At 44.7% G+C, this 71,861-nt stretch overlaps 2 protein-coding genes across 3 annotated transcripts; one reads left to right on the plus strand and one right to left on the minus strand.

Moving 5' to 3' along the window:
* Positions 1-14,222: 14,222 nt before the first annotated feature.
* LOC115477671 (HAUS augmin-like complex subunit 4) lies at positions 14,223-17,468 on the minus strand. Of its 2 annotated transcripts, XM_030214701.1 has the most exons (7): positions 17,039-17,468; positions 16,795-16,891; positions 16,567-16,712; positions 16,247-16,377; positions 16,043-16,111; positions 14,644-14,863; positions 14,223-14,235 (listed from the first exon to the last, which is right to left on the minus strand). In XM_030214701.1, exons 1-6 carry the CDS (start codon positions 17,132-17,134, stop codon positions 14,668-14,670), a joined length of 735 nt encoding a protein of 244 aa, XP_030070561.1. In that variant the 5' UTR covers positions 17,135-17,468; the 3' UTR covers positions 14,223-14,235; positions 14,644-14,667. The 2 variants fall into 2 exon arrangements, with proteins under 2 accessions (XP_030070561.1, XP_030070560.1); XM_030214700.1 differs by lacking the exon at positions 14,223-14,235 and having other exon boundaries at positions 14,573-14,863.
* Positions 17,469-20,437: 2,969 nt separating this feature from the next.
* On the plus strand, positions 20,438-58,005 carry TMX1 (thioredoxin related transmembrane protein 1). The gene is given in 9 exon segments (XM_030214751.1): positions 20,438-20,639; positions 20,642-20,657; positions 28,853-28,968; positions 36,980-37,025; positions 41,473-41,601; positions 45,038-45,083; positions 45,187-45,288; positions 55,685-55,754; positions 57,204-58,005. Coding segments are annotated over 9 exon segments (828 nt in total). The 5' UTR covers positions 20,438-20,518; the 3' UTR covers positions 57,386-58,005.
* Positions 58,006-71,861: the final 13,856 nt, after the last annotated feature.

A 71,861-nucleotide genomic window follows, 5' to 3' on the forward strand; every position in this document is an offset into this window, starting at 1 on the left:
AGTCAAAATGATGAGTTACCCAGTTACTGAGTAATTAATGGGGGTATGTAGCCAGAAAAGTTTCAGTTTGTGTCATTTCCGTGAATGTTCGTTTTGTTTGGGACCAATGCCATTAAGAGTGTGCGCTCTTTCAGAAACAGCATGCACTCCTTCAAAAGCACAAGCACTGTTTCTGAGAATGCACATTCTTTGCGGGGTACTCAATAAAAGGAACCCAAAGTTAGACACTGGGATGATCGGTGTTAAGATAATATTCTGTAAAGGGTCCTCTGCATGGAATGACCATTACAGAATACTAGCTTAACATGCATTTCACGTCTAACTTTGGGTGTAAGCATGTACGCCTGCCAAAACATGGTGTAAATGCTCATGCGCAATTGATGGCAGTTAGGCGTTCAAATTCAGGTATTCTGTAATATCAAGCCTAAATTCTGGGAATGCCCCGACCCATCCATACTCCTCACATGGCTATGCCCCCTTTGGAATTTCCACGCTATGAAATTTAGGAGTGTATGTTATAGAACAAGATGCAAGGCAGATCTGCACATAATTCCTAATTTCCTCTGACCCCTCTTGCCCCCTTCTGACGCAACTTCCTGTTTAGGACAGGTCAGCAGGAAAGGCCTGGTGCAGGCCGCAGACAGCTTTTCAGTATGGCTTCCGCTGTTGCAGGGTCAAAGACTTTACTGAAAACAGTGAAAAGGAAGGGGAGAGAGAGCTGCTGGCGGTGCTGGGGAGGGAGGGAATTATGAGAGAACCTTGGGCATGTAATGGCAGCAGAGGGGGGAATTAAGAGTGAACAGCAGGTGGCCGGGGGGTTGGGGGGGTGGGAAGGGAGAGAGAACCTCGGGTGGCTGGGGGAAGGGAAAGAACTGCGGGTGCCCGGGGGGAAGGAGAGAGAACCTCAGGTAGTCAGGGGGGAGGGAGACAGCCATGGGCAGGGCTAAAAGGGGAAGGAGAGATACTGGACTATGCATGGGGGGAGGGGGGAATAGGGAGAGATGCCGAATTGAGGGAGAGAAGGATGGAGGGAGTGGAAGGAGAAGGGAGAGGGAGAGATGTTGAGCTCAGAAAAAAGGAGAGATATTTGACCTGGGGTGGAGAGGGTGGAGGGAAGGAAGAAAGAAAGAAAGAAAGAAAGAAAGAAAGAGAGAGAGGTGTTGGACTTGGGAGGAGTCAGTCACCCTATGTATTAAAGGCTTGGGAGAAGATCCAGGCTTTCACCTGCATCCTGAAGTAGAGGTAATCTCGAGTTATTCGTAGCCCATCTGGGAGTAAATTCCAGAGTGTGGGGGCAACTCCTGAGAAGGCTCACTGGTGGGCATCACATCATACAATTTCTTTTGATGAGGATACAGATAGTGATGATTCTTGAGAGGACCTTAGCATTCTTAAAGGTGTGTAAGGGCTAACTTAATCTTTAAGCTCTTTGGCCCATTTTGTCTGAGTACCTTGAAAATCAAACATAGAGTTTTAAATTTAGCTCTGTAAAGTACTGATAGCTAGTGTAACTTTTGCAGCCTTCTATCAGTCATGCTGTAGCATTCTGAATTAGTTGGAGCTGATACAAACTATTTTTGGTTTGACCAGTGTACAGGGCATTATAGTAGTCTAGTCGTGATGTTATCATGGCATGGACCACTGTGGTCATACTCGTCTTTTCAGTATATGGAGGGAGATTTTGTAGCTGCCATAGGTGATAGAGACAATTCTTGAAGGTTGTTTGAATTTTTGGGATCAGAGTGAGTGATGACAAATGGACAGTAGCTGCTGGAAACAGAATTAGCCGAAAACAGGAAAGCAGAAAAGAGAAACTGGGACCAACGTGTTGGAAAAATAAAATGTCCAGACACACAAAGGTAGAAAATTATTTTTAATTTAGGCCTCTTTTATCAAACTGCGCTAATGGTTCCTGGTGCAGCAATGCTGACAAAGCTCGTTCACTTTGAAAGGGCTCCATCGGCATTGCTGAGCGAGAACCGTGATAAACCGCTACAGCGGCGTGATAAAGAGGCCCTTATTAACTGGAATATGTTAACTTTGGGAAATGTGTGTCACAGATGTCTATGTATCGTGTTTGGTACAAAAGGAAATCCATTTGTTTTTGTTTCTCCAGTGTTACAGTATATGCTGAGCGTAACTTCTTGGGGTTCCTAGTTCAATTTTTGTCATCATGTGTCTATCTCTAATTTGTTCTGTATTTGGAGAGGGTCTGTCTTATGTTTTGTGTGTGACTGAGGTGTGATATTTGTTTGCATACAGTTTCTGTGCTGAGATCTGTAACAGTCCCACTTGTTTTGTTTTACTTGTAGTAGGCATTTTGGTATTTTACGGCCCAGTGTAATATTTGTAGTGCTGTCTATTCATAGGTTACTCCTGGGGATATTCTGCATCACAGTGCAATGCAGAACTTGCATAGAATGCTGTGCTTGCCTTGCAGAATTCTGCACAGGGAACAGAAGGTAGAAAAATTGTCAGGTTTCTGATCCCCCTCCCATTGCAGCACACGCCCACAGACTGCTTGTACAAATCTCCCCTCTCCTACCTGTCTTACCTTGTCCTCCATATCATGTGTCATAAGGAAGAAACAACTGGCTGTGCATCAGGCCACTTCTTCCTCCTCCTCTGCTGGCCTGGGAACAACTGTTGTACAGAGTCCCAAATGGTTCAAATAATCAGTGGGTCCAGGCCAACAGAGGAGGATGAAGTGGACTGACGTGCCACTACTTGTTTCTTCCTTATGCCACATTATCCAGGAGGAAAATACAGTAATGTAGAGGCAAGGAGAGAAAAAAATACAGAGAGGTAGGGTTTGGGGGCTAAGGCAAGAGAAAGAACTAGGGAGCAGAGAAAGCTGGGAGAAGGGGATCAAGCTAAATCAGGGTGGGGAGGGTGGAACCTGAAGCTAAGTTGGAGTGAGAGAGAGCTGGGCAAGATGGCATCTGGAGAGTGATATTACTGGTGAAGGAAGAAGGCTGGGGGAGTAGATCGGCCTTATGACTGGGGAAATTCTCCACAAAAAAAATTACGAATAAAGATGCAGAATTTTAAAACACTATGCACAGAATTTCCAAAATGTTTCTGCAGAATTTTTCATTTTGCTCTAAGTACATAAGTACATAAGTAATGCCATACTGGGAAAAGACCAAGGGTCCATCGAGCCCAGCATCTTGTCCACGACAGCGGCCAATCCAGGCCAAGGGCACCTGGCAAGCTTCCCAAACGTACAAACATTCTATACATGTTATTCCTGGGATTTGGGATTTTTCCAAGTCCGTTTAGTAGCGGTTTATGGACTTGTCCTTTAGGAAACCGTCCAACCCCTTTTTAAACTCTGCTAAGCTAACCGCCTTCACCACATTTTCCGGCAATGAATTCCAGAGTTTAATTACACGTTGGGTGAAGAAACATTTTCTCCGATTTGTTTTAAATTTACTACACTGTAGTTTAAAACAAATCAGAGAAAATTTTTCTTCACCCACTAAATTCCCCCAGGAGTAACAGATAGGGTTCTTGCTGTTTGAATCATAGCATTAGTGCTACTGTTGTATGATATGTTTGCTAAATATATGTTGAGTTTGGATTTTCTTTAAGTTTTACATTTCACAATGCGCCTGGTAGAGAGATTTTTGTTGCTATTACTCCAATGACATGAAAATCTGAATAATTGTATTGTGACTTCCATGGAGAAAAGTCCTAGTTATGATCTGCACTTGTTGGGGGGGGGGGGGGGGGGGGAGGGGGAAGTTGTGGATGCAGAGCATGGTTATAGTTAACATAAGAAATGCTATATTGTGTCGGACCAAACATTCCTTAAGGCCATATATGCAGTGTGTCACATATACAAGCATTGTCCATCTGGTGTATCCTAAGTGAAAAAAGGTTGAGAATCATTGCCACAGAGTCTCTGCAGGATTAGAAACAAAACATGTAGATCTGTCCAAATTTAGACCCTGGATGCACCTGTAGAAAATCTCACTCATTGCCTTTAATAGTCACTGTGGCGGTGACTATCAGGCTCATTTTCGAAAGAGAAGGACACCCATCTTTCGACACAAATCGAAAGATGGGCATCCTTCTCTCAGGGTCGTCCAAATCGGTATAATCAAAAGCCAATTTTGGATGTCCCCCAAAACCCACCAGAAACCCACTGTACCAACATCTAGGTGCCCCCCCTTCACCCATAAGGGCTATGGTAGTGGTGTACAGTTGTGGGTAGTGGGTTTTAGGGGGGGGGTTGGGGGGGCTCAGCAGACAAGGTAAGGGAGCTATGTTCCTGGGAGCATTTTATGAAGTCCACTGCAATGCCCCCTAGGGTGCCTGGTTGGTGTCCTGGTATATCAGGGGGACCAGTGCAGTAGAAATTCTGGCTCCTCCAATGACCAAAGGGCTTGCATTTGGTCATTTCTGAGATGGACGTCCTTGGTTTCCATTATCACCGAAAATCAGAAACGACCAAGTCTAGGGATGACCATCACTAAGGACGACCAAAATATCAAGATTTGGGTGTCCCCAACCGTATTATCAAAACAAAAGATGGACATCCATCTTGTTTTGATAATACGGGTTTCCCCACCCCTCCATTGGGATGTTTTGCGAGGACGTCCTCAACAAAACTTGGGTGCTCCTTTCGATTATGCCCCTCTATGTCACTCTTTGGGATGTGGCACCCTTTTCATATTGTTGTGGTACACCAGCCTCTTTTAGTTCCACCAAAACTTGTACCAGCTGCTCCTTTCTACTACCTGCTTAGTCTAGCACCACTAAATCAGCTAGAGAGTGGGGAGCTCGAGCTCCTTTCGTCACGCTAGCTGCTGGCGCCACACAGCTGCTAAAATCAGAGAGAATTGACTTTGTTTCATGTACGGTACAGGAAGTATTTATTCTCTACTTTCAATTCCTGCGCAGTGCCAGCGGCTAGAGTGGCTTGAGCTAAGAAAGGAGCTCCCTTCTCTGCAGTGGATTTAGTGGTGTTGGGCGATTAGGAGAAGGGGGCTGATGAGCCCAGTCTGATGCTGGGGCAGGATAATGGGGGCTGGAGGCTAACAAGGGGGCAGATGGGAGATTGGAGATGGGGCTTGGAGATGGGTCTGATACAAGGGAGAGGAGGAGGGTATTGCTGGTGGGAGAAAGGGGAGGAGAAGATGACTCAAAAGTGAAAGGATGACGTATCAGATGAAAAAATTTATTCTCAACACAGTTGTGTTTTGGTCAAGTCTTGTTCAACATTTAATAAAGATTTTTTCCTTTGAAACGTCATCCATTGACTTTTGAGTCATCTTTGCTGTTCTGCTAGATACTGTATATTATTGCGGAGATTTGTTTCTTCTGTGTTTACATATAAGGAGGAGAAGGACAGATAATGCTGTGGGGGGGGGGGGGGGGGGGGGACAAATATGGGCATATGCGGGGAAGGTGAAGGTGGAGAGGCACAGAGATGGATGCTGAGGTTAAGGTGGAAGAAAGATAGGGTAGAAAAATATTGGAGAAAGAGGTGAGTGGATGCTGGGGAAGTAGAGAAGGAAATATGGGAGAAGAGGTAGGGATAGTGGTTGCTAAGAAAAGGAGAAAAAGAGGGCTACAAAGACTGTTTGAGGGATAAAAGAATGTGAGAGAAGTGAGAGAGGGTAGAAATAGGGGCATTAAAAGGGGTAAGGGGAACCTGAATAAGGAGGTAAGATGTAAGAAAGGGACTGGAGGTGGGGGAAGATGAATAACAGGAAGGAGATAAGGCAGAGATTGAGGCCTGAGAGACGATGAATACAGGGACTGAAAACGGGGGACTGGAAAGTGAGAGAGGGGTGGAGATGGGAAGAAAGTGTAGGAAGTGGAAAGCTGATAAGTAGGTGAAAGAGGAGACTGAGGACTGTGGGGAGAAGGAGGTATGAAATATATTTACAGGTTCAAAAAAAGGCAGATGAGAGAAATGGAGACAAAAATCTACCTCTTCAAAAACTATATGAATAAATATCACCAAAACTCTACAATTGAACACAAAAGCTACCACTACCTTTTCCTCTTCAAATCTATCTCTTCAAAAACTCTATGAATAACCACACGAACTATAGATGCCTTCTCTGTATTGCATAACACTATTGTAACTCCACCAAAATGTAAATTATAAGCCACTTTGAACCAAAACTTGTTTTTGGATAATAGTGGGATACAAGAACGCATAAATAAATAAATAAAATAAACAGAAGGATCAGTGTCAGAGTTAACCATAAGGAAGAAGACAGGACACTGAAGAAACAGAAAATGGAAATATGATCCTGGAAAGGGACTCAGAGAAAAGCAACAAAAGGAAGTAGTAAAGAGAGATCAGGACCAACCCAATTTGAAAAATAAAATGGTCAGAAGATATGTGCATAACGTATAGTATTCTATAAGGTATGTGCATATGTGTGAACACTGATCTGCAAAGTACGTACTATGCAAGATATGCATATGCTTACAAAACAGTGCTTGGGCAGTATATTGGCATAACGTGCACACATATGCACATATATGCTAGTATTCTAAATATTTCCATATGTTTGGCATGTGTAATGTTCATGTTTATGTTATAGAATTGTCTACAGGAGCTCTTCATTCATAAAACAGCCCGATCCACTGTGAGCATCTGCTGGAAAGTTTTGGAAATGCAATTAGCTGAATTTGGCTACATCATGTACTAAGTGTTTACTTTGCTATATTTATAGACTTGTAGCTTTGAAATATTTGCCACCTCAACCTTGCAATCAAGAACAAATGAAGGACTGAGACTATGGGGCTAATTTTCAAAATAAAAAAAAGTCCAAAAAGGTCATAAGGTGGTAGATGGATGTTTTGTTCTAAAAAACATCAAAGTTGCGATTTTCGACACTCTGATTTTCGACATTTTTCTCCACAGTTCATATTTCAAGGGGGTGTGTTGGGGGCATGTTTTGGGCGGGACCTGGGTGAGACATGGGCAGCACCAAAAGATAGATGTTTTTCTGCAATAATGAAACAAAACGAAAACATCTAGGGCCAAAATTAAGACTTTTTGGCTAGACCTGTTTCAATCACAAATAAGTCTGTTTGTCAGTGAGCTATATGCTTCCTCATTTCTTTACGCTAACACGCGAATGACACAACAGATATCAGATTTTCTTCATTCACCAACAATCAAGTCATGAGCACCACTGCTTGGCTATTTGAAATACTGAACAAATTACTTGGTACTACTTTTTCTCTGTCTCTTTCTGCTGGTAGATGTACATTATCCATTTGTTCTGGACTAGTCTGGTAGGACTAAAGGAAAGAAATTATCAGGTACGACATAATTTCTCCATTTGCAGTATTTCTTTCAGGCTAACAGTCTATGTGGCTATTTCATCCTCACCAGAGAAAAAATAGAGTAATTCAAGCTAGACACAGTGGAAATTATTATAAAGAATAAAATTATGGAACACATAGACAAACATAGTTTAATGGAACAAAGTGAGAATGGGTTCAGCCAAGGGAGGTCTTGCCTCACCAATTTGCTTCATTTCTTTGAAGATGTAAATAAGCATATCGATAAAGGTGAGCCAGTTGATGTAGTGTATCTAGATTTTCAGAAAGCTTTTGCTAAGTTCCTCATGAGATACTCCTGAGAAAATTAAAAAGTCATGGGATAGGAGGCAAAATCCTTCTGTGGATAAGGAATTGGTTATTGGAAAGAAAACAGAGGGTAGGGTTAAATGGCCATTTTTCTCAATGGAGGAGGGTGAATAGTGGAGTGCCGCAGGGGTCTGTACTGGGACCGGTGCTATTTAACATATTTATAAATGATCTGGAAAATGGAACAAGTGAGGTGATTACATTTGCAGATGACACAAAACTAGTCAAAACTGTCAAAACACATGTGGGTTATGAAAATTGCAGGAAGACCTTAGGAAACTAGAAGACTGGGCATCCAAATGGCAGATGAAATTTAATGTGGACAAATGCAAAGTGATACTCATTGGGAAGAATAATCTGACTCATAGTTACCTGATCCACCTTAGGAGTCAACACTCAAAAAAAGGATCTAGGTGTCTTTATAAACAATACACTGATATCTTCTGCCCAGTGTGTGAAAGTGGCCAAAAAAGCAAACAGGATGCTAGGCATTATTAGGAAAGGGTTGTAAAATAAGACCAAGAATATTATAATGCCTCTATATCACTCCATGGTGCGACCTCACTTCAAGTACTGTGTTCAATTCTGGTTGCTGTATCTCAAAAAAGATATAGTGGAATTAGAAAAGGTTCAAAGAAGAGCAACCAAAATGATAAAGGGGATGGAACTGCTCCTATATGAGGAAAGGCTAAAGGGGATGGAACTGCTCCTATATGAGGAAAAGCGGTTAGGGCTCTTCAGCTTGGAAAAGAGACGGCTGAGGGGGGATATGACTGAGATCTATAAATTCCTGAGTGGTGTAGAACGGGTAGAAGTGAATCAATTTTTCATTCTTTCAAAAAGTACCAAGACCAGGAGACACTCAATGAAATTACATGGAAGTACTGTTAAAAGAAATAGGGGGAAATATTTTTTCACTCAAAGAATAGTTAAGCTCTGGAACTCACTGCTGGAGAATGTGGTAACAGCGGTTAGCGTATCTGGATTTAAAAAAGGTTTGGACAAGTTCCTGGAGGAAATGTCTATAGTCTGTTATTGAGATGGACATGGGGGAAGCCACTGCTTGTTCCGGGATTGGTAGCATGGAATGTTGCTACTAATTGGGTTTCTGCCAGGTACTTGTGACCTGGATTGGTCACTGTTGGAAGCAGGATACTGGGCTAGATGGACCATTGGTCTGACCTAGTATGGCTATTCTTAAGTTCTTATGACATTAGTACAGCTGTTCCCAAACTGTGCGTTGCTGGCACCCTGGTACGCCGCAGCAAATTCTCAGGGGTGCGGTGGCGCATAACTCCTTACTTTTCCCTCCCGCAGGTCCGGCATCTGCTGCTTCCTGCTTCTTCCCCCAACGCTGCTGCAGTGCTTGCAGCTTATTATTATTATTATTATTTGTTACATTTGTATCCCACATTTTCCCACCTATTTGCAGGCTTACATTTTTGGGCCATCCGCGATTCACACAGGCACTGCGGAGACTTCCCTCTGCTGTGTCCGGCCCTCACAACAGGAAGTTGCATCAGAGAGGGCCGGATGCAGCAGACTGTGAAGGCCCCAGAGTGCCTATGTGAATCGTGAATGGCCCGAATATGTAAGCTGCAAGCACTGCAGCAGTGGTGGGGAAAGGAGAAGGAAGTGGCAACGATCCTGGACCTGCAGGAAGGAAGGTAGCAAGCAATGCCAGATTTAGGGAAGGCAGAGGTGTGCTGGTGTGAGAGGAGGGGGCTGCAGGGAGGCAGAGGTGTGCTGTGTGAGAGGAGGGGGCTGCAGGGAGGCAGAGGTGTTCTGGTGTGAGAGGAGGGGGCTGCAGGGAAAGGGAGACCCATGTGGCTGGTGGGGGGGGTGCCATGGAGACCCATCTGGCTGGGGAGGGGTGCCGTGAACCGAAATATTTTGGGAACCCCTGCATTAGTATATAAATTCTGAATGATGCAGTGTCAGCCATTGTGGCAATTAATATGGACCTTGCATGTGTGTAAGAATAATATTCACCCTGGAGATTATGGAGTCTGATCTAAGATTGGTTGTAAGAATGAGTCATGGTAAACATGAGTCTACAAGAGATTAAATCCCCTGATAGATCATTCTCAGCTATTAAAGCTTTTCAAGGCATGTATTAATGTGTCCTTATTGCTACAGTCTTTAATAATTATATGTCTTACTGGTTGTTTATCAAATTACCTTCAGAAATATACTGCAATTACTTCTTTGTTATAAACAAAAATAAGAAGGGCATGTAGATAAGGGCACTCAGCATTTCAAAACCATGAAAATATATATCTAAGCCTGGAAAAAAAGATCTGCTTTATCTTCTCAAACGTACGCCACTCTGCATAGTGGAATACGGGAATCGCTGCGGCCCTGACTTTTGGAAAGCAAGAAAAAAGAAGGTAAATTCGGGGAACGAATGGTGGGGGGGGGGCGATGCCAGGTAGCCTAATGGTAGGGCCGCCTCTGGGGGACTGCTATAGTGGGGCTTCTATGCCTCTGTCATTGTTCTTAGGGCATACTATTTTGCCATAATTTATGTGAGAGTCTGATTATCTCCTCTAGACTGGGAAAACGAACATCTTTAATATCTGTCTTTTGTACTGCACAAGGATGAAATGCATCTCTTTTTCTGTTTCTCTAGTCTTGAGTTCGCCTTGCTCCTTTTTTATATGGATAGCACTGGGTTACAATTTAAATAGTCCAATATGATCCATCAAATATACAAATGGCAAGTGACCGACTCACCTGCAAATGCGCAGTATAGACTTCCCTCTCTGTCCCGCCCTCGCGTCAAGACGTGATGACGTCAGAGGGCGGAACAGAGAGGGAAACGGAGATGGACTGTCATACGCTGCCGCTGGAGCCTGGAAACGAACATCGGGCGCACCAACCTCCACCCTCCCCCCACCATCCCCGCTGCCGCTCCCGCCCCCATCCGTATCAGGCCCCCTGCACTGACCTGACAGCGCCTTTCACTTCTGTGTGGAAGCGCTGCAGGCAGCAGCAGAGCGATCTGTTGCTGCCTGCAGCGCTTTCACACGGAGGTGAGAGGCGCTGTCAGGTCAGTGCAGGGGGCCTGGCACGGAGGGGGGAGGGAGCAGCGGCGAGGAGGGTAGCTGGAAATCTCGCCCGTTTTAACGGGCTTAACGGCTAGTATATTATAGTGACTCCTTAGTGTACATGATCCAATACACAAAGGGACGGATTCAGTAAATGGCACCCAAAGTTAGGTACTGGGAAGAATCCACGCTAAGCGCTATTCTGCTTGTGAGCGTGAGGACTTACTCCTGCTGAAACCTGGTGTAAATCCTGCTGCGCAAGCTGGACTCATAACCCTGGTATTTTATAACACTGTGCCTAAATTGTGGGAATGTCCCTGACCTGCCTATGCCCCTCCCTTGGCCACACCCCCATTTGAGTTGTACACAATTTAGATGTGCAGTCTTTTAGAATAGGGTGCAGGCAGAGCTGCATGCAAACCCTAATTAGTGCCAATTAACTTCAATAATTGATTGTTAATGGCTCCTTAAGCTGAGTAGTTTGTGCTCACATCTGAGGTCCACACCCAAATTTGGGCAATCTTTATAGCATCTGGGGGAAAATGAGCTGCAGATGGCACATCGATGAACCAAACCAAAAATTAAGGACATACATCAATCTTAAATTACCTATTACGGAGAAAAACAGAATGACAGCTCAGTAGGTGAACATTTCTCAGAAAAAGATCACTCCCTTAATGACCTTTCAATTGAGGTACTTAACAGAAACTTCAGGAGTACACAGGAATGAAACATTTGACATTAAGAAACTATGCTATGCAATATCCTGCAAAATCCCTTTCCAGGTTCACAGCAAATTACAAAATACAATAACGGCTTAATATATCGCTTATCTCCAGTGGTGTGCTGGAGCAGGCTCTCAAAGGCTCGCAAGAGCCAGTTGTTAAGTTTTTAAGAATTTTGGGAGCCGGTTGTTAAAGTAGGGCCCTCCATAGCTACTTTAACAACTGGCTCCCAAAATGTGGGCTTGGGCCCCCTGCTGAATTATCTTTTACTTTGCTGGTGGGGATGCTGAGCCCTGCCAGCCAAGTCAATAGACTACTGCTGCTCCCCGCTCCTTGTTTCCAGCTCTGGGCAGCAGGCTGGGACTTCTCGAGCATGTGAGAGAAGTTCCAGCATGCTGCTCAGAGCAAGACGTTGGGAGTGGTGGCAGTCCATTTATTGGCTGCCAGCAAAGGTATGCCTAGTGTGCCTGCCCGAAGGGAGGGAGGAGAAAGAGAGGCAAGTGTTGCTCCCCCCCCTCCCCCGGCCACCCCTGGCCCTTCCAACTGCAGAGCTGTCTACGTCCCGAGAAAGAGCCTGTTGTTAAAAAATTACCAGCACACCCCTGCTTATCTCTGAAATATGCATACAAGACTAACAGCAAAAAAGTTCTCAATTTACCATAAGGGCTCTTAGGGGCTCTTACTGCCGGCCCAATGCGGGTGCTGGCAGTAGTTCCACCCCAGCGCACGCCATTTCTGGCGCTAGCAGGAATATTTTAAAATATTTCCACAGGGGGTTATCCAGCGGTAATCAGGCAATGTCATGTGCTGCCCGGTTACTACCAGGTTAGTGCGGGAGCCCTTACCATCACCTCAATAGATGACGGTATGTGCTCCTCCCCGAAATGGCCTCATGGCTTTTGAATATGCTCTGTAATTTTGCTCTTTATAATAGTCTCTACCTTTTTGCCCGGCACCGTCAGGCTCACCGGTCCATAATTTCCCGGATCTCCTCTGGAACCTTTTTTTAAAAATCAGCGTTACACTGGCCACCCTCTGATATTCCAGTACCATGCTCAATTTTAAAGATAAATTACATATTGCTAACAATAGTTCCGCAAGTTCATTATTCAGTTCCGGTCCGGTCCAGGAGATTTGCTACTCAATTTGTCAAATTGCCCTATTACATCCTCCAGGTTTATAGAGATTTCATTTAGTTTCTCCGACTCATCAGCTTTGAATATCATTTCTGACATCGGTATCTCTCCCAAATCTTCCTTGGTGAAGACCGAAGCAAAGAATTCATTAATCTCTTCGCTATGGCTTTGTCTTTCCTGATTGCCCCTTTTATCCCTCGGTCATCTAGTGGTCCAACTGAATCTTTTGCCGGCTTCTTGCTTTTAATATACCGAAAAAAATTTACAATGTGTTTTTGCCTCCAACACAATCTTTTTTTCAAAGTCCCCCTTTGCTTCCTTTTCAGTGTTTTGCATTTGAGTTGACATTCCTTATGCTGTTTCTTATTATTTTCAGTCGGTTCCTTCTTCTGAAGGATTTTCTTTTAGTTCTAATAGCTTCCTTCATCTAACTTTTTAACCATGCCGGCTGTCATTTTGTCTTCCTTCCTCCTTTTTTAATACACGGAATATATTTGGCCTGGGCTTCCAGGATGGTATTTTTGAACAGCATCCACGCATGATATAAATTTTTGAACTTCACATTTGCTCCTCTAAGGTTTTTTTCACCATTCTTTTCATTTTATCATAGTCTCCTTTTTGAAAGTTAAACGCTAATGTATTGGATTTCCTGTGGGTACTTACTCCAAAGCCAATATCAAATCCGATGATATTATGATCATTATTATCAAGTGGTCCCAGCATCATTACCTCCTGCACCAGATCATGTGCTCCACTAAGGTCTAGGATTTTTTTATTATTGTAGCTGGTAGAAACAGCAGTAATAACGGCTGTATTTTGTGCTCATTTTTCTACACTGTTCTATACAATACAGTTAATACATGAACAAATTTCAGTGAGGATACCCTGTTTACTGATGGGTTCATCTTAACTTGTTGGTGTTATAAAGATTGGAAGTAAAATTAAACTCTCCTTTCATTGGGGCACGTGGAATTACATCTTCATCTCATCTCTTTTGTACAAATGGATTATTCTGTTTTTGAGCAAGTTTCAGGGACAAGTGGGTTTCATAAGTCAAAATAATACAAATAAATATTTTCTTTCATGAAGATCTCTCATTTGTTTAAACATAACTAAATGGGCTATAAGCCCCTAATGCAGTCCATTGGCTTTCTTATATTTTGTCCTTGTGAGACAGAATAACAGAATTCAGTAACATTCAAAACTTATAATAATTGTGTTCGTATTTGGGTAATAACTGAGAAAATGCTGTTGAAAACTGAAGAAATAAATATATATCACAGAACTGGAAAACGTTGGCACATTTAGGGCCCTGTTTAATAAGCAGCGTTATAGGCGCGTTAATATTTTTAACATGCGTTAACCATGTATGCGTGTTAACCATGTATGTGCCTACAATATCCCTATTGGTGCCTACATAGTTAGCGCAAGCGCTAAGTGTAGGCGTGCTAAAAACACTAACGCACCTTAGTAAACCGGGCCCTTAGACTAACTCTGCACTTCTGCATGAAGGTATCTCTGCCCTCATTATTTAATATCTTTCTTTTAAAGAGTAGTAATAAACAATACTTAGTGCATTTTTATAATATACCACAGCAGTCCACAAAACGAAAGGTGCAAGTTCCCACAAACCATCTTTCTCTTTTGATCTAGGCACAGGAAGGATAAAAAAGATTTTAAATGCTCCCAGGTTTCAACCTAATTCATGTTTAATGTGGGATATAACTGTCATAAATAAGTAAATAAATAAATAAATAAATAAACACCTGATTCTCATAACATGATGTCTGTTTTAGTGGCCCTTTAACAGGAGAAAAATTAAATATCTGTACGAATATAACATGCTAGGGTGTCCCCTCCAATTGTGACACACTGATTACGAATTATAACAAATTACTACTCTACCTATGAAAACTTATCCCGTTATTATACTTCCTCTGTGTACATCCGGATGATGCACAAGCTGGCATGTTGAAAATATAAGTGAGATTAAATAAAAATACTACCAACAATAAAGGACGTTGCAGCACCTCATACATATTTTTGCTTTGTTTTGGTTGTACGTAGAACGACGGCTGCGCGGGAAAGGGGGAAACATAGACTAACCTAAGTGGCTTCAATGTTTTGATGTCATGCCTGCTCAATCAAACCTCTTTGGCCCCAGCAGAGAGGGCAGGATGATGTACGACGAAGCTCCTGCTTTAAACAGGTGTACTCTTTCACCAGCTCCTCGAACTCTGGCCCGAGGATCTCGTAAGTGTTCAGGATCTGCCGACAGCTCTGCACATCTTGCTCCAGTACCTGGATGTCTCGCTGCAGGCCATCCCTGTGAGACCAAAGATGTCAAAAACGGTACATCAGACAGAAAGACAGCATGCCAGGTACAGAAAAAGAAAACCAGAAATAGTGAAACACACAAAGATGAAAAAGAAAGACATCAATAGAAGGTGAGCAACAGAAGCACAGGTGCAGTAAATTTGAGGAAGGAAGGCCATGCACAACATGCCTGGACTGATTTCTATTGGTGGCAGGAACCCAAGAAAAGCAGAGGAAGTCAGACCTCTTTGTCTATCTGTATTAGTGCTAATTCATAGCTGGCTTTTTGTTAATACTGCCCTAATGCGGGATTTCTTTCTTAAATGCAAATGAGCACATCTGTATGCAAGGTATGGTAATGAGCTCACTGGCATTCCAAAACCCACATTTACATTCTTGACTACAGCTCAAGAGTAGCTAAATTTTCCTTGGTTGAACATGAACATATTGATACATGCGGAGCCCAATTTTACACAGAACACAGAGTTGAGACCACTAGGTCGGGACATGCTCAGTTCTGATGGTATTTTGGGGAAATGTGCATGTCTGTGCCAGCACAAAAATGAACGCCATAGATCGGGCAGCTTCCATATGGAGGTATCGACACACATGAAGTCAGGATTGTACGACTTCTGCGTGCACCTGTTCCAGGTCAAAGTCTACATGTGGAAGTGCTGCAATTTGAATGTGGTTTTGTTTCAGAGAAGGACATAAAACTACATGTTGATTAGGGAGAACGGCTTCCTTAATCCCTCGTGTAAAACCCGGGCTGAAATTAAACCATGATAAAATTGTGGAAAACGACCCTATTTGCAGAATCTGGGTTTGGAACAGCAGGTAATTCAAATCCAAATTATGTTTTATGTTCCAAGAATGTTTTCATTGTCTTTAGTACTAAGGCTCCACTGTTTGGTGCTTTCTGTAGTCAGACTTTTTGAACATGACCAGCAGAAAAACGTTATGATTACAACATAGAGAAGAGACACCGGTGGGTATAAAAGGCTTATCCTGAATTTACTGCCCCATCACCATCTCTGGGATGGGACTTTTCTTCACTAAACACTGTCTTTTTCACTCTCCCACAGATTACCATTCACAAGAAGGTGGTAGGACTCCTTGGGTATCTTTCTACCTAACCCAACTTTATAACTGTAGCAGTTCTGAGACATCTGCCAGGCCGGGTTCTCACCTGATCATACCATGAACCTCCACCTTCTCACTGGTGTATGTGTCGGTGAGGACCTGCAGCTCTTCCATCCTAAGATGGTGAAAAATAACACAGAAAGATGGAAAATGAGGAGATGAACTCCTTTTAAAAATCAACTGTCTTGTATGAACAGAGAAAGACGTCTTCCCCTGCCTTGGTGCTCCTGACCCAACACTGCCCTCATACCTAGTCTTCAGGAAGAGTGCAGTGCATTTAGTTTCCAGGTACTGAGCACTGCTCCTGTCTGTCTCCGATGGAGACTGCAGCCGGAATTGCACTGCAAGGGTCCGCAGGAGATCGAGACAGCGCAGGAGGACCTGAAAAGGAGACAAGCAAAAATGACTCACAGCACAGGAAGAGCTGAGAGACAAAGAACATAAGAATGATAGCACAGTGACTTCTGATAGAACCGATAGTGCAGCAGATCCGAGACATAGGTTTTTGCACACCTCAGGGCCTGTACAATGGGTCCTGTGTAAAGAGGGGGCCCTGTGCCCTAGAAGTACCTGAGGATATGTGCTCCTCTGCTTCTCCAGAAGTCCCATCATCTCTGTATGCTTTTCTTTCTCACTGCACAGCCGTCGCTTCTCATCCTCCAGTGTCGCTGCCAGCCGTGAGGCCTTGGCCGCCTTCAGTACCTTGCTGTCGCCATCTGCAGTGAGAAAGGGGTGTTACAAAGGTGGCGGAAAGTCACATGAGTGTATTTCACCGGGTTTGCCAGCCTCATAACACACTGGCCTCAGGCTGGTGGAAGCAGAGGAGAGAGAAACACTTGCGTTTCAGCCGCTCTTCAATCTCTCGGTGCAGGCGGTCCCTCATCTGCAGTAAATCCTGTACAACAGAGAGAGATGGGGAGCTGGAGAAAATTTTATGATTTTTAACTTTTTCTGGAGCTGCTGCTTTCCTTGAAACATAAAAAAGGGCCATAAAAGCACCTTAGATGTGCCATGGCTCTGCCTCACCCTCCTCCCTGGGTACCTGCTTTCCAGGCAAGTATCCCTGCAGATCCTGCTTCTTCAGTCCCAGCAGTGGGGGTCGGTCCTCGCCTGTGAAGGGACTAGTGGGATCCAGCATCCGAGAACACTCTGACACCAGCGAACACTGCTCTAGTGACTCATAGAACTAGCCAAGAGAGAGAAAAACACACACGCAGAGGGGGTAAGGTAAGGGAAGCTTCAGAGCAAAGAATGACTCTTTTAACAGGTAATACCCCCATTCCAATCTGGACAAACTCTTCATAGTCACCAAACCAGAAGAAATAATAAGACTCCTGTTTAATAGCAGCTTTTGCTAAGAGCTAACTGGCCTGATTTTGTGAACGAACTATGGAACCAGATTCCGGATCAATTTCTGAGTATTGGTGCGAACACCTGAACAACGTAGCAGGTGAAACACTTTTACAAATATATTACACATCTACCATAAGTACATAAGTACATAAGTAATGCCATACTGGGAAAAGACCAAGGGTCCATCGAGCCCAGCATCCTGTCCACAACAGCGGCCAATCCAGGCCAAGGGCACCTGGCAAGCTTCCCAAACGTACAAACATTCTATACATGTTATTCCTGGAATTTTGGATTTTTCCAAGTCCGTTTAGTAGCGGTTTATGGACTTGTCCTTTAGGAAACCGTCCAACCCCTTTTTAAACTCTGCTAAGCTAACCACCTTCACCACTTTCTCCGGCAACGAATTCCAGAGGTTAATTACACGTTGGGTGAAGAAAAATTTTCTCCGATTTGTTTTAAATTTACTACACTGTAGTTTCATCGCATGCCCCCTAGTCCTAGTATTTTTGGAAAGCGTGAACAGACGCTTCACATCCACCTGTTCCACTCCACTCATTATTTTATATACCTCTATCATGTCTCCCCTCAGCCGTCTCTTCTCCAAGCTGTATAGCCCTAGCCTCCTTAGTCTTTCTTCATAGGGAAGTCGTCCCATCCCCCGCTATCATTTTAGTCGCCCTTCGCTGCACCTTTTCCAGTTCTACTATATCTTTCTTGAGATGCGGCGACCAGAATTGAACACAATACTCAAGGTGCGGTCGCACCATGGAGCGATACAACGGCATTATAACATCCTCACACCTGTTTTCCATACCTTTCCTAATAATACCCAACATTCTATTCGCTTTCTTAGCCGCAGCAGCACACTGAGCAGAAGGTTTCAGTGTGTTATCGACGACGACACCCAGATCCCTTTCTTGGTCCGTAACTCCTAACGTGGAACCTTGCATGACGTAGCTATAATTCGGGTTCTTTTTTCCCACATGCATCACCTTGCACTTGCTCACATTAAACATCATCTGCCATTTAGCCGCCCAGTCTCCCAGTCTCGTAAGGTCCTCTTGTAATTTTTCACAATCCTGTCGCGATTTAACGACTTTGAATAACTTTGTGTCATCAGCAAATTTAATTACCTCGCTAGTTACTCCCATCTCTAAATCATTTATAAATATATTAAAAAGCAGCGGTCCTAGCACGGACCCCTGAGGAACCCCACTAACTACCCTTCTCCATTGTGAATACTGCCCATTTAACCCCACTCTCTGTTTCCTATCCTTCAACCAGTTTTTAATCCACAATAGGACATTTCCTCCTATCCCATGACCCTCCAATTTCCTCTGTAGCCTTTCATGAGGTACCTTGTCAAACGCCTTCTGAAAATCCAGATACACAATATCAACCGACTCCCCTTTGTCCACATGTTTGTTCACTCCTTCAAAGAATTGAAGTAAATTGGTCAGGCAAGATTTCCCCACACAAAAGCCATGCTGACTTGGTCTCAGTAATCCATGTCCTCGGATGTGCTCTGTAATTTTGTTTTTAATAATAGCCTCTACCATTTTCCCAGGCACCGACGTCAGACTCACCGGTCTATAATTTCCCGGATCTCCCCTGGAGCCTTTTTAAAAAATGGGCGTTACATTGGCCACCTTCCAATCTTCCGGTACCACGCTCGATTTTAAGGATAAGTTGCATATCACTAGCAGTAGCTCCGCAAGCTCGTTTTTCAGTTCTATCAGTACTCTAGGATGAATACCATCCGGTCCAGGAGATTTGCTACTCTTCAGTTTGCCGAACTGCCCCATTACGTCCTCCAGGTTTACCGTGAAGTCAGTAAGTTTCTCCGACTCGTCCGCTTGAAATACCATTTCCGACACCGGTATCCCACCCAAATCTTCCTCGGTGAAGACCGAAGCAAAGAATTCATTCAGTCTCTCCGCTACGTCTTTGTCTTCCTTGATCGCCCCTTTTACCCCTCGGTCATCCAGCGGCCCAACCGATTCTTTTGCCGGCTTCCTGCTTTTAATATACCGAAAAAAATTTTTACTATGTTTTTTTTGCCTCTAATGCTATCTTTTTTTCATACTCCCTCTTGCCCTTCTTAATCTGCGCCTTGCATTTGCTTTGACACTCCTTATGCTGTTTCTTGTTATTTTCAGACGGTACAGACCAAACAACTTGATGTGAATTACAAAAGAGGATACTAGCCATTTCTAGGAATTACCAGAAACACACTTTAAAATCAGTAATAGAAAGCAAATAAGTAAAATTTTCAACATTTTACAGACGGACTTATAAATCTAAAGGCAGTAAATTCCACAGTACAGCTGCCTAATATGCAAAGGAGTTTTCCAAAATGTTTTTTTTTTAACCGTTTAGTTTTTTACATCACGAAAATGCAACTTCAGTTGATTTTTTGACCTGGCAGATCTTAAGTAATTTGGAATTATAAACTTAATACACAAAACACTAATTAATACATATATAAGGGTTTTTATAACGCTATTCAAGGTGTTAAGCGTAGTGACAATGTGGTGTATACTTTTACATGACCCACACGTAGGTGTGATCTGGGACAGAGTCTGGGCACAGTGTATTGAACAATGCCACTGGAGTTTTATCTCAGTCTGGATTGAAGTTCAGAGCGCAGCTACTGAAGACAGTGCGCCTATAGCAGGATGGCGGCCAACGCTACTTGATAACAGAACCCAACAACTCTAGTGGCATTGATCATGTCCTGCCCAAGTTCAGAATTAGGCACCCAGTAATCTGCGCATAAACCCTGCGGTAACTGCCTGATTCTAAGCTGGCCCTAGCTTTCTGCATTGGCTGCAAAAGCAGGCACAGAGGGGCATAGGAGCCAACTTTTCAAAATTATTGGGGATGCTAAGCCCAATGGAAATAACCCCTCCCTGGACACATACAAAGAATTTTCTCAATATTGGGGACAGAGAGACATGAAGCTACGTGCATTTGACAGCCCCTCCTCACGCGCCACCGCCCACCGAGCAAGCCGCAACCCTCTTCACACGCATGCGCAGACCCCTCCTCCGTGATGACGTGCATTTGAAGACCTGTCCTGCGCAGTGTGGGCTCTGAGCACGAGAGCGGAGCGGAAGTGGGGAAGCGTGGGTTTGTTGAGGCCGGGTTGGGGCTTGCGGGAGCTGTCATGGCGCTCTCCAGCAGGTTGCTTGTTGCCTGCTTATGCTGTTGGCTACTTGTCACGGTGCTGGGAAAGAAGGGCGAGGTGCGAGTCATCACCGACAGCAACTGGCAGGAGATCCTGGAGGGGAGTGGATGATTGAATTGTAAGAGCTGGCACCTCGACCACACTGCGATAGCTGAAGCTTGAACACGCTTTGGTGTTCTGAACTTGGATGGAGACTTTTTTTTTTTTGAGAAGGCAGACAGAAATAAGCTGCACAGAAAGCAGGATAGAGGGAAGCATTAGAGAGCTCCTTTGTACAGGAAACCCTTTACTCAGGCTGTGACCGTGTCATTTTTCAAACACATTCTTATGCTGTTGTGATTATACTATTTACTATACATACTCGTCCTTTAAATGTTAAAGGAATGTTTGTATTTTTGGAAGTGACCCCCCCGATGAGAATGTACATATTTTACAGTCTACACAGAGCTGAGCAAGTTTGGTGCTAAACTTGGTCTTTTAGTGCTTCTGGAATAGAAAGTTGACCAATTTGCTAATAAGTTCCTCTTTTGGTCAAGCCTTGTTTACCTGTTTTACCTTATGGCGCTCCCGCCTGTGTCTTTGATGCGTACGTACTTTTGTATGCCAATAGTTGATCCGCATTCATCAACAAACCTTACCTTAGCTGAAAAGGCCAATGGGAATTTTCTGTTACACTCCATAATCCTTTTAGTGACCATGATGGATTTTGTATACATGCTTATTGAAGTGGTTATTGTAAGTTTCAGTATATTTAGTGCGTGATAATTTTTCATTTTGGCTTTCATATACTCCTACTCATACTCCTTGTATTTTATCGAATCTTGAAGCAAAATTGAATTAGACCCCCAAGGAAAGGAAGAGAGAGAAAAGGCCAGTGAGTTATTTTCTTACATCTGAATTAATTAGAAGCAAGTACTTGCTTTTAATGCAAATAAACTGGTTATTTTCAATCCACTGCATCCTTTCCTCTCTTCCCCTCACAATTTTTCACTGAATAGTTATTTATTTAGACATCTGTTTGGGTACAGTGTTACAAGTATACTCCCGTAAATTAGAATTATTGTGTAAAATTTCAGTATTATAGAAATGATTTATAAAGCGTTTGCGTTCCCATGAAATGTACATCTGGCATTTGATTAATTATTTTCAGTGGATGTAGTATCTCCTGTGTTTTATGTTTGCGTATAAGATGATGCCAGTTATTTTAAAGTTAGGAGTTATGAAGTAAATTAAGAGTGTACTTTGTGTTGATCTATTCCCTTTCGTTTATTTTTTACTTTTTTTGTTTAGTAAATGTTTTCAGGCTACAGAATACAGTTAAAATACATCAGATGGAAGAGTTAAGGCCTCAGTTCTCATTAGGGGACTTAATTGCTATAACTGGTTATCAATAGATCTTTACTGTGTTTTTGAACTTGCTAGTTTGCCCTTTTTCAAATTGAGAAAGTTGAAGAACTGGCCTGGTCTTACTAAAGGAAGTTTTTCATTTTGTATCTTTGGGGAAAAAATTAATAAATCCTATAAGTAGTAGTATCATATTTAAAAATATATGGCCTTCTACCATATATTTTTATAGTGAAGGCCATATATTTTTATAGTGCATGCTATCTTCAGAAAAGTGGCTTATTTTTCAAAATGAAAAATGTTTCCAAATTAACATGTAAATATAGGTAACAAATCCTCATCGCAATAAAAGTTTTCAAATCCGTTTTACTGAATTTCTTACAACAGATGAAGTAGAATTTTCTCTTACACTCCATAGTCAGTGACCATGATAGACATTGGGGCTCATTTTCAAAGCACTTAGACTTAGAAAGTTCCATAGTGCTTTGAAAATACACCTCTTTGAATACATGCTTATTGAAGTGAAATTGCAATTTTTAGTATATTTAGTGTGTGATAACTGTTTCATTTTGGCTTTCGCACACTCATACTCTACTCCACCCTTGCATTTTATCGGATCTTGAAGCAAAATTGAATTAGACCCCCAAGGAAAGGAAGAGAGAGAAAAGGCCAGTGGGTCATTTTCTTACATCTGAATTAATGAAAAATCAACTGTTATATGTGGAACAACTTTTGAAACTATACCATTTCTTTTTCTTTCTTACCGAGGTAAGATTTGTCTTTCTACAAGCAGTAACATTAAGGAGCTTATTTACTAAGGCGCATTAGGTGTTTAGTGTGGCTTTTAATATATGCTAGTAGTATAGCACTGTATTAACTGTTATGAGTGCTAAATTGTTGCATTAAACATCTAATACAGAAATTCCTATCAGCAGACATGGAATGGGCAGTGACTGCACCTTGTTAACGTGGCTCAGTTGAAACTGCACCAGGAAGTGCAGAATTCCAAAGGAGATGTACCAGATAGGAGAGAGATTGATAAGTATGGCTAAGGAGAGGGACCTTGGGGTGATGGTGTCTGAGGATCTCAAGGTGACGAAACAGTGCGACAAGGCGGTGGCCACGGTCAGAAAGATAATAGGCTGCATAGAGAGGGGTATAACCAGCAGGAGGTGGTGAGGCCCCACTTGGAGTATTGTGTTAGGTTTTGGAGGCCATATTTTGCTAAGGTCATAAAAAGACAAGTGATTCAGAGAATTGCGACACAATTGGTATGGGGTTTGTATTGCGTGATACGATACAGATATTCAAATATTTGAAAGGTGTTAATTTACAAATAAATCTTTTCCACAGACGGGAAGGTGGTAGAACTAGAGGACATGATTTGAGGTTGCAGGGGCGCTGACTCGGGAATAATATCAGGAAATACTTTTTCATATGGAGAGTGATAGATACCTGGAATGCCCTCCTGCAGGAGGTGATAGAGATGAAAATGGTAATGGAATTAAAAAATGCATGGAATAAACATAAAGGAATCCTCTATAGAAGGCATGGAATCAAACACGCTTAGCAGTAATTAGGGAAGCAAAGCTAGTGTTGGGCAGACTTCTACGGTCTGGACAGATTCAGCTTCTGTAACTGGAGAACAAGTCCAGTGCCAGGCAAACTTCTATGGTCTGTGCCCCGCAAATGGCAAGGACAAATGAAGATCAAGTATGTGTATGTAGTATCGCATCATTCCTTTTTATCTTGTTGGGCAGACTATGGACTTTACAGGTCTTCATCTACTGTGTTACTATGGGGCTAATTTTCAAAGCACTTAGACTTACAAAGTTCCATAGGTTACTATCCAGCTTATTTTTGAAAGAGAAAAATGCCTATAGTGCGACCTAAATCGGGAGATAGACGTTTGTCTCGCAAAGGCGCCCAAATCAGTATAATCGAAAGCCGATTTTGGGCGTTTCCAACTGCACTCCGTTGTGGGAACGAATAAAGTTGACGGAGGCATGGTGGAGGCGGAACTGGGGCGTGGTTATCAGCCGAGGAGAGATGGGCGTCTATAGCTGATAATCGAAAAAAAAGGCGTTTTTACCGCGATTTTGGGTCACTTTTTTGGACCCTTTTTTTTCACGAACAAGTCCCAAAAAAGTGCCCCAACTGCCCAGATGACCACTGGAGGGAATCGGGGATGACCTCCCCGGACTCCCCCAGTGGTCACTAACCCCCTCCCACCAAAAAAACCCCACTTTAAAATCTTTTTTTCCAGCCTGTATGCCAGCCTCAAATGCCGTACCCACCTCCATGACAGTGTTCGATCCTGTCACAGCCTTTCCCTGGGTCAGATGTGGCTCTCGGGTGCAGTACAGGGTCACATCAGCATTGCATTGTGGTGGGTGTAGGGTATTGGGCTCCGAGATTTCATTAGCTTGTGTTACAGTCTCACGATGTTGGTAGTTGGTAGGCTGTTCTCCCATGGTGCTTTTCCCCCTGCCTACTGGGTCAGAGTGTGCCCTGTTGTGTTTCCTGTTGTAGTCCATGCGGTAGTGGCCATTTTTGTAAGCCAGTTTTAGTTCCCTTTCCTGTGTTAGCCATGCTGCAGAACTTAGTTCTTCCCTTGAATGTGGCTGAAAGAGGGCATTGTACAGCATTCTGCCAGCTCTGACCTACTGCTAATCTCAGTACCAGGGAGACTCGTTGCCAGTGGGGCACAACCTCTGATCTGCAGTTAACTGTGAGTAAAGGCGGTTATTCCAATAAAGGACGTTTTCGGAGAGATTAGTCTTCAGGTGTCAACTGGTGTGCCAATGTTATATAGCAGCAAGCAGTCCTAAAGGCCTGCGTGTATGCAGGTCCCTGGAGCACTTTTAGTGGGTACCGCAGTGCACTTCAGCCAGGTGGCCCCAGGCCCATCCCCCCCCCCCCCCACCTGTAACACTTGTGCTGGTAAATGGGAGGCCCCCAAAACCCACTGTACCCACATGTAGGTGCCCCCTTCATCCCTAAGAGCTATGGTAGTGTTGTACATTTGTGGGTAGTGGGTTTTGGGGGAGGGGGGTTGGGAGCTCCGCACCAGTGTTAAGGGAGCTATGCATGTGGGAGTTTTTTTCTGAAGTCCACCGCACTGACCTAGGGTGCCCAGTTGGTGTCCTGGCATATCAGGGGGGCCAGTGTACTACCAATCCTGGCCCCTTCCACGACCAAATGGCTCAGATTAGGACGTTTTTGAGCTGGGCGTTTTTAGTTTCCATTATCGCTAAAAAAAACAAATGCCCAGCTCAAAAACGTCCATTTTTTCGAAAATACGGTTCGGCCCGCCCCTTCACGGACCCGTTCTCGGAGATAAATGCCCATGGAGATGGGCGTTTCCGTTCGATTATGCCCCTCCACGTAACTTTGTAAGTCTAAGTGCTTTGATAATATGCCTTTTAGGTAAAATGGTGCAATTAGCTACATCTTCAAAGGTATAGCTAGCTGCATTCCCCATAGTTGTGCCATTGACATAAGTTAGCAATACTTTCTCTTCCATAACTGCATGGCTGCCTTCCTAAACATGCCCGGTATACCCCCAACAGTTAAGGCATTTTAGGTGCAAAACCTCTGCCTTAAGTTTGACTGTTAATGTGCTTTAGGTGCAAAACCATAGCACACCTTAGTAAATAAGTCCTATGTAAAAGTAGGAGGTACTGCTCTTGGTACCTGGTTGTGAAAGAGCAGAAGTAGATTTTAAAACCTGTTTTAAAAACATTTGTCTTGTAGATTGGTAAAATCAGGTTGGTAGATTGTTTTAAAGTGTAGAATACCAGAAATAAAAATAAATGCCTTTCTATTAAAGAATCTGTAACTGTGAAGACTGATCTATAACTGCATCTTAATGTTTTCAACAAACATTGAAATTTGGGAGCCACAAGGAAATCTACTGTAACAGCATTTAATTTTCGTAAGAGTGGCTATGCTAAAATGATGAAAATGGTTAAAAAGAAGCTAAAAGGATCAGCTGCAAAGGTTGGAACTTTAAATCAGGAATAGGCGTTGTTTAAAAATGCCATTTTGAAAGCCCAGACCACACTCATTCCACATATTTACGAAGGTGGAAAGAAGAGAAAACGACAGCATAGTTAAAAGGTGAAGTGAAAGAGGCTATTAGAGCCAAAAGAACATCATTTAAAGAATGGAAAAGGGACCCAAGTGAAGAAAATAAGAAACAACATAAGCACTGGCAAATTAGATGCAAAGCGTTGATAAAGAAGGATATAGGAGTTTGTAATATTCTTCTTACAGGACTCTGTAATTCTTTTTTTTTTTTTTTTTTTTTTTTACTATGTAAGCTGCATTGAACCTGCTGTGTGTGGGAAAGTGCGGGGTGCAAATGTAATAAATAAATAAATATGAAAATAAACTTGCCGCAGAGGCAAAACCTCATAGCAACAACTTTCAGGTACATCAGAAGCAGAAACCCTGCGAGGGAATCCGTGGGACCGTTTGTTCATGAAGGAGCAAAAGGGGCACTCAGGGAGGACAAGGCCATAGTGGAGAGACTTAATTAATTCTTTGCTTTGGTCCTTATAGAAGAAGATGTAAGAAATCTACCTGTACCAGAAATGGTTTTCAAGGGTGATGATGGAGAAGAACTGAAAAATCTTGGTGAATCTGGAAGGCATACTGAGCCAAATCGACAAAAAGAGTAGTAAATCACCTGGACCGGATGGCATGCATCGAAGGGTACAGAAAGAACTCAAACATGAAATTGCTGATCTGCTGTTAGTACCCTTTAACCTGTCATTAAAATCATCCATTGTACCTGAAGGTTGGAGGGTGGCCAATGTAACGCCGATTTATAAAACGGTTTTGGAGTAATTCGGGAAATTACAGACTGGTAAAACTGACATCAGTGCCGGGTAAAACAGTGGAAACTATTATAAAAAATAAAATCATGAAACACATAGATAAACATGGTTTAATGGGATAGAGTCAGCATGGATTCAGTCAAGACGTCTTCCTCACCAATTTTAATTTCTTTGAAGGCGTGAATAAACATGTCGATGTATCTAGATTTTCAAAAGCTTTTGACAAAGTTCCTCATGAGAGACTCATGTGAAAATTAGTCATGGGATAGGAGGTAAGGTTCTGGTGTGGATTAGGAATTGGTTATTGGACAGAAAACAGAGGATAGGGTTAAATGGTCATTTCTGTCAATGGAGGAGGGTGAATAGTGGAGTACCTCAGGATCTGTACTGGGACTGGTGCTATTTAACATATTTGTAAATGATCTGGAAAGTGGAATGACAAGTGTGCTGATTAAATTTGCAGATGAGACAAAACTATTCAAGGGGTTAAACAAATGCGGACTGTGAAAAATTGCAAATGGCAGATGAAATTTAATGTGGACAAATGCAAAGTGATGCACATTGGAAGAATAACCAAAATCATAGATACCCGATGCTAGGGCGCACATTGGGGGTCAGCACTTAAGAATAAGATGGTGTCATTGCAGACAATATGCTGAAATATTCTGCCCAGTGTGTGGCTGCGGCCAAAAAAGCCAACAGGATGCTAGGAATTATTAGGAAACAGGTAAGTAAGACCAAGAATACTAAAATGCCTCTGTATCACTCCATGGTGCAACCTCACCTTGAGTACTGCGTTCAGGTCTGGTCACCGTATCTCAAAAAAGATATAGCGAAATTAGATAAGGTTCAAAGAAGAGTGACCAAAATGATAAAGGGGATGGAACTCCTCTCATTTGAGGAAAGGCTAAAGAGGTTGGGGCTCTTCAGTTTAAAAAAGAGATGGCTGAGGGATGATATGATTGAGGTCCACAAAAAATTGATTTTTTTGCTCTTTCAAAAACTGCAAAGACTAGGGGACACTCAGTGAAGTTAGATTACTTTTAAAACAAATAGGAGGAAATGTTTTTTACTCAGCGAATAGTTAAGCTCTGGAACTCATTGTTGGAGGATGTGGTAACAGCCGTTAGCGTATCTGGACAAGTGCCTGGAGGAACAGTCCATAGTCTGCTATTGAGCCGGACATTGGGAAGCCACTGCTTGCCCTGGGATTGTTATCATGGAATGTTGCTAATGTTTAGGTTTCTGCCAGGTACTTGTGAACTGGATTGGCAACTGTTGGAAACAGGATACTGCACTAGATGGACCATTGGTCTGACGCAGTACAGCTATTCTTATGTTTACTTGCGCGTCTCTTTTTACTAACATTTTTATAACTGTCATAGGCTGCTGTAGAAAAGATTGATGTTTGTGTGTTGTGACATACAAGGGCTTGATCAATCTAGGGTGCTAGGTCACCCATTTCGGGCCCGCATGATATATATATATATATTTTTTTGTACTTGCTGCCATCACTGTGACTCTGGGCAAGTCACTTAACCCGCCATTGCCCCATGTAAGCCGCATTGAGCCTGCCATGAGTGGGAAAGTGCGGGGTACAAATGTAACAAACAACAACAAAAAAACAAGTAATCCTCTTCAGTCTGCACTGTGTCTCTCATATCATGTTTGAGCTGCGCTTTACTTTTGTAGACTTGAACTGAGTGGCACAGTGCAGACTGAAGAGGATCACTGTTTTGACAGTGGTGACAGGGAGGGTATATTTCATCCTTGCTGGAAGGGGAAACCAGGAAGAATGAAACTGCTGAGTAAAAAAAGGGATAGCAGGAAAATGAGGGCATGAGAGAAGGAAAGAGACAGAGGACAGGGTGAGAGGGATGAAAGAGAAGAGGAAGCTGAGGGGAAGACAAGGTGGGAGCATGAGGGAGAAAGGAGACCTGTGCCACAAATAAGTGATCCAAAGAGGTAGTCACTTCTGGTGCTGGCATGCTTGGGGAGGGGGGTGCTATTGGCTTTTCACTTAACCCTCTGATACATTTAGGTGTGCTTATATTTTAATTGTTGTCTGAAGAGATAGTTGTTGTGATTTTGTTTTTCCTTTTTTGATATAGGTTTTGTTTTCTAGCTATGCTCCGTGGTGTCCTGCCTGTCAGAATCTCCAACCTGAGTGGGAAGATTTTGCGGAGTGGGGGGAAGATTTGGAGATTAATATTGCGAAAGTTGATGTTACAGAACAGCCAGGTAACCGTTGTGCGTCTCCTTTTGCTACTGAAACTTTGTACCTGTTTGAAGTTAAACATTGACTTGCTGAACATGTCTCATTTCTAAAAGTGTCTCTTCCATATCATCAAGCTGATCAATCCATAGACTGGTGGGTTGTGTCCATCTACCAGCAGGTGGAGATAGAGAGCAAACTTTTGCCTCCCTGTATGTGGTCATGTGCTGCCGGAAACTCCTCAGTATGTTCTCTATCTCAGCAGGTGGTGGTCACACACAGCAGCAGCTCTGGCTAGGCCTCCAAGCCTAATCCTTAGGTTTTGTTGAGTGCCTGGGGTTGAGGGCTCTTTTGAGCAAGTGCAAACCTGGTGGTGCCAGGTCCCTCCTTTTCTCCCCCCTCCCGCTGGCTCCGTTTAAAAAAAAAAAAAAAAAAAATATATATTTTTAAACGTCTTTAAAGGCGTTTAATTCGACGTTTCTTTAAACGTTCATTGCAGCTACTCACTGGGACACCAGTTCGTTACAGCTCGGAGCGGCAAGCAGGTAATTTTACCTTTTTATAGCGGGCAGGGGGTTCCCCGATTCTTCTCCTCGTGGCAATGGCGTCGGAGGGCGAGGGCGCAAAGGGTCGCTCCCCGGATCGCTGGAGCGCTTCTAGAGGGGATGCGGGGGTTTTACAACCTGATTCGCCCTTGATGGGTGATAGTTTAGTGACCGATGAATGTCCCGGTCGTTCCTCCGGCGTGGCGGTTTTTTCCCGCCATAAACGCCCATCCCCCGCTCCTCGCCTCCGCCATCTTGGCCGGCCACGCGGCTCGGACGGCTTCTTCGGGGCCGCCCTTGAGGTTGGAGACATTAATGCCATGAACGCCCTTAATTTGGGCGACGGCACAAAAGCGGCTAAAGTTAAGCGCCGTTCTTCCCGCGCGGCTCCTTCACGGAGTTTCGCGCCGGACGCCATTTTGGATGCGCAGCATGTCTCTCCCCCGCTATTGCGAGCGCCGCTTGAGAGTGCGTCTAGGGCTGTTGCCCAGGCTGCAGAAGTGCACAGTCTGGGGGGTTTCTCCCCCGAGTTTGTTTTGCTGCTGCATCAGGCTTTCCTCATGCAAAACGCTGCCCCTGCTCCCTCTTCTGATAAAGAGGTTGAGGTTCCCAGAGGGTAAACGCCCTCGGGTTGATTTCCAGGCCTTGGAGGACTTTTGTCTCCTCCGATGTAGATGAGGGCAGCGTATCTGAGGTCTCCCAACGATCCTTTGCGGATTCCTTGGAGGAGATAGATCCCCGCTCGGCTGGAGCGGATGACCCCTCTGCAGCGCGGCTTTTTAGCCCAGAGGATTTGCCCAACCTGTTGTTACAGGCCATGGACACTTTGAAGATTTCCTCTCCGGAGGACGTCTCTCCCTCAGCCCCTGTTGGCTCTGCCATTATGCTGGGGACGAAGCGCCCGCCTAGAACCTTCCACGTGCATGATGCCATGCACACCTTAATTGCGGCTCAATGGGATGTCCCGGAAACGAGCCTTAAAGTGGCTAGGGCTATGTCCCGCCTCTATCCTTTGGCTGTGAGTGAACGTGAGGCCTATCTGTGGCCTACCGTGGATTCTTTAATCACTGCGGTGACTAAGAAAACGGCGTTGCCGGTGGAAGGTGGCACGGCCCTAAAGGACGCCCAAGACAGAAGATTGGAGGCGGCCTTAAGGTCGTCCTTTGAGGCAGCTGCTTTAAGTTTGCAGGCCTCAGTTTGCGGCTCCTATGTGGCCAGGGCGTGCCGGACTATGGTGCAGCGGGCTTCCCCCTCGGATCTTTCCTTGAGGGCTGATTGGCCGGCCCTGGAATCGGGCTTAGCCTATTTGGCAGACTTGCTGTATGATGTCTGGAGAGCCTCAGCTAAAGGCATGGCTCAGACAGTCTCTGCGCGGCGGTGGCTTTGGCTGAAACATTGGTCTGCTGACCACGCCTCTAAATCCCGCCTGGCTAGATTGCCTTTTAAAGGCAAGCTGCTCTTTGGGGTCGAGCTGGACAAAATCGTGACCGATCTCGGCACGTCTAAGGGCAAGAAATTACCAGAGGTCAGGGCTCGGGTTAGTACTCGTCCCGATACCTCCAGAGGACGGTTGCAGGAAGCCCATCGGTACCGCCCGGGCAAGTTGGGTTCCTCTGCCCCCTCTTCCTTCAAGAGGAATTTCTCCCCCAAGCAGCATTCCTTTCGCAGAGACCGCCGTCCCGGAGGTGCTCCCTCCGGTCCTCCCCCAGGGTCTCGTACCCAATGACGGGGCCTTGGTCCACGCCCCAGTGCAGATTGGAGGACGGCTGTCCTCGTTTCTGGGCGAGTGGACCACTATAACTTCAGACGCGTGGGTGCTGGAAGTCATCAGAGACGGCTACAAGCTAGAGTTCTGCCAACCCTTAAGAGACGGGTTTGTACTCTCTCCCTGCAAGTCTCCGGTCAAGCTGTGGTAGTGCAGCAGACCTTGGACAACCTGATCCGCCTGGGTGCGGTCGTTCCGGTGCCAAAAAAAAAAAAAAAATCAGATTGGCAAGGGACGTTACTCCATTTACTTTGTGGTTCCAAAGAAAGGAGGTTCTGTCCGGCCTATCCTCGACCTCAAAGGGGTCAATCGGGCCTGGAAAGTGAGGCACTTTCGCATGGAGACTCTCCGCTCTGTTATAGCGGCAGTGAAGGCAGGAGAGTTCTTGGCTTCCTTGGACATCAAGGAAGCGTACCTGCATATTCCCATCTGGCCTCCTCTCCAACGCTTTCTGCGTTTTACAGTCCTGAGACGACACTTCCAGTTCAGAGCCCTCCCTTTCGGGTTGGCTACTGCTCCGCGGACCTTTTCCAAAGTAATGGGGGTCATAGCGGCCTTCCTGCTAAAGGAAGGAGTACAAGTCCATCCTTATCTGGACGACTGGTTGATCCGAGCCCCCTCTTATGCAGAGTGCGGCAAAGCTATGGACCGGGTAATTGCTCTTTTGAGCTCCCTGGGATGGATCATCAACTGGAAGAAGAGCCAGCTGCGCCCGACTCAGTCCCTGGTGTATCTGGGAGTTCGATTCGACACCCAAGTGGGCAGAGTGTTCCTGCCAGACAATCGGATTGTCAAGCTTCAGGCTCAGGTGGACTAGTTCCTAGTAGCCTCTCCTATTCGGGCTTGGGACTACGTGCAGCTGTTGGGCTCTATGACGGCCACGATGGAAGTAGTGCCCTGGGCCAGGGCTCATATGAGACCACTACAGCTATCTCTGCTGCTGCGCTGGACTCCGATGTCGGAGGATTATGCTGTGCGCCTTCCCGTGGACCCAGCAGTGCGCAAGGCGCTGAGCTGGTGGACGCAGACAGACAAGTTGTCTGCAGGATTGCCTCTGGTGACCCCGGAGTGGATTGTCGTCACGCCAGACGCCTCTTTGATGGGCTGGGGAGCCCACTGCTTGGGAAGGACAGCGCAGGGGCTCTAGTCTCCTGCAGAGGCAAGTGGTCTATCAACCTCCTGGAACTCAGAGCCATTCGGTTGGTGTTATTGGAGTTCATCCCGGTACTGGTGTTGAAGCCTGTACGGGTCCTGTCGGACAATGCCACGGCTGTGGCCTATATCAACTGCCAGGGAGGTACCAAGAGCGCCCCTCTAGCCAAGGAGGCTATGAGTCTTTGCCAGTGGGCGGAAGCGAACCTGGAGCAGCTTTCAGCGGCCCACATTGCCGGAGTCATGAATGTCAAGGCGGACTTTCTCAGTCGCCATACCTTGGAGCCCGGAGAGTGGCAACTATCTGCTCAGGCGTTCTTGGACATCACGAAGCGCTGGGGCCAGCCGAGCCTAGATCTGATGGCGTCATCGGCCAATGGCCAAGTGCCGCGCTTTTTCAGCAGAGGACGGGACCCTCGATCCCTGGGAGTAGATGCTCTTCTCCAACAGTGGCCGACACAAGAGCTCCTCTATGTGTTCCCGCCCTGGCCCATGTTAGGCAGGGTGCTAGACCGGGTGGCAAAGCATCCCGGCAGGGTAATCCTGGTGGGTCCGGATTGGCCCAGACGTCCCTGGTATGCGGACTTGTTCAGGCTCTCAGTCGACGATCCTCTGCGGCTGTCAGTGGAGCAGGGCCTGTTACATCAGGGTCCCGTGGTGATGGAGGATCCCTCTCCCTTTGGTCTTACGGCCTGGCTATTGAGCGGCAGCGTCTGAGGAAGAAGGGCTTCTCAGACAAGGTCATCGCCACTATGCTGAGAGCGAGGAAGCGCTCTACTTCTACTGCTTACGCCAGGGTTTGGCGTATCTTTGCAGCATGGTGTGAAGCAGGCTCACTTTCTCCCTTCACTGCTCCAATTTCTTCAGTGTTGGCGTTCCTGCAAGAAGGTCTGGAGAAAGGCCTGTCGCTCAGTTCCCTTAAAGTCCAGGTAGCGGCTCTGGCTTGCTTCAGGGGCCGCCTGAAGGGTGTTTCCCTGGCTTCGCAGCCAGATGTGGTGCGCTTTCTCAAGGGAGTTAATCACCTGCGCCCCTCCTCTGCACTCAGTGGTGCCTGCATGGAATCTCAACCTGGTGCTAAGAGCATTGCAGAAGCCGCCTTTGGAACCCTTGTCGAGGGCATCTCTGAAAGACCTGACGTTGAAAGCAGTCTTTTTGGTGGCTATCACTTCAGCCAGAAGAGTTTCCGAGCTCCAGGCGCTCTCATGTCGAGAGCCTTTTCTGCAGTTCACTGAGGCAGGAGTGACTATTCGCACAGTGCCTTCCTTCCTGCCCAAGATTGGTTCTCGCTTCCATGTGAATCAGCAGCTCTGTCTCCCTTCCTTTCGTAGGGAGGACTACCCAGAGGAGTACTCTGCTCTTAAATATCTGGATGTGAGACGAGTCATCACCAGATACTTGGAAGTGACCAATGATTTCCGGAAATCGGATCATCTGTTTGTCCTGTTTGCAGGTCCTCGTAAGGGTCTGCAGGCTGCTAAGCCTACAGTGGCAAGATGGGTCAAGGAAGCCATTGCAGCGGCTTATGTGGCCGCGGGGAAGGTGCCGCCTATCCAGCTGAAGGCTCACTCCACGAGAGCTCAGGCGGCCTCGATGGCAGAGGCCGGATCCGTCTCCTTGGAAGAGATATGCAAGGCGGCAACTTGGGCTTCGGCTCATACATTCTCCAAGCATTACCGTTTGACTGTGGCTGCACGGGCGGAGGCCCGGTTTGGAGCTTCAGTGTTGAGGTCAGGGATTTCTATGTCCCGCCCTGGGTGAGTACTGCTTCGGTACATCCCACCAGTCTATGGATTGATCAGCTTGATGATATGGAAGGTAAAATTATGTATAATCATACCTGATAATTTTCTTTCCATTAATCATAGCTGATCAATCCATAGCCCCTCCCAGATATCTGTACTGTTTATATTCTGGTTGAATTTTAGGTTCAAGTTTAGCCTTCAGTTACTTCAGGAGGACTTCGTGTTCAAGTTCTTCTTTCACTTGGATTCTTCAAGAGTTGAGACGAGTTTGTGTTACAGTGAGCTGCTGCATTCCTCTCCCCTCCGTTTTACGGGGCTGGATTGAGACATAAATTCTGCCGGCACTCCCTCCCGCTTCGTGCGGCTGTAGGGCAGCTTTGTACCCCTCCCGCTTCGGCGGTGTTAGGGTCAGTCAGCTCCTCCCGCGGTTGCGGTTGCAGGATAAGCCAGATCCCCCCGCATCGGCGGGTGTGGTGTCCCTCCCCCGCTCCGCGGGGATGAGCTGGACGGATTCCCCTCCCCACTTGTGTGGGGATGAGCTGGGTTAATTCCCCTCCCCCGTTTCGGCGGTGGTGAGCTGGGCAGAGTGTCCCTTCGTGGGTGTAATTCTCTAAGTGCTGAGTCCTGCGGATGGAGCTTTGATATCGACATACTGAGGAGTTTCCGGCAGCACATGACCACATATAGGGAGGCAAAAGTTTGCTCTCTATCTCCACCTGCTGGTAGATGGACACAACCCACCAGTCTATGGATTGATCAGCTATGATTAATGGAAAGAAAATTATCAGGTATGATTATACATAATTTTACCTTCTTTTGCTGTGTCTTTGTGTTTACCTATACACATATATTTGGAGCTACCTTTGTAGATAAATTTGGCTTAATTTTGGGGCTAATGCCAAATTTCAGGAATGTAATTAATAATAAGTTTTAAATTGAAATTTGGGTTTTATAATGTAATACATATAGAAGGCCAGATTCTATAACTGGCACCCAAAGTTAGGTCTTTTCAGCTCTGTGTTGAGGGCCAGTTCTATAAAGGTCATTTAGCACTTAGAGCTGATTCCCACACCCAACTCTGGGCATGAGGACTTGCGCCTGCTGAAACCTGGTGTAAATCCTCACGGCCAACTGATGGTAGTTGGGTGCGGAAATACAAGTACTCTGTAACATGGCACCTAATTTCTGGGAATGCCCTGCCTTCCCTTCCTGTGGTCACACCCCTTTTGAGTTGCACACTATGGGCCCCATTTACCAAGCCGCACTAGAAGTTTGTGCTTTTAGCGCACGCTAACTGTGTAGGTGCCCACAATATTCCTGTGGGTGCCTACACAGCGCACGCTAAAAACGCTAGCCTGTTTAACAGTACATTTTGAAGTGTGAGAGTCTGCCACTCCACAGTCTGAGATTGATTACATAAAAACAGATTTAAGTCAACTCCAAACTACCCCATTCAACCTCAAAGCCTGTAAAGCAAGACTGTTGTAAGAAGATGGAGTGAGACATGCTAGAGGGACAAGTATGTCAAACTAGTGGAACCATGCCTGTTTCCTCAACACTGAAATGGGCCCTAGGAAGGCTGTCATGTAAGCTTTTTTTTTTTTCTCTCTCCCCTGCCCTCCCCTCCATGTCAGCAATTCTTCCCTCCCCTCCATGTCCCGCGATTCTCTCCTCTACTGTCCTCCCATCCCATCCATGGCCATCAATTCTCCTCAGCCCTCCTCTCCCCTTCCCTTCCCTCTCCTCCCTCCCTTCGATGTCCCGCGATTCTCTCCTCCTCTCGATTTGTACCTGAATGTTCTCTGGCTGGCTGGTGCTGGCTTCCGTTCCCTTTGTAACATCCCTCCTGACATCAGCTCGCCTCCAGCGTTCCCTTCCCTCTCACTGTTCCGCCCTCTGACGTCATTATGTCTTGACGCGAGGGTGGGACAGTGAGGGGGGAATAGAACGCTGGAGGCTGGCTGACATCAGGAGATGTTACGAACCCAGGCAGCCAGGAGATGTTACGAACCCAGGCAGCCAGACATGGAATGTTGGAGGTGCAAATTATTATATAGGATATACTCCTTTTTCTGGATTTACTATTTGACGTGCAGGAGACGTGTGTAAAACTAGGATTGAGAGTGCTTCTTTGTTTTTGGGATGGACTGACTTTCTAGTGCAGCTTTCTCTACAGCAGGAGTGGTCAACCTTTATACACGGAGGGCTGTGTGAATGTTAGTACTGTCCCTATTGGGCTGCAAGGTTATGTAATGTCAGAAATGGACAGAGCTGTATAGACCTTTTGAGATAAGTAAAAATTTGTAGGAAGTGATGTCATCGGTGGTGAATGGCATCTTATGTACAGGCTCTGTCAGGGCTGGGGATTTATCCGCTCCCGCAGTGAATTCAATAGTGCACGGACCCTTACTGAGAGTCTTCTAGGATGTCAAAACAGTTCATGTAATAATAACATTATATAGAAAATGAAAAGTACTCCATTTAAAAATGAAAAGGAGACAGTCATTCCAGTGAATGTAGTAAAAATAAAGTAAGCTTAACAAGAACCAGGATCTCACATTGCACCTTCCTTCAGTGCTTTCGATTCTTTTGGTCAAGGTCTCTAGAAACCAGAGAAAGAAGCAGCAATATTTCAAGACACTGAGCTGTCATGCAGTCATTGTGGGTAAGCGGACCATCCCAGCCCTGAGATGTGATGGAAATGCTGCAGCCTGAAGATGTTACTTTTGGTGCTATTGGCAAAGATATCAGTAGGAGGAAGAAAAAAAGAAGAGCAGCCAATTTTTCTTTGACTTCCTCTAGATTTTAACAAATTATGTTTTCCCTTTTGCAGGACTGAGTGGCCGATTTATCATAACAGCACTTCCCACTATTTACCAGTAAGTAACTGAAATCTAATCATTTGATCATGGACAGATTACCAAGCATATTATTAATTAGTTTCTATTTTTAAAATTAAAAAGTGGAAGTGGATATGGTCAATTAAATTTAGAGCAATATAGTTTTAGATGCCCTTAAAGCTTAGTGCACATTAACTCTTGTTAGGACGAGCTAAATGCTAAGAAGCCCACAGGCATGAAATGTGCTTCTTAGCATATAGCGCATGCTAACTCTGCTAGTACATGCTAAGCTTTAGTAAAAGGGCTCCTTAGTTACTTAAGGGCCGGCACCTCCTGCGTATGGCACGGATACTCAATGCCAGGCTTTTTCCGGTGACTAGCATTGAATATCCGGGTGTTTTTTTGGTTGGTTTCAACTTAACTGGCCAAATTGATATTCGGTGCTGGCCAGTTAAATTGGATCCAGCCAAAGGTAGGCCTGCTATTTCGGTGGCCTAATTTGACCGCCAAACTTAGCCGGTGATGCACTGAATATCTGCGGCTAGCCAATTATATCACGCGATGTAACTGGCTATCTGTTAACTGTTAACCGGCGATGTTAATTTGGGAGATAGCCGGCTATTTCCTGCTGAATATCAGCGGATAGCCAGTTAAGTGCCATTTAACCGGCCAGGAGTAGTTCCTGGCAGGTTAAATGGTTTTAAATATGTTATATGGGATTTATTACTCGCAAAATCTTCAATTGCAGAATTCATAAAAAATGTGCTGATGCATTTCATCAGGATATCACAACAGACTTTAAAAAAATAAAACCAGTACAGGCGCAAACTAAGGTTTTGTTAACAAAATCGTTCTACAGACGAACTGCAGAAAAAATGAAAGATCTGGAGAATATCGGTTGGTTAATGTTTATTAAAAGTTTTGATATAGCTAACAGTAGTTACTATTGGGGGAGGGGGTGTTTAGTTTGTAGCATTTGCTTAACCGCCTTTCGAGCAAATGAATATTAAAGTGGAGTATAATTTCTTAAAAAAAGAATCCCTGAAAGGGAACAGGTAAAACAGTACAGTTCAAAGCTACACCCAATTTTCAGACCAATCTTTGGAGCGCCTTTCTTAAATGAAGTAGCAAGGTTATTCCAATGCGAAGGCAGAATGATAAGTCACTTTCAAGGTGAATCCTAGAAGGAGACAGGAAGGAAAAGAGATTAGACGACCAAATAGGTTCATCAGTATGCAGTCTGTGAGAAAAGCTGAATTTCTCAAGAAAGCAGCATCAGATATTAGTACATTTTCAGTCTGTATTTACTGTGTTCTCCTATTTATTTAAAAAAAAAAAAAACCCCAAACTTGTGTTTCATCTTGCATTATTTAACCCTTGAAATGTAAAGCTTTTCTGTGGTTGGATCCGATCAAGTCACGTTAAGGGTCATTTTTAGAGTAAGTAGACATATACTGAGCATTACTTTTATAAAACACATAAGTGCTTATGTGTCTTTATAAAATACTAGTGTAAGCAGCAGACACACCTTCTCTCAAGTACAGGCCTCTACTGACAAAGTGTGGATTGTCATGTCACGATGCATAATGTTTATGCTGGTTGGTATTTTATAAGAGGACACTTATGCAAAAATGACTTTAGAAAATTACCTATACAAAAATTGCCTAAACCTGATTGGGATGAGGTTATGTTGGAAATGTATACAAAAATTATGAAATGAAACTGGCTTCAATTATCCAGGGCAAGATTATTTGCAATAATCCTGACAATATACCCCTGAATGGACATCTCATCATTGACTCCCCCTAAAATCCGGAAAAACAGCAGTGTAAAAACTTCAAAAAGAGAGAGAAAACCACTGCTTCAAAAACCAGATTTTGAGCAAACATAACCCCATTCCAAATCAAGGTTAGTTATGAAGATAATACAAAAAAGTCTTTCAAAATATTAAAACACCACTTTGAATAAATATCCAAGCTTGGAAGGTGACAAAATCTGTGTTGTGAAACAACATTCCAACGGCTCCAAACCCGACACTTGGTCCGTAGTATACAGATCCCAAATCACAGTTCCAATATGTCACAACATCCACAGCGCCAGATCAGTATTTAAAGTTTCAAGCCTTCTCCACCTCTTCCTTTTAGGTAGAGCATATGCCGTGAGCCCTCCTGGTGTTACATCCTTCTGAACCACGGCAGCCTTATCGACAGCTTGTCACCTTCCCCTCTCTCCCTCTCCCTCCTGCTGTTCCTCTTTCCCTTCTCTGACACTAATTACTGTATTTTGTATTAATGTTGTTTACTAGACTATTGTACGCCACATTGAGCCTGCCCATGGGTGGGAATAATGTGGGATATAAATGCCATAAATAAATAAAAGTATTTGGGTACCACCAGATCATGTGGCTCCAGCTGTTGATACTTCTCATTTTTGATGGGCTTTGTACTAGTTATGGTTATATTTTGAAATACACAGTAAGTAGCTGGAGTCAACTTTTAAAGATGTTAAGCTTGAAGACTAAGAGACTAGTTTTAATACTGTCTCATACTATTGAACGTCCACTAAAAGTGTCTCTGAGTTCTCTGTTTTTTTTGTACATTTGAAGGCCCACAGTATCTAAGTATATGGGATTTACTGGTAAATGGTTCATCAAGTCATTTGATCAGTTAAAGAATGAGTATGGATAATCTAATGTGCAGTTCTTCAGATAAGTTCCACTTGGTGGAAATATGTACATTAGAAAAGATTTTCAACATGAAAATGGATAAGTTCAGTGTATTGAATGTATACTCTGCTGATTGATATTCCCATCATGATTCCCCACCCTGCTTAGTTCCCCATTGTTAGCTACCGCTCCCCTTGTCTATTCTTTGTCGACTTTACAATATTTTCTTAAATTGTAAATTTTCCTAATTATACTGTAAGCTACATTGTGCCTGCATGTGTGGGAAAATGTGGGATACAAATGAACAATAAATAAATAAAATAAATTAAAGATTGTCTTGTGATTGATCTTGTGATAAAATTCAGCCCCTTTGGTTTTGAGTAATGTTGTAATGTGGAAGTTTGAGGATATTAAAATTTCTTTTTAATATAAGTTATTCTCTTGTGGAATTAGCAGAAAGTAGATATTCTAAGTTTGATTGTGAATCATAGTTTATTGTTGTCGTGGTTGCTTAAGAATGCTGGAAGCCACATGAGATTCTAAAGTGTGGCCAGGTGACCTTAAGGAGATTTTGCTATTAGAAAACTATATTGATAAATGTTGAGGGGAGGAAGATTAAGAGGCTAATTTTGTAACAGGGTGCCTATTTGAAAAGTCCTTAATTTATTTTATGAAGGCAACAAAACACACATACAAAAAAAAAGAAAAACTCAGGGGGAAGTTATCAACGTGGGCTACCGTTAAGATGGTACCATTTTATGCAGTAAGACCCTGTGCTAAAATAGCACAACTAGCAGTAAAATAACCCATCTTAATGGGGGCCCATATAGATAACCGTCCCCCCCCCCCCCCAAAGTAACCAGAACACGATCTTCTGCAGAAAATGTATAAATAAAGGCATCAACATTCAAAATTGTCATCGTCATTGGCTGATTGGCTTAAGATCTATATCATCTTGAATTTTTTACATTTTATAGGGAACAAACTGTGTATGTGCTCCCAAAATATTTTATAAAAATCATCAAACACTGATATTATTGGGCATAGTTCACTTCTCATGACCCGGCATCAATATTTTCATCTGAATGCTGCCTTTGGGGGTCAAAGCACCATATAAAATCTTCATTAAACTATAAGGGCAAGTTTTATTTGGGCCCCTGTGTAAATAACATGGTAGTGAGTTCATAAGTTATTGCCATGCATGCTGTTTGCTGACAGAATGGTATTGTCTGAATTTATTCTGGCTATTCACAGCAGAAAATGTACTTGCTAGTCTTGGGCTGTGAAATGCTAGCATGCCGACCCTGTATGAGAATGTGAAGTACCCAGTGTCACTGTTCTGGCAGAAGGGAAGTGGCACTCAATCTGCCAGCAGGAGCACCAGGGTTCTGGCCTTGGGGTGTGGAGGGAAGTTTCCTAGTGACCCGAGGAGGGGTTGGACTAATTTAGTATAGGAAACCTGAAAATATAAAGTATATGGGTGTGTCTCACGTTCCGTATGTAATGTTAGTACATTGGGTGCAAAAATTTATTTTGTGCGTTTGACAGGTTACCTTCAAAAAAAGCCCACTAAGTATATAGCTCTAGATATTTTATGTGGTGAGCTATTATTTTTAATAAGAAAAATAGAGATCCACCCAAGTAAGCATCCACATTTAATTTTTTAGATACCAACAGAGTTACTTTCAATCATGCAAACATATATCTAATCTTATAGAATATGCTGAAAGAAAATATATAGCATGTAAGTGACAGACTGACTTGTGATTAAGTGCACATGAATATGTGACTGAGATCAAGTTACTGTTTTTCTTCCTGCAGCTGTAAAGATGGAATTTTCCGGAGGTACCAGGGTTCCAGGTACAAGAATGATTTTATAAGTTTCATAAGTGAGAGAGAATGGAAAAGCATCGAACCAGTTTCCTCCTGGTTTGGCCCTTCTTCTTTTCTGTAAGTATCTTAGCATTTTCAAGTGAAGGTTGAAATGATATATTTATATATATATAACATTTTAAATATATTTAAGAAAAAGATAGAAGATTAATAAAGGGCCATGTTTACTAAGCCGTGCAAACATTTTAGTGTGCGCTAATGCTAGAGGCACCCATAGGAATATAATGGGTGTCTCTATCGTTAGCGCACCTACAGCACGGCTTCGTAAACAGGGCCCAAAGTTTGTTACAGCTTGTTGGGAGACGAATGTCAATATAGGTGAGCCACAGGACTATCTTTCTGCATGAAACCAGCCACCACTGAGGTGTTGGGCTTTACATCTATCCTGTGCTATGTGTATGAAAATTTGATGAATTGCTTGACTGGTTCTGGGTTTAATTCATCTATGAACATCGTGCATATTGTAATAGCCAAAGTACAGGTACCTTTTCCCTCTAGTTCCAATTCCTCTTATTTTCCAGAGGGTTTTTTTTTTCAGTTCCATATTCGTATTTAAGGTTTGTGAGGAATAAAAGCAATTAACAAGTGAACAGATGTAACATAATAAAACAAATGCACATGGGCATGCGAGGTGTAACCAAGAGGTTTTGAATTCTGAAGATAACTAAATTCCAATTTTGAGAGAGAGAATGAAGTACCTGGGAGTTTTACTTGATATTTCTTTCACTGTGAAGCCATATCTTAAATCAGTCATTTTTAATTAAAATTATTACAACTTTTATAGAACAAAGTAAATGTTGCCAATTTTCGTACAGTGATACAAATGTTTTGTTTACCCTTTATTTGATTACTGTAATTGCTCAAAACGTGCTGCTTGTCTCACTACTGGATATTCATGCTGTGAACATATGCCATTTTTGAAACACATTCATTGGTTGTCTGTTACTTGGCCAAATCTGTTTTAAAGTTCTAACTTTGGTTTTTAGAATCTTGTTTGGTAAAGTACTGTCCTGTTTAGCTGCCACCCTGAGGATTTATATTCCAGCCTACTCTTTGTGCTCCAGCAACCAGGTTTTCCCTATCATCAAGCCGATCAATCCATAGACTGGTGGGTTGTGTCCATCTACCAGCAGGTGGAGATAGAGAGCAATCTTTTGCTTGATATTCTAAGCTTTTGACACATTAGGATTGATGTATATAGGGAGTCAATCTTTGTGTTTACCTGTAGATTTGAGACATGTGGAGGGGCATAATCAAAAGGGGTGCCCAAGCTTTCCTGAGGATGTCCTCGCAGGACGTGCCGGCGAAGGGGCGGGGAAACCCGTATTATCGAAACAAGATGGGCATCCATCTTTCGTCCATCTTTCTATAATATGGTCGGGGACACCCAAATCGTGAAATTTAGGTCGACCTTAGAGATGGTCATTCCCGATTTTCGGCGACAGTGGAAACCGAGGACGCCCATCTCAGAAACGACCAAATCCAAGCCATTTGGTTGTGGGAGGAGCCAGCATTCATAGTGCACTGGTCCCCCTGACGTGCCAGGACACCAACCGGCACCCTAGGAGGCACTGCAGTGAACTTCATAAATTGCTACCAGGTGCATACCTCCCTTACCTTGGGTGCTGAGTCCCCCCCCCCCAACCCACTACCCACAACTGTACAACACTACCATAGCTCTAAGGGCTGAAGGGGGGCACCTACATGTGGGTACAGTGGGTTTTGAAGGGCTCACATTTACCACCACAAGTGTAACAGGTGGGGGGGGGGGGGGTATGGGCCTGGGTCTGCCTGCCTGAAGTGAACTGCACCCACTAAGACTGCTCCAGGGACCTGCATACTGCTGTCGGGGAGCTGGGTATGACATTTGAGGCTGGCATAGTGGCTGGCAAAAAATATTTTAAAAGTTTTTTTTTTTTTTTTTTTAAGGGCGGGAGGGGGTTAGTGACCACTGGGGGAGTAAGGGGAGGTCATCCCCGATTCCCTCCGGTGGTCATCTGGTCAGTTCGGGCACATTTTTGAGGTTTGGTTGTAAGAAAAAATGGACTAAGTAAAGTCGCCCAAGTGCTCGTCAGGGACGTCCTTCTTTTTTCCATTATCGGTCGAGGACGCCCATGTGTTAGGCATGCCCCAGTCCCGCCTTCGCTATGCTTCCGACACGCCCCCGTGAACTTTGGTCGTCCCCGCGACGGAAAGCAGTTGAGGATGCCCAAAATCGGCTTTCAATTATGCCGATTTGGGTGACCCTGAGAGAAGGGTGCCCATCTCCTGATTTGTGTCAAAAGATGGGTGCCCTTCTCTTTCGAAAATAAGCCTGATTGAGTCTTTACTTCCTTTTTGAAAACAGCTGAAAGCCCATTTATTCCAACAGGCATATTTTCAGTCTCTTTGTCTCCTCTGCGCATATCCAGCAGATAGCCAAGACCTGTCGCTTCTTTCTCTTTAACATCAGCAAAATTCGCCCTTTCCTCTCTGAGCACACCACCCGAACTCTCATCCACTCTCTCATTACCTCTCGCCTTGACTACTGCAACCTACTCCTCACAGGCCTCCCACTTAACCATCTATCCCCCCTTCAATCCGTTCAGAACTCTGCTGCACGTCTTATATTCCACCTGAACCGATATACTCATATCACCCCTCTCCTCAGGTCACTTCACTGGCTTCCAATCAGATACCGCATACAGTTCAAGCTTCTCCTTCTTACCTACAAATGCACTCAGTCTGCAGCCCCTTATTACCTCTCTACCCTCATCTCCCCTTACGTTCCCACCCGAAACCTCCGCTCACAGGACAAATCCCTCCTCTCAGTACCCTTCTCCACCATCGCCAACTCCAGGCTCCGCCATTTCTGCCTCGCCTCACCCTAAGCTTGGAATAAACTTCCTGAGCCCTTACGCCAAGCCCCCTCCCTACCCATCTTCAAATCCTTGCTCAAAGCCCACCGCTTCAATGTTGCTTTCGGCATCTAACCTTTATACCTATTCAGGAAATCTAGACTGCCCCAATTTGATTGACTGTACATTCGTCCTTTAGATTGTAAGCTCTTTGAGCAGGGAGTGTCCTATGTTAAATTGCACAGCGCTGCGTAACCCTAGTAGCGCTTTAGAAATGTTAAGTAGTAGTTTAATTTTACAATTTTAATCATTGTACAATTTTAATCATTGTAATTTGTTTTCTGATTTTTATTATGAATGTATTGATTTTATTATGTATGTATTTTTGTAAGTTGCCTAGATTTGTAGATAGGTGGGATATAAGAAAATGTTAAATTAAAATGTATTCCTTAACTGCCCAGCCCCCTTAAAACAAAGATTGCTGCTTTTTGGCCTACTATGCAGCCTCTGCTCAAGCTTTAAAATCTAGTATTATGAGTGTGTAGTTTTAATTTGCCCATCCATTGCCACAATCTTAAACTGGGTGATCTTCACGGGACGAGATTTATATGAGAATCATTCTTCACTAATTCTGAATCGTTTTTCATGTCTTTCAGGATGAGCAGTATGTCTGCTTTATTTCAGCTGTCCATGTGGATTAGGGTAGGTAATATAAATTCTTTTGTCGTTGCCATTATCCCAATAATCAGAATTTAAATATTTATTTGATTAGCTAAATCCCGTGTTTTATTTTTCTTTATTTTAGGAATGCCACAATTATTTTACAGAAGATATTGGTATACCAGTCTGGGGATCTTATGTTATTTTTGCCCTTGCAACTCTTTGTTCAGGCTTAGCATTAGGACTGGTGAGTAAAAATAATTTTCTCTATATAAAAGAGCCTTGACCGCACAGTGTGGCGGTTCTGTTTGTTTGGACTTTGTGCCTTGTCAGAGCCGTGCATATTGCTGGACCCACACGTGCAACAAACAAGCAGCTGGTGGTGTACACAAGTCATAACACAAACATATTCTAACAGACAAATAGAAGTCAACTGAATTTTGGTTTCGGATTTGGGTGTGAAACTGAATCAAAATCCGGGTTCGGGTTTCGGCCAAATATACCTTTGCGTTTTCGACTGAAACCCATAACTCCCCCTCCATTTCCCCCCATCCCACCCAAACACCCGTAGGCCTACGTTAGGAAACCTTGGTGGTTTGGGGGCAGGAATGAACCCCATTCGTTCCTGTCCCATGGCGCTGTTCCTGACTTTTGCCACTGGGACCTCCATAATAAGAGTATAAGAATAGCTGTACTGGGTCAGACAGATGGTCCATCTAGCCCAGTATCCTGTTTCCAACAGTTGCTGATCCAGGTCACAAGTACGTGGCAGAATCCCAAATAGCAGCAAGATTTCATACTACCAATCCCAGGGCAAGCAGAAGTGGCAGTCTTGGCAGCCACTGCATCGGGAGTGGCGGCACAGGGCAGGAATAATTGGGGTTCATTCCTGTCCCCAAATAGGTCACTAGACTACCAGGGCTTCCTAGGGTAAGCTCGGGGAGGACCTACAGGTGGTTGGGTGGGATTTGGGGGGGGTGGGGGCGGAGAGTGATCACAGGGGGTGGGGTGTGGGCTTTGGAGGGTGGCTCTCTTGGGAGTAGAGTGGCAATTTCGTTTACAGTTTTGGTTTCTGCTAAATCTGAGTAGTCAATTTCAGTCACAGATTTGGTTTCCATAGAAACCGAAGACCCTGGGTATGGGCGGGCTCCACGTAGAAACATAAAATAGGTCATTAAAGACTATATGGCTATCCAGTCTGCCCATCCGTATTATCTACTATCCCATCCTCTTCATCTTCACTACCTCCACTGGGAAACGCAGCACATTTTGTAAGTGCGTCACCCAGGGGCGTATCTGGACTCTGGCGGTAGGGGGGGCTAGAGCCAGAGAGAGGGGGCACATTTTAGCCCCCCCCCCCCGCCGCCACTGCCGCCATTGCCAGAACCTCCCCACCAACGACTCTCCACCCTTCCCCCCGCCGTCAACCCTCCCCCGCTGCCGTTGTTTACCTTTGCTGGCGGGGGACCCCCGCCAGCCGAGGTCCGCTTGCCGCCTTTTAAGATATTTCTTCAGCTGGCGGGGGACCCCAACCCCCGCCAGCCGACCCGACATCTTTAAAGTTCTTCTTCGGCCTCCGTGGCCGTGCTGTAGTCGGAGTCTGACGTCCCAGCACGTTGTCCTGCACGTACAACGTGCTGGGACGTCAGACTCCGAACTGGATTGAACAGTCAACTACAGCACGGCCACGGAGGCCGAAGAAGAACTTTAAAGACGTCGGGTCGGCTGGCGGGGGTTGGGGTCCCCCGCCAGCTGAAGAAATATCTTTAAAGGCGGCAAGCGGACCTCGGCTGGCGGGGGGTTGGGGTCCCCCGCCAGCAAAGGTAAACAACGGCAGTGGGGAGGGTTGACGGCGGTAGGGGGGTCCAGGGCAAAATCTGCGGGGGCCCAGGCCCCTGTGGCCCCACGCAGATACGCCCCTGGCGTCACCGTGAATACAAACAACAAGACACAGTCATACATACACTCCATTCATTTTTAATTTTCTTTTTGTGTTTATTGAAATTTGGTAATGAGGAGTTTTGGACACTAGAATGGTAGTCTAGGGAATGAAGGGTTAAGGCTAAGCATAGTTGGTTTCTGCGGCCCTCCCTGTATATTTGTCTTCTCCGTGGTGCTGTATTTTGGAGGATTTTTTTTAATGTGCTGGTGAAGCATAGCTAAAGTATAATTTAATTTGGTGTTTGTTTAATACAATTTTTTTATACTACTTAACTTTGAACAAAGCAGTTTACAGGTTATCATCAAGAAAGTCATTTCATATAAATAAAATCATAAATAGGAAGTCCATTATTGTGAAAGGAACACCTAAAAACTTTCATTCAAGAAACCATGCATACATTTGTCAATCCTTACTGAACATGTGTTCTGAGGAAAGCCAGTGAATCCTGTTAATATATCTTATCCTTCTGTTCTAAGTCAGTATCAAAGGCTTGTTTTAAAAAAATAAATTTTCAACATGAACTTAAATCTACTAAAGTTTGCTTCTGCCCTTGGAGAAGGTTGAAGATTATTACACCATGCAGGTCTTACACCCATCTAGCTCTCTTCAAACTCTGTATTACCATTCTATTATCTTGTAAGGAGCGTAGATTTCTGATTGGTGTATATGGGAGTATCAGAGAATGTAAATATCCAGGATATCTATATATATAAAACTCACCCTCAACGTTCTATTTGCACTGACGTCACTGAAGCCAGGTTCGTAAGTTCGAAGCTCTGAAGCCACACAAAATCACAGTCTGTGGGCCCCGCCCTCGCGTCAAACGTTATGACGTTGAGGGCGGAGCATATTCTCAGCTCCAACGTTGTACTGCACTGTAGCTCTGCTCCACCCTCGCGTCAAAATGCGATGACGTCGAGGGCGGAGCACACGTTACTCTATCGGTTCCTACTGCAGGGGCATTCACATGACGCAGAAATCTTCTTTTTCGGCATGTCAGTGGGGTGGGGGGGGGGCCTTTGGAGAGGCGGGAGCGCCGGCAGCGAAGACATCGGTGGGGGTGGAAGGGGGTGCACTGGCAACACACACATCGGGGGGAACGGTCACGGACGCTGGGGGGCGTGCCAAAAGGGCCAGGGTCACAGCACATTCGCACGGAGGCTGCAGGGGGGCCGGAGACACAAAGGGACGGAGGGGAGCCTTGCTAGCGCCCGTTTCATTGCGTTTTGAAACGGGCCTTCGTTACTAGTTGTCCATAATAAGCTCTACAAGCCAAGGCCATCAATTTAAAATTGATTCTATATGATACGGGCAGCCAGTGATACTTCAAATAAAAGGGAGGGACATGATCACAAGATCTGCCACTTCCTAAAAGCCATATCGCTGCATTTTGTAATGTTTGTAGCCTTGTTAAGTTGAAACTAGAAGTTACTGCTAACACTACATTAGCATAGTCTATTCTAGACACTAGTAAAGCGTGTAATAAGGTATGTAATGTATTTTTCATCAAAATAACTTTATTAAAAGTAATCTTAATGTGTAGAAGCCTTTTTTTCATAATTTCTGATCCATGATCATTAAATGTTAGTTGAAAGTCTACCATAACTCTGAAATATTTAAATTTAGTAATTGACAGAATATCTTTACCTAGTAAATTCAGAATCAACTTTGGTTAGGGATTTTGGCCTGTAATCTAACATGTCCTTGTTTTATCGATATTTAAGACTGATGTTCTGTTAGTCATGATGTAGCAGATAAACAAGCTTGAAGCCTCGATAGGTTTATTAGATCAGCCTTAGCCACAATTAAGATGTCATCTGCATGTCAATATATTCTCATCCCGAATTCTTGAATCACTGTTAATAATGATGCAATAAAAGTGTTGAAGATCACTGGAGAAAGGGCAGAGCCCTGTGGTATTTCACATGTCAGATCATAATTTTTGATGGATATGAGTTACCACATGCTAAAAGGAGTTTCAAAAAGGATTTCTTATGTCACAGTTACTTTTTTGAAGCTCCCCTTTGTGTGTTGGCACATTTATATATATATATATATATATATATATATATATATATATATATATATATATATTTCTCCGAGGACAAGCAGGCTGCTTGTTCTCACTGATGGGTGACGTCCACGGCAGCCCCTCCAATCGGAAACTTCACTAGCAAAGTCCTTTGCTAGCCCTCGCGCGCCCGCGCGCACCGCGCATGCGCGGCCGTCTTCCCGCCCGAAACCGGCTCGAGCCGGCCAGTCTTCTTTTGTCCGCACTCGGTACGGTCGTGTTTTCGCCGTGTCGAGCCCCGGAAAGTCGACCTCGCGCGTCCAATTTGTTTGAACGTGTTTTTTTTCCTTCGGGAAAGCTTTGTCCTAGTCGGGAAGTGCTCCGCAAACCCCCCGCCGGGTTTCGTGTAAATCCTCCCCGTACTTCCAGCTTTTTTGCCCCGGTAAGTTTTCTTTCGTCGTCGGGGTAGGCCTTTTTTCGGCCTCGGTCGAGATTTTTTCTCCCTCTAAATTTGGTGCTTCGAATTTCGCCATTTCGGCTTTTGATTTCGCCGGCGTGATTTTTCCGCCCATGACATCGAAGCCTTCCAGCGGCTTCAAGAAGTGCACCCAGTGCGCCCGGGTTATCTCGCTCACTGATCGACACTCGTCGTGTCTTCAGTGTCTGGGGGCCGAGCACCGCCCTCAGAACTGCAGTCTGTGTTCCCTGCTTCAAAGGCGGACTCAGGTAGCGAGACTAGCCCAGTGGAACGTGTTGTTCTCGGGCTCTTCGTCGGCATCGGCACCGGGATCTTCGAGTGCATCGACGTCGTCAGCGTCCAGACCATCTTTCTCGGCCGCCCCTGCATCGAGTGCATCGAGGCATCGGGCCTCTGCATCGGCGCCGAGACATCGGATAGCTGCATCGACGTCGGTGGTACCAGGACCTCGTCTGCTGATGTCGTCGGACGGTGGTGCATCGGGTGGAGTGCAGGTGAGGGCTGTCCATTCCCCTGCTGGTGGCGGTGAGCCCTCGGGTGGGTCTCCGCCTACCCTGAGGGCTCCTGCGGTACAGCCCCCCCGAGATCGACCTTCTTCAGTCTCGGCCCCGAGGAAGCGACGGGTGGATTCGACGTCCTCCTCGTCGGTGCCGGGGAGCTCCGGTGACATGCTTCGGAAGAAATCGAAGAAGCATCGACACCGGTCTCCTCCCCGTGTCGGCACCGAGAGCTCTGGGTCGCCGAGGGATTCGGCACCCAGCAGGCATCGGCACCGAGAGGACCGCTCACCCTCTGTTCAGGAGGTGTCGATGCGCTCCGCTCTGGACAGCCCGGAACAGCCTCCACGCCCGGAACAGGTACTGACGTCGACGCCTGCATCGACCTCTCAGCCTTTCTCTACAGCCGCTCTAAACGAGAGCCTCCGGGCCGTTCTCCCAGAGATTCTGGGAGAGCTGTTGCGCCCTACCCCTCCGGTACCGGCGGTGCTTGCGCCACCGGTACCGTCGAGCGTGGCGCCGGCTGGCCCATCGCCCAGGTTGAGGTCCCCGACGTCGGTACCGCGTGCGGTACCGACCGCGGCCACCTCCCAGGAAGGCTCCCCGACTACGTCGGCGGAGGGAGCTTCGCCGATGCGGGCGAGGGAGTCTACCTCTCGACGCCCCCATCGTGGACAGGGTTCCACGGAGTCGAGCAGGGCGAGGTTGCAGACACAGGTCCGTGAACTTGTGTCTGACACCGAGGGTGAGGCCTCGTGGGAGGAAGAGGAAGATCCCAGATATTTCTCTGACGAGGAGTCTGGGGGTCTTCCGTCTGATCCCACTCCCTCTCCTGAGAGACAGCTTTCTCCTCCCGAGAGTCTGTCTTTTGCCTCCTTTGTCCGGGAGATGTCTACGGCCATCCCCTTCCCGGTGGTTGTGGAGGACGAGCCCAGGGCTGAAATGTTTGAGCTCCTGGACTATCCTTCTCCACCTAAGGAAGCGTCCACTGTTCCCTTGCACCATGTCCTGAAGAAGACATTGCTTGCGAACTGGACCAAACCATTAACTAATCCCCACATTCCCAAGAAGATCGAGTCCCAGTACCGGATCCATGGGGACCCAGAGCTGATGCGCACTCAGTTGCCTCATGACTCTGGAGTTGTGGATTTGGCCCTAAAGAAGGCTAAGAGTTCTAGGGAACATGCTTCGGCGCCCCCGGGCAAGGACGCTAGAACCTTAGACTCCTTTGGGAGGAAGGCCTACCATTCCTCTATGCTCGTGTCCAAGATCCAGTCTTACCAGCTCTACACGAGCATACACATGCGGAATAATGTGCGGCAGTTGGCGGGCTTGGTTGATGCTCTTCCCCCTGAGCAAGCCAAGCCTTTTCAGGAGGTGGTCAGGCAGCTGAAGGCGTGCAGAAAATTCCTGGCCAGAGGAGTTTATGACACTTTTGATGTTGCGTCCAGGGCCGCTGCTCAAGGTGTGGTGATGCGCAGGCTCTCATGGCTGCGTGCCGCCGACCTGGAGAATAGAGTCCAGCAGCGGATTACGGACTTGCCTTGCCGGGCGGATAACATTTTTGGCGAAAAAGTCGAGCAGGTGGTAGAGTCTCTCCACCAGCGGGACACCGCATTCGACAAGTTCGCCCGCCGGCAGCCTTCAGCTTCTACCTCTACAGGTAGACGATTTTTCGGGGGAAGGAAGACTGTTCCCTATACTTCTGGCAAGCGTAGGTACAATCCTCCTTCCCGACAGCCTGCGGCCCAGGCTAAGCCCCCGCGCGCTCGCTCTCGTCAGCAGCGTGCGAATCAGCAAGGCCCCGCGGCTCCCCAGCAAAAGCAAGGGGCGAGCTTTTGACTGGCTCCAGCAGAGCATAGCCGACATCCAAGTGTCAGTGCCGGGCGACCTGCCTGTCGGAGGGAGGTTGAAAGCTTTTCACCAAAGGTGGCCTCTTATAACCTCCGATCAGTGGGTTCTCCAAATAGTCCGGCAAGGATACACCCTCAATTTGGCCTCTCAACCTCCAAATTGTCCACCGGGAGCTCAGTCCTACAGCTTCCAGCACAAGCAGGTACTTGCAGAGGAACTCTCCGCCCTTCTCAGCGCCAATGCGGTCGAGCCCGTGCCATCCGGGCAAGAAGGGCTGGGATTCTATTCCAGGTACTTCCTTGTGGAAAAGAAAACAGGGGGGATGCGTCCCATCCTAGACCTAAGGGCCCTGAACAAATATCTCGTAAAAGAAAAGTTCAGGATGCTTTCCCTGGGCACCCTTCTCCCCATGATTCAGCAAAACGATTGGCTATGCTCTCTGGACTTGAAGGATGCCTACACACACATCCCGATACTGCCAGCTCACAGACAGTATCTGCGATTTCAGCTGGGCGCACGCCACTTCCAGTACTGTGTGCTACCCTTTGGGCTCGCCTCTGCGCCCAGGGTGTTCACAAAGTGCCTAGCTGTGGTAGCAGCGGCGCTTCGCAGGCTGGGGGTGCACGTGTTCCCATATCTCGACGATTGGCTGGTGAAGAACACATCCGAGGCAGGAGCCCTGCAGTCCATGCAGATGACTATTCGCCTCCTGGAGCTACTGGGGTTTGTGATAAATTACCCAAAGTCCCATCTTCTCCCAGTGCAGAAACTCGAATTCATCGGAGCCCTGCTGGATTCTCGGACGGCTCGCGCCTATCTCCCAGAGGCGAGGGCCAACAACTTGTTGTCCCTCGTCTCGCGGGTGCGAGCGTCCCAGCAGATCACAGCTCGGCAGATGTTGAGATTGCTGGGCCACATGGCTTCCACAGTTCATGTGACTCCCATGGCCCGCCTTCACATGAGATCTGCTCAATGGACCCTAGCCTCCCAGTGGTATCAGGCCGCCGGGGGTCTAGAAGACGTGATCCACCTGTCCACGAGATTTCTCGAATCCCTGTATTGGTGGACGATTTGCTCCAATTTGACTCTGGGACGTCCCTTCCAAATTCCTCAGCCTCAAAAAGTGCTGACCACGGATGCGTCTCTCCTGGGATGGGGAGCTCATGTCGATGGGCTTCACACCCAAGGAAGGTGGTCCCTCCAAGAAAGCGATCTACAGATCAATCTTCTGGAGTTGCGAGCGATCTGGAACGCTCTGAAGGCTTTCAGAGATCGGCTGTCCCACCAAATTATCCAAATTCAGACAGACAATCAGGTTGCCATGTACTATGTCAACAAGCAGGGGGGCACCGGATCTCGCCCCCTGTGTCAGGAAGCCGTCAGCATGTGGCTTTGGGCTCGCCGTCAAGGCATGGTGCTCCAAGCCACATATCTGGCAGGCGTAAACAACAGTCTGGCCGACAGGTTGAGCAGGATTATGCAACCTCACGAGTGGTCGCTCAATTCCCGTGTGGTGCGACAGATCTTCCAGGCGTGGGGCACCCCCCTGGTGGATCTCTTCGCATCTCAGGTGAACCACAAGGTCCCTCAGTTCTGTTCCAGGCTTCAGGCCCACGGCAGACTGGCGTCGGATGCCTTCCTCCTGGACTGGGGGGAAGGTCTGCTGTATGCTTATCCTCCCATTCCTCTGGTGGGGAAGACTTTGTTGAAACTCAAGCAAGACCGAGGCACCATGATTCTGATTGCTCCCTTTTGGCCGCGTCAGATCTGGTTCCCTCTTCTTCTGGAGTTATCCTCCGAAGAACCGTGGAGATTGGAGTGTTTTCCGACCCTCATCACGCAGGACGAAGGGGCTCTTCTGCATCCCAACCTCCAGTCCCTGGCTCTCACGGCCTGGATGTTGAGGGCGTAGACTTTGCCTCTTTGGGTCTGCCAGAGGGTGTCTCCCGCATCTTGCTTGCTTCCAGGAAAGACTCCACTAAGAGAAGTTACTTCTTTCATTGGAGGAGGTTTGCCGTCTGGTGTGACAGCAAGGCCCTAGATCCTCGCTCTTGCCCTACACAGACCCTGCTTGAATACCTTCTCCACTTGTCTGAGTCTGGTCTGAAGACCAACTCCGTAAGGGTTCACCTTAGTGCAATCAGTGCATACCATTACCAAGTGGAAGGTAAGCCGATCTCAGGACAGCCTTTAGTTGTTCGCTTCATGAGAGGTTTGCTTTTGTCAAAGCCCCCTGTCAAGCCTCCTACAGTGTCATGGGATCTCAATGTCGTTCTCACCCAGCTGATGAAACCTCCTTTCGAGCCACTGAATTCCTGCCATCCGAAGTACTTGACCTGGAAGGTCATTTTCTTGGTGGCAGTTACCTCGGCTCGTAGAGTCAGTGAGCTTCAGGCCCTGGTAGCCCAGGCCCCTTACACCAAATTTCATCACAACAGAGTAGTCCTCCGCACTCACCCTAAGTTTCTGCCAAAGGTTGTGTCGGAGTTCCATCTGAACCAGTCAATTGTCTTGCCAACTTTCTTTCCCCGTCCTCATTCCTGCCCTGCTGAACGTCAGCTGCACACATTGGACTGCAAGAGAGCATTGGCCTTCTATCTGGAGCGGACACAGCCCCACAGACAGTCCGCCCAATTGTTTGTTTCTTTTGATCCCAACAAGAGGGGAGTGGCTGTAGGGAAACGCACCATATCCAATTGGCTAGCAGATTGCATTTCCTTCACTTACGCCCAGGCTGGGCTGGCTCTTGAGGGTCATGTCACGGCTCATAATGTTAGAGCCATGGCAGCGTCGGTAGCCCACTTGAAGTCAGCCACCATGGAGGAAATTTGCAAAGCTGCGACGTGGTCATCTGTCCACACATTCACATCTCATTACTGTCTGCAGCAGGATACCCGACGTGACAGTCGGTTCGGGCAGTCAGTTCTTCAGAACCTGTTTGGGCTTTAGGATCCAACTCCACCCCCCGAGGGCCCTGTTTGTTCTGTTCCAGGCTACACTCTCAGTTAGTTGGTAAATTTTTTAGGTCAATCTCAGTTATGTCCTCGCCGTTGCGAGGCCCAATTGACCAATGTTGTTGTTTTGAGTGAGCCTGGGGGCTAGGGATACCCCATCAGTGAGAACAAGCAGCCTGCTTGTCCTCGGAGAAAGCGAATGCTACATACCTGTAGAAGGTATTCTCCGAGGACAGCAGGCTGATTGTTCTCACCAACCCGCCCGCCTCCCCTTTGGAGTTGTGTCTTCCCTTGAACTGTATTGTCTTGCTACATACTGGACTGGCCGGCTCGAGCCGGTTTCGGGCGGGAAGACGGCCGCGCATGCGCGGTGCGCGCGGGCGCGCGAGGGCTAGCAAAGGACTTTGCTAGTGAAGTTTCCGATTGGAGGGGCTGCCGTGGACGTCACCCATCAGTGAGAACAATCAGCCTGCTGTCCTCGGAGAATACCTTCTACAGGTATGTAGCATTCGCTATATATATATATATAAATGTACAGCAGCACTGTTTAAATACTGCAACTTGAGAAACACGGTGAATTCAGTCTCCCTTTTTGTATTTGATATTATACGGCCAATACATGCCCTCAGATTTCTCAGAGACTTGGTGAAATTACTAGACTAATGTAATGTATTTGATTAACTTTTGGGTGCTACATTCTCTTCCTCAGAACAAAAGGGAATATCATTTTCTTTTGACTTGATGAAGTGAATGTAACTCCAGATAGTTAATCAAGAAATTTTATTTATAGGCAATATCTTATTGTCCACACGTTCAAATGTACTAACACAACAACCACATGACTTATCCAGGATTGAAGATCTAGAAATTTGCAAACAGATCAATCCTTTTTTTTTTTAAATTGTAGATACTAGTGTTCATAGCAGACTTCATATGTCCATCAAAGAGGCACAGACCACAGCCATACTCTTATCCAAGTAAGTGGATCCTCCCTTCCCCCTCAGCAGTTTCTTTCTGCTCCTTGTACACTTTCAACTCAATTGGAACCAGGCTCTTCTGAGGTTATGGAGTAATGAGCCTTTGACACTGTCTAAAGGTTTATTTTTCATTGTTAACCATTGATCCTTTCCTATATCCCTGCTGTTGCATCCATTGTCCCCAGCCAGGAGCCATAGACTGTGGCTCTATCCTGAGTCCTGTATACATGCATTATGAGTTTGGTCAGTAAGTGTCACTATTACACAATGGCTGACACTTCCTGTGCCTGATTCCCCCAAGTGAATATGGATCACCTGGATATTCACATGAAGTATTGCCACTAAGTGATACAGTTGGCCCAAGTAAGTATATCCAGGGTCAGCGCTTCTAGCAAGCAAAATAGGTGGTCACTTAGAGGCTGAAATTTGTGGAGCTGAAGGGAACAGCAGCAAAAAGAGCAGCAGCCCAGGCAAATAAAAAAATTCTCCCTCCCAGTCAGTGGCTGGCAGAACAACAAGATTGAGCAGGCAAGCCAGAAGCTAAACAACAAAAGGTGGGGCCTCAGCACATACATGCACTGAAGGCTACTGTGTTCTTGCCCACTCCATAATGCAGCCTGCATTTGAGTGAGCAGGGATGCAGCAGCCTTCAGTATTCATATATACTGAGTTCCCGCACTTTCATGTTTAGCTGCTGGTTTGCCTGCTTGTTCCTGCTGTTCTGCTTGTTGTGGCACTATTAGTGTCAAGGGACAGGGAAAGAGGAAGGGGAGATGCTGGCCCATCAGACAGGAGATAAGAAATGCTGAATTATGGGAGAGATGCTATACTGCTGGGGTGAGGGAGGGGAAAGAAGTGGTAGGGATTGCCGATACATGAAGGGGGGGGGGGGAGGGGACAGGAAGCTGCTGGGCCATAATGGGAGGAGACAGAGTGGTGAGGTGCTGGATTGGGTGTGTGTGTGTGGGGGCAATATTAAAGTTTGCATTGGGTTTCTAATATTTTGCACTGGACCTGAGTATATCTTATATTTTTGTAGCAATTCATTCACACTCAGACCTATCATTAAATGCGTCTCTGTTACCATATATAACTGGTGACCGTGAGATGTTTACAGTTCCCTTTGCTGGTAAGTACTATAGTATCATCCTGTACCTTCTGCCACTTATGTGGCTGTAGTATAAAACCACATCACTAGTTAACAAAGAACACCTGATTATACCATATACAACTTAACTGTTATTGGAACTGATAAAACAATTCAGGATTTGTAAAATATGTACCCTGAAGATCTGGAACATTTATTTTATATCGAGTGACATAAGTATTCAGAAGGTTGCTGAATTTTCAATAGACAGCAACGCATTCTATAGCAGTTACATAAACTGAGGTGAAAACTGGGCAGCAATTTCATTGTATTTCACTGCCTGCATTTGTCTTGGGTTTAAGGAAAGCTGCAACCTGAAACATCCAGGCTGTTACAGAAAGAGGAGAGTGACGAGGAGGCAGATGAGGGAGATGTGTCGGACAGTGAAGGAGAAGAGACTATTAAGCAGACCGATGGGGACTCGTCCCAGAGTGCTGTGAGGAAGCGCCCCATGAGCTCCTGGGAGGCAAAGGATGCATCCTAACCCTGGTTGCATCGAGGCTTTCGTTACAGTTCGATAGAGGCAGTAAAAAAGGACTCAGTAGTTCCCAGTGCCTGTGTATTTTGAAGTGAGCCAGGACTTATAACAGCAGTTTGTCTAGGTTTGGCCTTGATGCTTTGAGGGGTTTAACAGCAGGAGGCCTACTAAAATGTATAAGAAATGGTGCCAAGCTATAGCTTTGTGTTTTTCCTTTATCTTGAGTAAACCTATTTTGTTTGTGTTACAAGAAATCCCAGTGCACTGATCAGTTGGCTGCTGCTGAAGGTAGACATCTGAAGGGTTTTTGCAAAGTTTTGTTTAAGTGCATAGTCAGAATACATTTTCCCCCTTATTAACATGCTGTGTGCTTAGGTGGGATTACTGTTCTGATTACTTGAGCAAATAGTACAAGTTGGCAATGTAAAAGTAGTCTGCATGTGTGGGGGAGGGGAGGGTGATGGTATGAACTCATGTTAATAAATCAAAATGCAGCAAGGTAGAGGAAATGTTCAGATAATCGTTATGCGACATCCAGTGCTCTGTACTTTTTGGATTAACCAATTTAAGGAGTCAGAAACAGAGGCAAAGATTCAACAAACAGTACACAGGTAAAAAAAAAAAAGTTAAATAACATCCACAAAGATTAACAGTATGGGAATCATTTATTTATTGAGGTTCAGCTCCAGACAGATTAACCTAAGATGAACACTGTGAAAGCTGACTGAGAACGTTTTGCTTTTTTGATATAGTTTTGAGGAAGCTGAGGCTTTTTTAATTCTTTGCTGGATGCCTAGATTTGGGATACCTTACTTAGGAGACCTTTTACAAAGCTGCACTAGCATTTGTAGCTTATGGTAAAAATCAGCTGGCGATAAACACTGAGACACCCATTATATTCCTATGGTTGTCTCAGTGTTTATCGCCAGCTGATTTTTACCCTGAGCTAAAAATGCTAGCGTGGCTTTGTAAAAGGACCCTTAAGGAAATATCCTATGCCTCTGAAGCAGGTGTAAGCCGAAACATGGCTGCGTCAGGCATGCATTTTTTTATGTGTAGCAAACAAGCTGTATCTCAGACGTTCTTGGATGTTATCCAACTTTTTTTTTACCCACAGTGAATTGAAGATCCTGATGTAAACCTAAAACAGTTCCATAAGCCAGATTTGCAGTCGTCATCCTCCTGCTCTGTGCCTTTTTACATTCCTCCTATTTTGATTTTTTTTTTGCTTCTTTGTTCTCTGTAGAGTTTCTGCTCCTGTCATTCTGTTGCTTTTTATTTCACTTGAGACTTTTGGCCTCTTTTTTCCTCTTTACTCAGACTTTAAACTGGGGCTCATGCCAGCAGGTTTCTTTTCTTACCCACTGCTTACTGGGTCTTTGGCAGCTTGCTTTCTATCTTCCTTTGTCACCTCATCCTGACTTTTCCCAATGCATTTTAAACAAGAGTATATGAGTTTTGCACTAATACCCAAACTAATCCTTTAAAAGTGGAACCACAGTGATGGAAATCAGGAAGCACTGGGTCATGAAAATGTAGTAAATCTTAATTTGGTTATGCAAGCAGTTCCAGCATGCTTAGTACTGCATTTCCTCTCTTAAAGGAAAGAAATCTTTGAGCCTTAATTTTCTGTGTGCTTCATTTAGAAAATATTCATATCTGATTTGTCATCCTTCTTGGAGAATTACTTCAGTAATCCTTTTCATCTGGTCACTTGGTTTGTTTACCCCACCTTCATTTTTAAGCCGCTAATATTTATATTTTAAGATCATGGAATAAATGTAAATGAAGGTAAAATAATTTTTTAAAATACATTTTCAGAATTGCAAACTGACTTTCATATGGTGGTGTGTTTTATGAACTTGCCTTTTTTTTTTGCTTTGCTTCATTTTTCCCTGATCCTGACATGCATTCACTGCAATCACAGCCATCACGGTCGGGCAGTTAGATTAACTCAAACCTTGCCTTAACATGCCTATGTCCAAAGCTGATGCCACTTTTTACCACAGCTGAGATGGTCTGGCAACATTGCCACTTGGGTGATGTACCAGTCCTCACTTTTTCAGAAATTAGATGCTTATGGCAGCTTTTTAAAAAGATTTTGGTCCTATGATTTTTATAGTTTTCAAAGATTTGTGCAAAATGTTTTGTTTTGCTTTTATTTAATCTTGTAAACAGTATTTATGCAGAGTAAATAACTTTTTTGGTATATTGGAGTCCCACAGGGAAGAAACTACCTCCACCCCTACCCCCAAAGCTGTGTTTCCCCCCCCCCCCCTCTAGGCTCTCTTTATCAGTGATGTCATTGCCTGTGCCAAAACACAAGAGACCCTACCTGCCTTCTCTTGTAAAATGTGCATGAGGTATGGTAGGTCACACTTGGGGACTGCTCTCTTGACTTTATCACAAAACAGAGTGAGAATCTTTGAAGGATTGAGCTTTCTTCCATTCAGCTTGTGCCCCTCACCTTGAGGCCCTTTTACTAAGCCGCTTTTTGCCTACGCGTGCCAATTCGGAGTTAGTTACCGCCTGGCTACCATGTGGCTCTTGCGGTAATTTCATTTTTGGCGCACGGCTGCAAAATATTTTGTATTTGCTGACGCGCGCCAGCTACGCACGTCAAGTGGCATTTGACGCGTGTAGGTCATTACTGCCCAGTTAACGCACGAGACCTTACCTCTAAGTCAATGGCTGGCAGTAAGGTCTCAGACCCAAAATGGACGCACACCAATTTTGATTTTGCTGCACGTCCATTTTCGGCAAAAATTTAAAAAGGCCTTTTTACAGGTGCACTGAAAAATGGATGACGCCCAAAGCCCACACCTAAACTACCGCAGGCAGTTTTTTCAGTGCACCTTAGTAAAAGGACCCCCTTGTTTGCTATTGGTGACACCTGTGCTGTATCACCACCTCCAAGTGTTTTATTATAAATCTGTATTTTTTTGGCCCATTTAGTTTTAGTTAATTTAGAACTAGTACTGTGGTTATGGTTTATTTTGATTTGCTATACCGCCTTTTCTACAAATATCACAGGGTGGTTCACATGGTACCATGTGTCATTGTTTGCAACTATACACAGATTTTTTCCCCTCTATTTTTGATAGGCTGCTCCTGTCAACATACACACATACATATTTGTTCTGTAGTGGTCCTGAAGTTGCAGATCATGTATCAGGGCTCCTGTTGGACTCCTGTGTCATGGGCTGTAAATCAGGCCACCAGATGTCTTGTATGATAACCATGACAGAAATATGACCCATCCCCACAAGAATTTAATAGTACCTAAAAAAAAAAAATTCCAGTCGGCTTTCTCAGTCTCTGGGTTCGAGCCACAGCACTGCAGACAAGGAAGAAATTTGTAACACTCTGGTGTGCACATGTAAGGCTCATCTCTGATTTGCTGGCACTGTGTGCTGAGAGGTCACCACATGTACGCATCAATAGGTCTGGTGACCTCTGATGCTCATGCCTGTGTCAGAGTTGAGGCCTGTGCATCAGTCTGAGAGCAGAGAGGGTTAATGGAAGACTTTCTACATCTGTGCTGTTCAAGCAAAGAGGAGGAGGAGGTGGCATGCAAAGAACTTGGTACTGGGTGAGAGGCTGGCGCAGGTGCAGCTTACACTTCCACAGGAACCCAGGAACTGCTATCGTCCCCACAGGAGCTGCTTCTGTCCCTGTGGGAGTCCCGTAAACTCCATTCCCATGTAGGTCTCTAATTCTTTCCCCCAGGATGTGAATAGAGCCTTTGCAGCATTCCAAGCTAACCCAGAGTACAGAGAACTTAATCCACAAATCAAGGCAGGGTCCTTCCTCATGGTTGCACACAGAGCTGCTGCTGGACACTCTCTAAATTTTCTTGCCCAGCTTTTGATGTTTGGAAACTGTTTCTCTGATCTGTGCATTACAGAATGTGTTAAAAAAATAATGGATTATTTTCTACTTCAGCATGTCACAGACTCCTTATCAGGTTGTGAAGAGAAATTGGTAACTGATTTCAACATGATGGGAATGCTTCTTTTCCAGAATGCTTATTTTCCAAATACAGAATTTGCACAGCCTGAGTGGCAAACCTTAGCATCACATAGTTTTAGTCTAGAAATTATGCTGTGTATTAAATGGTGACAATTTGTGTGACATTAAGTCTTTAACATTAGACAATGACACTGGGATGGGGACCAATGGTAACCATGGGGATGGGGTCAGAGCCTGTGGGGATGGGGACAAACTTTGTCCCCGTGCCATTTTCTATTTTGAAGCCTGTTAATGAACCAGACTGTTTGTTTGAATGATGCAGACATAGTAGATGATGGCAGAAAAAGACCTGCACGGTCCATCCAGTCTGCCCAACAAGATAAACTCATATGTACTACTTTTTGTGTATACCCTACCTTGATGTGTACCTGTCCTCTTCAGGGCACAGACTGTATAAGTCTGCCCAGCACCATCTCCGCCTCCCAACCACCAGTCCCGCCTCCCACCAGCGGCTCTGGCACAGACCGTATAAGTCTGCCCAGCACCATCCCCGCCTCCCAACCACCAGTCCTGGCACAGACCGTATAAGTCTGCCCAGCACTATCCCTGCCTCCCAACCACCAGCCCTGGCACAGACCGTATAAGTCTGTCCAGCACCATCCTAGCCTCCCACCACCGGCTCTGGCACAGACTGTATAAGTCTGCCCAGCACCATCCCCGCCTCCCAACCACCAGCCCCGGCACAGACCGTATAATACTACTGGGAAAATACATACTTCTGGGAAAATGTACGCACTGAAAATAGTGCACACTTATCTCCCAGATTCTATGTATAGTACCCAAAATTGGGCACCCATATTTGAGCACACTGCTGAGATATGCATGGAAATTGGTTTAACAAGCCGACGATATTTTGGAAAAACAAGCAAACATGCTGGCCACAGCTAGCAAAATTTGAATGGGGGATCCTGTATATTCTGCTTCCAGCACGTCTTCTATTGCAGGAAGGACTGTGGAAGACAGGAGAGTTAGACTGAATCTTGAGATTGTTGATGACTTATTCATCCACAGATTAAAAAATCATAACAGTGCTTCATAGGGCATATTTCTCCCCTAGTGGGGCATACAGAGTGGGTTGTATTTTGTACATCTGGACATTTTAACAGGGTCAGTTAGGATTCCTTGGGGTAGTAGAGGTCAGCTGTTGTTGGGGTTGGAAGGGTAGAAGGTGGTGGGGGAGTTATTACAGTTGCTTGTTATTGTTTTCTATTTGTGATTTATAAACAGTTGCATAGCATATTGTTCCTTTTTGTACTTTAATAAAAAGTTGATTAAATCATAATTGTTTGAGGCTTCTGAAGATGAAGACAAGAGCCCACAGGAATGGGGTGGGGACTGGGATGGAGAAAGGGGCGGGGAGGCAGGATGAGGATGGAGACAGAACTTTTGGGGATAGAGACAACCCACGGGGACAAGGTGGGAATGGGGATATGCTTTGTCCCTGTGTCATTCTCTAGATAAGAAAATTCTTAGTACATAGTTTTCAAGATGCTGATGTGCGTCTTCAGATTCCCTTACAAAACCATGGCTGACAGATAAATGAGAGCATAGATAAATGCTGACAGATAAATGAGATGACATCAACAGTGTCTGATATGATATGGAGTGGAGGAGTGGCCTAGTGGTTAGGGTGGTGGACTTTGGTCCTGAGGAACTGAGTTCAATTCCCACTTCAGGCACAGGCAGCTCCTTGTGACTCTGGGCAAGTCACTTAACCCTCCATTGCCCCATGTAAGCCGCCTTGAGCCTGCCATGAGTGGGAAAGCACGGGGTACAAATGTAATAAAATAAAATAGTATCACTCACCATGCAGTAAAGACTGCTAAAATTACAAGAGCTAGAAAGCTGGTTCTGTAGCCTCTCATGGAGGAGTCTGATCTTGCCATTGACATAACAGGGATACTTAAGGCAAGCATGAGAAGGAAGATGCTTATATACTCAAATCCAAACATTAAAATCAGAAGTAGCACCTCAGAGACAGGGGTATAGCTAGGTGGGGGCATGGGCCCCCACAGATTTAGCCCTGACTCCCCTCTACTTTTGACCCCCTGCCACTTTCGATCCCCACCCCCTCCTGCCACCGCCGCCCCTCTCCTATCAGGACTCACAGAAACAGATCAGTGAATGTGCTAGAGACTGGCGCTGAAGAAGACCAGCTGGCAGGGGTTGGGGACCCCCGCCAGCAAAGGTACCTGGCGGCAGTGACAGCGGAGGGTCAGCAGTGGGGGGGGGGGGGGGGTGGTGGCAGTGGGCTAATCTGTGCCCCCCCACCTCAGGCTCTGGACCCCCCTCACGCCGAGGTCTGGCTATGCCTCTACTCAGAGCTGACATGAACAGTGTCTGATATGCATTTCATGAAAGTCAAATTGAAAGTGGTTAATAAATTTAGGGACTTTTTACTCAAGCAGTTAGGGCGGGAGTCCCAGTAGGGTGGGAAGTCCTAGGGTAGAATTTGTGGGTGACTTTAAATACCCATTTACTACCCATAGAAGGAAAGGAAACTCAAACGCTTTACTTAACCTCTAGGGTGGCATTCCAAGTTAGAGCGGAGCTACAGTAACTGCTGCTGCTGCACACTAAGAACAGCCAGTGCACTAAACTCCCTGCTAACTTTGTCACATTAGGGGGTGTAACTGGGTTATGGGCATCAATTGCACATTGTAGTGTACATTGGTTAGGAGGAGGTGCTAAGTGCATCCACTCTAATTGCAAACAAACCTAATGCATGGTAAAGAACATTTCCGTGCTGTGCCCCTAACAGTTCATGCATAGCCTTTCCACTAACCGCATGTTAGTGTTTGCTGTTAAAACATGGTAAGTACAAAAAGTTACTGTACTTCAATAAACAGACCCTTTAGATTAATAATTTTGAAACGAGTCCAATTTTTGGTGTTGGCTGTGATAAAAAATATACAGATTGATAAGTTAAGGCATTGGATAATGTGCAGAATAAGTGAAAAATTAAGTGTAAAGTCCACATTAAAAACGAGATCCTATAATGTATATACACAGACGGCGGAGACACAGTGGAGAAAAGATGGCTGAGGGGAGATATGATAGAGGTCTTTAAAATAATGAGTGGAGTGGAATGGGTAGACATGAATCACTTGTTTACTCTTTTCAAAAATACTGGGACTAGGGGGCACGCAATGAAGTTAGAAAGTAGTAAATTTAAAACAAATCAAATTACTCAACGTGTAATTAAACTCTGGAATTCGTTGCCAGAGACTATAGTAAAAGTGGTTAGCTTAGTGGGGTTTAAAAAAAAGGCTTGGATGGCTTCCTAAAGGAAAAGTCCATAGACCATTATTAAAATAGACTTGGGGAAAATCCACTGCTTATTTCTAGAATACTGTCAAAAATTAATGGGCACTTCTCTACTGAGTTTTGAGTGTATATTTCTAGAATAAGCAGCATAAAATGTACTGTTTTGGGATCTTGCCAGGTACTTGTGTCCTGGATTGGCCACTGTTGGAAACAGGATCTGGGTGTGATGGACCTTCGGTCTGTCCCAGTATGGCAATACTTACGTACTTATTAAATCTGTAAGAATGGTAGATAAAGTAGGCGAGACGTGCTGGGGAAAGCTGCAGGTTCATTTACATATGTCAAAAGTACTTTAAGTTGTATGAAAATTTCTCTCCCACAGTGCAGCTAAAACTCTCTGCTAGGTTCAAAAATGTCCCTCATCTTTTATGTCAAGGAAAGAAAATAACTTTGATGGATATTCAAGACTTGGTACTTACTTTCCCAGCATAGATAAGCAGGTACAAGTGACTTCACCAGCTGTGTATTGCTGCATGCATGAACTGGATTTTTAAACGAATGGTAATAATCTCTAAACATAATGTGCGTTTCCAAAGGTAGAGCCTGTGGGAAATGTTTTTTTTTTTTTAAATCACCAGAGCATTGCATTTCTGTTGTACACTAAAACGTGTGCTCAAATCAACAGTCCGAAATATAGAAAAAATCCAACAAACCCACAACAGGAAACAGTCTCACAGAGTTGGAAAGAGTCCTGGAGTTGGAAAAAAAAAATCACAAATAATGGTAGTATGATGATAATATTTATTGATGGTACAATCAGTAACTGCTTTTTACCATTGTCTGATGTGTCCACATTTCAGCTTATGCCTGCTTTTGGGCATCGTATCACGTCCGAGAACATTCAATGTCAATTTAGCAAACTAAAATTTTAGCGGATGAGCCAGTGACTTGAAAATATCAGCAAATGGAGAGAGATCCAAATATTATAGTGACTTAGATTTTGAAAATAAGTTTGAAGCATATCTCATGTTTAATCAGTGTCAGATCTGAAAATCTAGCTAGATGTACTTTTGGGATGGGGTTGGAGAAATGCTATTTATAGTTTGCATGTGTTTAAACGCTCGAAGTAACACAGATGATGTGATTGTTGTATGTACATTAATGTTGATGTCTCTATGCATGCAGTATCACACAATTATAGAACTCTTCATTTAAGAAGAGCTGAATCTGTGGTTTCAAATTGTTATAGGTTTGATAGTTTTGTTCTATCCAGTCTGAAGGCTGGCTTCCAGTTTTTTTTTTAATTTTGTAATGATAAATTTTTATTAAATATATTTTTCCTTAGCACAGGCAGCAGATGAATCCATGAACTGGTGGGTTGTGTCCATGGATTCATCTGCTGCAGCTAAAGGAAAGAAAATTATCAGGTAAAACATAATTTTTCCTTAAGTAACTATGCAACCTTTTACTTATAACATTACATGCTTTTTATTCATATATCAAAGCCTACATTTAAAAAAGTCATTCATTCTACATATACTTAGGAATCAATCCTCTTGTGCTTCGTAACTGTACACTAAAAACTATACTGAAGGTTAAAATATACTTCCTAACATTCAAAACCACTCTACATCATATTAATTATCCTTCATGTACAATAATGTTTTCTCAAATACGCCTTTCAAAAAGGCAAAACCACTTACCTTGCAATTAAATAGTCCCATATGTATTCATGCTGTATGCTGCAATTCCACCATCCGCTGTCCACCTAAATCCTTGAATGTATAACTACATTCAAGTCCTCACTCCTGAACAATATTCCCTCCCAATGGACAGATATACATCTCTGATAGCCACTTGCAGTCTCAGTCAAGTGTGTAAATGTTCCACCATTCGTAACTTATTTTGTTCTCAATCCAACATGGTGTCATGTTTCGCTCACTAAGCGTCTTCAGGAGTTGAGACTATAAAATAAAACAAACCACCATATATGTCTAATGATTACCAGAAAACCCCTCTCTCCCCAAAATGAATTAAACAAATTACTTCAATTTTCTTACAGCTTGCAGACCACAGGCCCTAAGACACAAACCTAAGAACCACAGGCCACAACAGTCCCTGAATAAAAAAAGTTTTCAACAATTTTCAGAAAATACCATGGTTAGCCTGACTTCTAATATTATGTGGAAGGCTGATCCAATGAGAAGCGGCTTGGTATGCAAAAATACTAGCAAAAAGTTCTTATATATAACCTTTTAGGGGTTAGAGTAAAGAAGCAAAATTAGAATTTCTCGATGATAGAAAAATAAGAGAATTCATATAAGCAGCAGCTCACTCAAGCAGAATTAGAAAACCAGAGAACACAATTTAAACACTACCCGTGCATGTATTGACCACTTCCCTATCTTTCCTCTTTGGTGATTTATTTTGCTCCTAGGATGCTCCACTCCATAAAGGATTTGTCTTCATTCCACTAGGCACTCTGACTTCTGCACTACTCCACAATTGTGGAATGCCCTCCAGCCTCTTTGTGTCTTGAACTTACATTTACTAAGTTCAAGACTTTGTTGAAGTTTTATTTAGACAGATTTTTGGGAATAGCGCAGGAAATGCTGTGCTCTCTGGGAATGATTAGATCCTGTGCCTCGTGATTGGTTGCTTAATTTAAGTATGTCTGCCCCTTGGATGAGGGAGTAATCTGTATGGTTGTTCTTTCCTATTTGAATCTGGAGCTCCTTTCTGAACATCATAATTTGTGAGATTTGCTTTGTTATGCCTTGGGAAAGATGGTATAACAAGTATAATAAACCATGTTCAATGTTTTACAACTTAAAAATAGCAGAGAGGTTAATCCAGTCTTTCCCTTCATTACTATTTTTTTCCAGGAATGATTTTGTGTTTTAGTAAGGTACTCAAGATTCTTATAAATATAATGAATGTTGAACCTGTCGTGAGTCATCATCTAAGAATCCCAGGTTCAGGTTTTGTACAAGAAATCACTTGATCCATCTTCATTGGATTTTCTTTTTTCTTGTGTAGTGCAGTTTTAGTAGCTGTATTGACCCTGGGGACATTGTAGGTTGAACTATTGTTAACAGCTGTTTTCTGTTGGGAAATGGGGCGGCTATACCAGCAGTGGCCACAAGGTGTCAAACTCTGCCTAACATTGTAATAGGACATACATACAGTCTATGTTAAACATGCATACATTATACTTGCAGTGTAGGAGTAGCCTAGTGGTTAGTGCAGTGGCCTGAGAACCAAGGGAACTGGGTTTGATACCCACTGCAGCTCTCTGTGACTCTGGGCAAGTCACTTAACCAAAATATGCCTGTATATTATATGTAAACCACTTTGATTGTAACCATAGAAGAGAGGTATATCAAATCTTTCTCCTTCTGTTTGTAGAATGGGGACATGGGGCACATATAAAGAGTCAGGTTATAGGGTTATAGCAAAGGCTGCAGCATGAAGTGTCTTAGACACATTAAATCTGATGTAATGTTAGTGTGAGGAGAAAGCATTTTCTTAAAAAAAATTAATTCCTGATGCAGTAGGTAAATGCTATGCATTAGGAATTAAAAAAGGGCCAAAAGCAGGAGTAAAATCACCACCTTTTACTCCCCCCCCCCTTTAATACCAGCAGTTAGAAATGACTCACATCACTAACTCAAAATTGTTTTTATTATATTTGATATCCTGCCTTTACTTATAGCATCAAGATGGCTTAAATACAAGTAATCATGAAATAAAATATGATTCAAATAAAAATGCCTGGTTCTCGTCTTCAGGGTGGGCCAGTCACAAACAGCAAGCACTCAACCAAAGTCACTGAGTTCAGTTTATTAACTGCCATTTTTAAAATTATTATTATTATTTGTTACTTTTGTATCCCACATTTTCCCACCTTTTGCAGGCTCAATGTGGCTTACATATAACCGTTAACGGCGTTAGCCAATTACGGTCCGAACAAATACATAGTATGAATGAATACAAAGTGATATTGAGGTATAATGAGGTGTATGTATGGTAGGAAACAGTTGGGGGGAACTTAAGAGAGGGAGGGGGAAGAAGAGTCAGGTAATGTCCGTTACGGTCTTTGGTTGTATTGTGTCGCAAAATTGGAGGGTTCAGCTAAAGTGACCTCTGATATACCCCCACTGTTTGTAAATTGGCACCATTTTAAGGACAGAAGTTGGTAAAGGTAAATATTGGAGCCCTGGTAGGGTGGAGGAGGTGGATGGGAGGTCCTAGGGCAGAATTTGTGGGTGGCTTTAAGTACCCATAGAAGTAAAAGGAAGTTAGAAACATTACTTCACCTCTAGGCCAGGCAATCCAAGTCTGCACTAAGAGGTGACATGTAACTGCTTTTATTTTAATGTGCCTTCCTCCACTGGAAGTAATCCAAATGGTGCAGGTCAGTTCTATGCATTAGCACCCTTTTAAGGGTAATTCTTCTGTGCTAAAATCGTCTTGCAGAAGTCAGGGGAATAGGGAAAGGGGAAGGGATTTGATATACCAAAGCTTTTTTTTTTAAACATATTATATACAGGTACTTATGCTGTACTGTTTTGCACACACAAAAAAATCCTGCACTAAAACAGGAGTAATAAGATGTGGTAAGCTTAGCCCATTTTATTACAGTGGCTTCATTCTGATCTGGTGTTATTATTATTATTATTATTAGTTATTACATTTGTATCCCACCTTTTCCCACCTTTTGCAGGCTCAATGTGGCTTACGTATAACCGTTAACGGCGTTAGCCAATTACGGTCTGAACAAATACATGGTATGAATGAATACAAAGTGATATTGTAGTAGAATGAGGTACATGTAAGGTTACAGGTATGGTAGGTGCAGTTGGGGGGAAGTTAGAGAGGGAAAGGGGAAAGAAGAGATAATGTCTGTTACGGTCTTTGGTTACATTGTGTCGCAACTGACCAGGTATTTTTATGTTGGATCGGTGGGGTATGCTCTTCTGAACAGGACTGTCTTTAGTGCTTTCCGAAAATTTAGGTGGTCGAGTGTAGTTTTTACTGCTTTTGGCAATGCGTTCCATAGTTGTGTGCTTAGGTAGGAAAAGCTGGTTGCATAGGTGGATTTGTATTTCAGTCCTTTGCTGCTTGGGTAGTGGAGGTTTAGGTATGATCGTGCAGATTTTGTGGTGTTTCTGGTTGGCAGGTCGATGAGGTCTGTCATGTATCCCAGTGCCTCGCCGTAAATAATTTTATGAACAGTCATGCAGATTTTGAAAGTGATACGTTCTTTGATTGGTAGCCAGTGCAATTTTTCTCTGAGTGGTTTGGTGCTGTTAAAATGTGTTTTTCCAAATATAAGCCTGGCTGCTGTGTTTTGGGCAGTCTGAAGTTTCTTTATGATTTGATCCTTGCATCCCGCATAGATTCCATTACAGTAATCTGCTTGGCTTAGTACCATGGACTGTACCAGGTTACGAAATATTTCTCTCGGGAAGAATGGTTTTACGCGTTTGAGTTTCCACATTGAGAAAAACATTTTCTTTATTGTGGATTTTGCTTGGGTCTCTAGTGATAGATTATGGTCGATTGTTACTCTGAGAATTTTCAGGCTGTCTGAGACAGGGAGGGTGTATCCTGGGGTGATTATGTTTGTGGGTTTGTATGTATTGTAGTGGGATCAGATGAGACAGTATGTTTTTTCTGTATTGAGTTTTAGTTGGAATGCATTTGCCCATGAGTTCATGATGTTTAAGCTTAGCTTGATTTCGTTGGTGATTTCCGTGTGGGAAAGGTAGAAAGTCCCATATGGCAGAAGGAGTGTGAGAGGTAGATGGGGGTAGGGAGAGGGGATCAGTTGGAGGAGATGACATTAAGGACATTAAGCCACCAGGGCTTCAGCATTTGAGTGCTCTGGGGGTCCAATAGACCCCCAGGACTGATGGTGACAGCTCACTGCCTAGCATGGATGGGGCGGAGGAAGAGCTTTAACCCTAATGATAGCTTGGAGCTGGCATAGGGTTAAGGCACTATTTGGCCCCTACAATTAGAGTGCAGTGCTCTGATCATATGGATGCCTTGCGCTAGGTGCCCTCTGATCATGGGCACTGTGTAAATGTGGGCACTAGTGGCCTCTCATGCCCACATTTACTTTTGATCAGTGTGGCCTGAGGGATTGTTAGAGGGAATTAAGTATGTGTGTGAGGGAGAGAGGCTAGGTATCAAGAATCTGTATGAAAATGGGGACTGCTACAATGGATGGGTTTGTATTAACATTGGCAGGGGCCACATTCCCTCCGTCAGGTCCAGAACACAATACATGCAACTTGGTAGTATTTTACTTATTGATAAAACAGAACACACAGCGGTTGTATGTAATAAATTGGGGAACACAAACCACAGCTTTATTTAAGCTATTGAATAACAAAATTTAAGGAAGCAGCTGAGTCCATGCAAGCCAGTGGTGCACCTGTAGCCTCTCCCCACCTTGCAACCAGCTAGAGAAGTATTCCATACTTCATGTATACCTTGGCCTGCCTTGTGCTTTCATCGAGCTAGGCTGAGTACCACTTTGGTGTTCTGGCCACGCTTCTTCGCCTTCCTGCATTCAGTGCCCCATGCCGGCTAGGTGCGATAAACAGGACCACTGCCCCATACCAGCCTCAGTCTTATCTTCCAGTGGCCCATAATCATTTGCTTGGATGAGGTTGCTAGGTGCATATTTGTTTGGGCTCAGGTGCCTCTGCCACACCCATGTCCCTGAAGTGGATCTGGGTCCCCCGAAGACAATCAAACTAGAGGACAAACAGAGCAGCATGAGGGCTTCAGCAACTTTAACAATAGCATGCTTCCAGAGCTTCCTGGAAATCTTTGATCAACAGGTTCAGAGCCACCTTTGCAAGATGCATCCAGTCATGCAGAAAGTTCACAGCCATCAGTGGGGTGGGCCATTGATATTTTTTTTCCTGCCAAGATGAATGCTCCACTGCTCACTGACAGTTCACAATTTCCAAACTCCTAGTCCAAAGCTTTGAGCTAGTCCGGCAGAGTCGTGGGATAATGTAACATAGTAGATGACGGCAGAAAAAGCCCTGCACGGTCCATCCAGTCTGCCCAACAAGACAAACATATGTGTAAACCTTACCTTGATTTGTACCTGCCTTATTCAGGGCACAGACCATACAAGTCTGCGCAGCAATACTTCCCA

This window comes from Microcaecilia unicolor, chromosome 9, assembly GCF_901765095.1.
Source record: "Microcaecilia unicolor chromosome 9, aMicUni1.1, whole genome shotgun sequence".
Classification (NCBI taxonomy): Eukaryota; Metazoa; Chordata; class Amphibia; order Gymnophiona; family Siphonopidae; genus Microcaecilia; species Microcaecilia unicolor.

Coding starts and splice junctions, on each gene's coding strand:
- LOC115477671 (XM_030214701.1), bottom strand. CDS start 17,134: ATGCTGGATCCCACTAGTCCCTTCACAGGCGAGGACCGACCCCCACTG. Junction 16,892..17,038: donor GATACTTGCCTGGAAAGCAG/GTACCCAGGGAG, acceptor TCTGTTGTACAG/GATTTACTGCAGATGAGGGA. Junction 16,713..16,794: donor CTTCCACCAGCCTGAGGCCA/GTGTGTTATGAG, acceptor TTCTCACTGCAG/ATGGCGACAGCAAGGTACTG.